Source organism: Protopterus annectens, chromosome 13.part0 (genome assembly GCF_019279795.1).
Source record: "Protopterus annectens isolate FY-2018-M chromosome 13.part0, PAN1.0, whole genome shotgun sequence".
NCBI classification, from domain to species: Eukaryota; Metazoa; Chordata; order Ceratodontiformes; family Protopteridae; genus Protopterus; species Protopterus annectens.
In genome coordinates, this window is record NC_056747.1 from 1,245,487,306 (window position 1) to 1,245,559,394 (window position 72,089).

Consider the following 72,089-nt stretch of genomic DNA (forward strand, 5'->3'; position numbering starts at 1 on the left):
TGCAGAACATGGTTTAATATATAGAATGTGCCAGGCACTGTCAGGCAGTGGTGGGCTGAGCACTGATATGTGGTATTAAAAGTGTGTATCTACTGACAGCCAATAGGTTGCTATATATGGCATTTCATTGATATCTGTACTTTAGAATGTTAAATGTGCCACATGACTTGCTCACAATTATTGTTTTATTGTCTTCCAGGGACATGTCTCACCATCGCAACCCTGCGTATTCCCCTGAAGAGGAGGAAATAATCATATCCACCCTACTACAACATCACACCCTGCTGTTCTCCAGAACCAGCCAGGACCAGCATGGGCGTACTGCACTGTGGCAAGATGTTGTCCATCGGGTGAATGACGTAGGCATGCATAACTGGACTTATGAGCAGGTACGCCATCACTGCAGTGATTTAATTAGACATGTCCAGCAGCATGCCTCCAATGTCCGCAGAAAACAGCTTGCCACAGGTGGTGGTGCAGCATTACATCCGCCCCTCACCAGAGTGGAAGAGCTGCTCCTCAGCATGGTGGCTCCTGGCCAATCACTACAACTGACATGTGTCATCATGGAGGCCGTAGTCACCCAGTAAGTTGACTCGGAGCGTGCAGGTAACATGGCCTATCTGTTAGCTCGATTTATAGAACATGCGTATGTCAGATGTTTACTGTGTATTTAGAAGATGTGGAGGCTGGCGTTGTGCAATACTGATAATTTGGAACATAACCTGTATGCCTGTGACTGTCACCCATTGTACTACTGTAAAATTGCAAACTCACAGCAGCAATGCCATAGTTGTTGACACTGACACACTGTCTCATATCCTTGTAGGTCCCTCTGGTGTGACAGCAAGACAGCAGACCCATGCTGGTGAGTGTTCTACAGTTAATATAGCAAATAACATGTGCATGTCATAGGTGAGTTGTAGGCCATATACACATGTAAAACACCTACACATAATGCATGCTCTGCATGTTTTCTGTGGGACTATGCACATTCCAGTAACATGAGTAGCTGACCAAAACACATGCAATACACAGAGCATCCCAAACAATTGTGGTACACTGTAGGGGACATTGTATAGGCAGAGTCAATACACATGCACACAACATACACCACTTTGTCATATGCAGTAAATGTTAATATGATACACATGGCATATTTAGACACCTGCTGTAAGGTCAGACTCCAGTATTCCAAATGTCATCCACATAGCACACATACTATACCTGAGGGGTAGATGCCTATCATGGGGCGGTGCGACACTCTTCAACACACAACACATTCATGTTAGGCAATGCTCCCTATTGAACACCTTACATACCCATGTAACAACTGCCTGTGAAATGGTTAATGTAGCCATAGTGCTGCATTTCAGGTACAGCAAGATAGTTGCCAGTGTGGCACACATTAGTGGCCTTGAGTGACCACATGATGCTGCCTGATAATGGCTCATGGTACTACAGTACATCCAGTTACAGTAACTATAGTACTACACATAGCATTCATTGCTATACACCTGACAGTTGTGTGCATCCAGCCATGGTATGTATACCTATGAGTGATGGTTCACAGGACATTGAAAAGCATTTAATACTTGCACAGCAATGTTGTGTCCATGTACACATTGTGTTCCAGGGTGAGGCCAATCATTGAACAACACACATGCATCAAAGACATGTATGCTGTTGTTAATAAGGACTCTCTATACTCGCACTGCATGCTGTTGAGCAACACACATCCTGCATGCTGACATGTGTGATAGGACTCTTTGGCTTGTAATACTGTACTCCACCATCAACCACTAATGAGTATGTTCTGGATTGCTGCTGGTGTGTGTGTGTGTGTGTGTGTGTGTGTGTGTGTGTGTGTGTGTGTGTGTGTGTGTGTGTGTGTCAACTTTAGTGAGTAGTGTATTTGTGTTCATATGTGCATGTGTGCATGTGCTCATGTGTGCATGTGTTCATGTGAGCATGTGTTCATGTGCACATGTGCGCATGTGTGCATGTGTGCATGTGTCCATGCCTGCATTTGTGCATGTGTGCATGTGTTCATGTGTGCATGTGTTCATGTGTACATGTGTTCGTGTTCATGTGTGCATGTGTGCATGTGTGCATGTGTTCATGTGTGCATGTGTGCATGTGGTCATGTGTGCATGTGTTCATATATGCATGTGTTCATGTGTGCATGTGTGCATGTGTGCATGTGTTCATGTGTTCATGTGTGCATGTGTGCATGTGTGCATGTGTTCATGTGTGCATGTGTTCATGTGTGCATGTGTGCATGTATTCATGTGTTCATGTGTGCATGTGTGCTATCATCATGTACAGATTATAAAGTGTGTTTTCTGTCTTCCTCTCACAGGTGCCGAGGTTGTGTTGGTTGAGTGCAGCAGGGAACCTGAAGTCACTGCCACACATAGTGGAAATGATGATACATGCGTTGTAGCACAGGCAGGTTTGACAGGGTCTGTCATTGGTCCGCCAATCGACAGTACACAGCTTTCCACACCATCTATGTGCACATTCATTCTGCCAATACATCCCTCATCACCAATGGCCTTAGCTGAGGGACAGCATACAGTAGGCATTGACCAGGATAGTGTGGTATCTATGGCACATGCATCCCCTCACAACAGCCATACTCAGATTCCTGGAATGGTACCACATAGGCAGATGTCCAGGGGTTCCCGTGGGAGCACTGCTGGTCGTAATGCCCCTGGCAGATGTGCCCCCACAGGTCTTATAACCTCAGGTATGTTCCGGGCTGTAATGCAGGCACAGGCACGTATGGAATGGTACACCAGCCAGGGACTAAGGGTGCAGAGGGCCCATAACACCGCTATCAATGACAGTATCCGTGACCTTGTCGGTGCCATCCATAATTACACCGAGGTCATTGATAGATGTTGGGGGGAGACATTAGATGTCCTCCGCAATGTCATGTCCATGTGCCAGGACAGTGCAGGACGGCAGAGACGTCGACGTGGATGTATGCCAGCAACATCATCAGCTGGCAGTCGTCGCGGATGACACAAGTCACAGTCACTCCCGTAGTGGCAGTACCAGCCCCAGCAATGTTGGGGCTGGGCTGTCACTAGACTGTCCTAAAAGACCATGTGCACGTGGCTCTGGCCAGATCCAGCAGGGACATAGGTCCAGTCAACATCCCTCTGTCTCTGATGATAGTACCCAGTCTGGCTTAGTACCCGATACTGTCCGTGGAACCCCTGCCAGGCACAGGTACTGTGTCCGTGGCAAGAGACGGTGATCTGTACAGCCTGGCAGGTACAGTCTGTGGCTGTCCCACAACCTCCCATATTTGGCAGCCACATGGAGGAACTGTGTGCATGCAGACACACGCACATAAACTAAACACCTAGGGCTAACACATACACACACACATTACATCATCATTAACCCATGCTGTACTGTTGTCCCTCACACACACACACACACACACACACACACACACACACACACACACACATACATGTCGATTGGATGGGTCAATGTCGGGCTCTGGCAAACCAACAACATACCCTGTGCATATGATGAAACTGTGCCACCTCCTGTCATCTGTAACATTGATGCAGGAACAGGCTAACATGGTGCTGATGCACAGGGTGACTTAATAGCAGTGTAGCAATGTTAGCATGTTGTCAACAGTGAAGTGTTATGATATTCTTGTAGGTATATCTGCGCAGGCATGATGCATTAAAGCTATGATTATCAATGTAGTATTGTTTACACCAGTGTTAATTCCAAAAATGTATTGTCCACCCATGTGCCACTTGGCTGATGTGTGTAGTTCTGGCAGCATGTGTTGGTGAGTGGACAGTACATGTGTGAAGTGTGCAGTACAGATTTGTGAACATGGTGGAGGTGCACTGTCTGCATGTACATGCATAGTGGACACATGGGAAGGGTGACATGCCCTGTATTACACAGTGTTAACACTTCATAGTTTCTATTGGTGGCCAGTATGCATTTTACTACACATATGTTTTAACTTGAGTACACATGTGTGTATGACATGGTTTGGCACTATGCTGTGGGTGATACTGTTACTATATGTCATTGGTTTGCATTCTGGTAGTATACACAACCTCAACAGCCTGAATATAACGAATCGTTAGATGATGTCTTGACAACTGACACACAGATGTAGGAAACACAGTAGCATTTGGATCCTTCTGGTACTATACTATACCAGTAACCAGTGGTATTGACCACCAACCATTCCTGGGACCACTCCTGTTTGGCATGTAGCCCTCTTGGGTACAAGCAAACACACTAGGGATATGTCTGTCCACATCTGGTAATGCATACCGTGGCCTACAATGCATTCTCCGGATGAGACACTTATCCTCCACAAGGGTATCATACAGACAGATACCTGTTGTCCAACCCATGCTATAAAGTTATAAGCCAACTATAGCATAGTCATCCACATTTACTAAACATAGTATCCCGACAGTACCACATAGGTAGTAGCCCGCAACATGTAGAAGGGGTACCGATGTGTACATGCAGCCATGTGTTATGTTATCTGTCCTTTGGTATTCACAGTTCCAAAGGTATTCTGAAATCCCTCGGTTTATCACATAAGCAATAAGGGGTCTGTATGCATATCCACAAAGTTGTACACCTGTAATGAATGTCCATTATTGACAGATTTTGTTGTGTTTAAACATGTCTGAAATATACCCCAGGCATGAACCCTCACTCACACTATTCAAAAGGAACTGTCATTGGGGTGTGTCACACAGATGACCTAGGTCACAGATCACTACAGTGGCTGGCCTTGTCACAAACATACATATGTGACCGGAGGTCTGAGAAGCAGCAGCACAATCTGTCAAAGGTAACAGATGTATTCATATAGAAAGCAGTCTTCACACCTATGAACTAATTGAGGTCACATGTACATATATGTATTTGCCACACAGATACCTGAAGTGTGCAATGCACATACTGTTGTTTTACTGTTATGTCATACAGTAGTAAAAGCAAAACCCACTACACATTGACCAACAGTGTCACACACACGCACTCAGCAATTGCAGGAATCAAACACCTACCTAACTATGTTATGATACTAGAGAAATACGCATTAACACAAAGCGCTATATGCTTTATTGGGAGTTTTCATTTCCACTGCTATATTTGTGGGATGCTGACATCATCAGACTTGCCAAAGAGGAATATACGTCTTTTAAGGTGTTTTCCTAGTCTCCAAAACAGGCACTCCTCTCAAAGGAAATCACACACAAACATACACCCCCCCACACATCAGCACTTGCAAGATTCAAACCCCTACTTAACCATGTTATGATACTAGAGAGATACACATTAACGCAACACGCTATATGCTTTTCTGGGTGTTTTCATTTCTCCTGCTATATTTGTAGGATGCTGACATCATCAGACTAGACATGGTAATGTGTGTGCACTTTGTTTTATTCAATCCCAGGACTGCACCATGGGGGACAGCAGGTGTTAACAGCTTGAACAGGACTCCACAATTCTTAGCTTGTGTGATCTATCTGTGGACCAGTTACCAATCCATCATATGACAATACATATTTATGCACAGGTTATTGATTTTGTGGATATGACATGTGCCTGGGATGTTGGAGAAGGGCTATTTAAAGTCTATGTGGGACGTGTGTAGCTCATTTCAGTGATGTATATCCTGGGTGGCTGCCTTGCAAACAGTCTAGCAGGTTTGGGAACCATGATCTGCCCATGACCAAACCAAAGTTGGTAGGGTTGTGTGTTTGTCGGCTTCCAATAGCTCTGTTTATGACTTCAATCATGATGGACTCCATGGCCTTGCAGATCAGACTTCATAGGCTTATAAGAATATAGCTCCCATGGTCTGTTTGTGCACCAACACTTGTGGAGTGTGCCATATGTTGCTGTAACCCATTCAACGGTTTCATATCCTGTAGAGAGGGTGAGGCTCAACAGACTGTTCAGGTGCAGGGTCTGTTTGTTCTGCAGTTCACTTATGACACATATAGGGAAACAATGTAATCCAATTGATGCCATGTTTTCAGCTTTGGAAGGAGCTGTTTACCCATTCTACATGTGATTTCTCCTGGTATGATGATAGGGCTTTTTGTCAGTGCGAGGTGGGTATGTATGTATGGGCCTGTATGACAGGATGTTGGCATTGTCAGTCATTTACAGTTTGCCCTGACTCAGGACATATATGAGTGTACATTGCTATTTATGACATAGCTGAAGGAAGTGTCATGGTTCTGTCTGGACTCCTTCACAGATAATCTTTCCAAAACACCAACAAACTTAAGCACTAAACTCCTGTTATACACTTTTACACACATAACACCCTACTGATCCTTTTTGATCAGTCAAAAGAGTATTTCATCATAATATCCTGACATGTCCAAAGGTCAGTTTCGTGTGTACACTCCAGTCCAGCTGGTGAATATGGGAATTTTGAGGTAATGTTACAACTGCGTTACGTACACAGACAACCCTCTCCTCCTCCCAACAAACTCAAATATATGTGAGAGATGCAACTATATAGCCAAACTGGAGGCTGAGCTCTCTCGACCCATGACTGGCACAGTCTATCAGGAGAAGAAGGTAACCACACACACCACAAATCCAGTCTCACATAGACCTATAGCAACAGCAAACCAAACACATAAACACACACAAACATACTTGGAGGCTCTAAATAAAAATCTGCCTAAGCAGCAGAGACCTCCAAAGCAGACACCCAAACGACTGCTACCCCACAACAATACCCACGTATCACATAGTTCACAAAGTCATTGTGCCACACAGTCACTGCCCTTAAGGCTAAACAACACACCTAATACACTTGCAATAGGTGACTCTATTGTCAGACACACTGACATCCCACTCACCAGGCTGAACAAGGAGAAAGTCACTGTAAGCTGTCTGTCAGGTGCCAGGATCCGCCACATAACACATGCACTCAGGTCACTCCAAAGCAAGTACAAATATGACTCAGTCATTGCCCATGCTGGTGTGAATGACCTGAGACGTACCTCCCTGGACTACATGAAAAGAGACATAGAGAAGCTCTCTGATCATGTAGCCCAGGCCGGTATGACCCTGAGCTTAAGTAGCATCTTACCCTCACCAAGAATGATGCCACAGTATAAAGACAAAATGATCAATTTTAACAATTGGCTAAAGTATTGGTGTCATTCAAAGGGGATCCAGTGTCTGTCAGCCTGGGATGACATGCTCGACAAGCCACATTGCTTCGCTAGGGACGGCTTGCACCTGTCACCCCTGGGCTTTCGAATACTGGCTAAAGCTCTTTCCACCCCCATAGTGCCTTTTTTAGGCAAGGCTCAAAAGAAAAACCCACCTCCATAGACAGTACAAGGAAAAAGAAACTAAGGGTAATGCTGCTCAACGCCAGAAGTCTAAACCTCAAAATGCATGCACTCGAGGCTCTCCTCAGTATGGAGAATATCGATATCTGTGCAGTAACAGAAACCTGGTTCAAGGTTCCCGAAAGCACCCCAGCACTACCAGGTTATACTTCATACCATGATTTTCGGTCACAAAACTCGGACCGAACCCCAAAAGGAAGGGAGTATCCATATACATCAAAGATACCCACACCTCCAGGTTAGTACCACTGCACAAAGCATCGGAGACCATCCATGTGCAACTAACAGTGGGCAAAACTGCCTTTCAGTTTGTAACCTGCTACAGACCACCCTCCCAAACTCAGGAACCCCACTCGACTTTCGTGAGAACACTGGAGAATATGAAGGTCTCTCCAAACACCATTATATTGGGTGACTTCAACTACCCAAACATTGACTGGGAATACTACTCAAGCCCCAACACCCTCACCCAATGGTTCCTAGAATTTGTAAACTCAAATGCTATGGAACAACTGGTCACCACCCCCACAAGAGGGGAAAACATATTGGACCTGGTCATCAACAACATGGGGACTCTATGTTCCACACCAGAATTATACCCCTCATTGGTAAGGTCAGACCATAAATTAATCTCACTGGACATCCATATCCCGTCCCCACCCCAAGCCAAGGTCACCTCGGTGAAGAACTTCTCAAAAGCAAACTTCACACTTCTCAAAACCGAGGTGGTATCCTTCAAAGCCCCCGGGCCAGTGGAAAATACAGCTCAAACCGCAGAATCCTTTACAAACGCATTCGATGGACACCTACAGGAATGCATGGATCGTGCTATCCCAAATAAAACCAAGGCTGACTCCTCCAAAGGCAGGAGACCTGTCTGGTGGACCCCGGCCATAAATAAGCTATACAACAAAAGGAGGAAGCTACTACATGATAGAGCAAAATCCCAAAAAGGGAAGGCATCTCTGATCAGTACTAGCAAGAAGCTACGATCCCTCATAAAATCATCTAAGGCCAGCTTTGAAAGAAAAATTGCACAAGACACTAAAGACAATCACAAGGCCTTTTTTATTTATGTCAGGAATCTGGGTGGCAACTCCCAGATATGCTCTGAGTTAGTGCAAAATGACAAAAAAATACACTGAACCCACAGACATTGCCAACATCCTGGCAGGCAGGTTCAGTGCAAATTTCTCCCCCCCCATCCCCCCCAAAAGAGCAAATGCCCATCACAACAGAGTTTAGCCTCCCTGACATCACAGATGAACAGGTGAGAGCTGCCCTCTCCAAAGCAAAAAACACAGCATCAATGGGACCGGACGGTGTCCCGGGCCGCATCTTACATGAGCTTCAAGAAAAACTTAACCCTCACATAAGGTCACTGTTCAATCTCAGCCTTACTACAGGATATGTACCCAAGGAATGGTGTACAGCAACAGTGGTCCTGATCCACAAAGGTGGTGCCACAACGGACCCCAGAAACTATCGCCCTATAAACCTGACTATCCTGGTCTGCAAAGCTATGGATCGTGTCATCATGAAACTCATAAACAAAGACATCGGGAACCTCCAGACACTGGATCCTACCCAATTCGGCTTTGTTAAGGGCAGATCTTGCCTCTTGAACCTGGTTGACTTCTTTGAAACAGTTAACAGGGCCATAGACGAAGGGAAGGTAGTCTACATAGCCTACCTGGACCTTGCAAAAGCCTTCGACACAATACCCCACTCAGGCATCATAAATAAGCTCACCAACTTAAATATCAACCCATATGTCACAAGATTGGTTGAAAACTGGCTCAGGGATAGCACCCACATGGTCAGAATTGCAGGTGCCATGCCAGACTCTGAACCAGTTACAAGTGGCATCCCACAAGGCTCAGTCCTGGGACCTCTCTTGTTCGTATATATTTCTCTGAGGTACAGGCTAACACGGGAGGACTATGGCTGACCAAGTTCACAGATGACTGAAAACTGTGTGCCATAATCGACTCTCTGGCTGACACAAGTGTCCACCAAAGGGGTCTCACAGAGACGGATAACTGGTGCCAGAGCCATGGCCTAAAGCTAAATGCCAAAAAATGCATAGTCATCCCCTTTGGGAAAAACAAAGTGCCCACAAATTACCACATAGGTGGTAATCCATTAAGTACGGAAGAAGTAATTAGGGATTTGGGGACCCAAGTAGATAGTAGTCTCTCCCTTGACAATCACGTTGCCAAAGTGGTTAGAAAGACCTTCTATATAGTCCACCTTATCACGAAAGGTTTCACATCTAGATTAAGAGAGGTCATTGTGCCTCTCTACTCATCACTCATCAGGCCCATAATTGAATACAATGCCCCATATGGGATGCACCTTATCCGACACCTGCAGCAACTGGAAAGACCCCAAAAGTACCTCACCAAGAGGATCAAGGGACTCAAACAGATGCCCTACGCAGTTTGGCTAAAGAAACTCCAGCTCTACTCAGTTACTTACCGCCTACTCAGAGGCAATCTGTGCCTGACGTATAAAGCCATGTCCAACCAAGAATTAATGGACATGCTCCACCTCAGGAAATCTGAATCCCTTAGAGCTACACACTCCAGGGACTTAAACCTCAGCACAGAAATGAATAGGACATGCTGGAGGGACAGATTCATATCCCAGAGGCTCCCCTCACTCTGGAACAAAATTCCAGTCCAAGTTAGGCAGAGCACCTCACTGACCATCTTCAAGAGAAATCTTGACGAGTGGATGGGAGATCATAAGTTTACCCCTAGGATCTCTTCTGGGTCCCTGCTAGACAGAGACACAATAAACTTACTGTAAAAGGGCTATCTTCTGTGACCTACTATTCAAAAGCACAGTCTACTAATCTAATAGGGTGGCGAACGCCAAACACACTCTGGCTAGGCTTATAAATGCCCTAGGGTAGATAGCCTAGTATCAGCCTATGAACCTATGAACCTATGATAATGTTTGGAGTGCACATTGTTTATTGATGATACTGATTGCAGGTTTTTTATCTTCTTTGCTTTCCCACTTTCTATGAACAACCTAAGTATCTGTAGTACATATTTGATTATGACAGGGTTCCAATATATTATATATGTGTCTGTTGTCATATAACTGTGTGCACAAGGCAGGAATGGTGAATAGTGAGAGGTTCCTGGGTTAACACATGCAACTGCCAGATATGTGTGGCCCACTGCTGTACTCAGACATGGCCTAATTGTGTGAGCATGCCCAGTATGGCCTTTCAGTATTTTGTTGCCTGACATTTGCCTCATTTATTCAAGTGTGTAAGTATGCCCAGTGTGACCTTTCAGTATGTTGCTGTCTGAAGTCCACTACATTTGTTGACGTGTGAACACGCCCAATATTAACATTTATACTATATATGTGTTGAAAATCAAGTTTTATTTTTACTGCAGGGCTCACCTTTGTGTCATAACTCGACAGGGATTATGCCTACAGGGTTTCCATGAGACACTTTGCATAGACGTATCAACATTTCTTCATACAGGCTGACCAGTGAAATACTGCCATGGTTTAGTGGTTCAGTACTGTGACTATAGTGCACAGTATCCTGGGTTCAAGAACTGTCACTGCTTTATATTTTCATACTGGGCAGACCAGACTGCTTGAGGAACAGTAAAGCAAATATGAGCATGTTTACCTGTTTTTGCTCAGCTATGCCCAACTTTGACTGGACTTGCCCAGCATTGCTCAACGTTAACCAATATTGCTGAACGTTGCCCAATATTGCTCAACATTGCCCAAAGTTGTGCTAGTTAGTGTGTGCAATTTTGTTTACATATACTAAATAGTGGTAAAAGCTGTTTAGCACTGCTTTATATTGCTTAAAACATGGCAATCATGCCTCAGGTGGTGCTGCAGGGCTGCCTATGTCGGATGCACATAGTATACTCCCTATACATGTTTGAAAACAGGTAGTGTCAAGTTAGGCATCCCTTTTACTATATGTGCGAGTCAGAGAGAGGTATTATTTCCAGGGTTCCTACTGAGCCAGTGTATGTGCTATGTGTTGCCTCTTTGCCAAGGCCAAAGCATACTGGGCACGCTTCCTTCTGCCTACTGGGGCAGGCTCAGGTTGTTCCTCCTCCGAGTCACGCTCTGCCTGTGATGGCCTTGGCAATAGTGGAGGGCTGTTTGGCCCGGCCCTATGCTGCTCCTGATGCAGCTGTTTTTGCAGGATCATATTATGTAGCATAGCACATACCATGACAATTTGGGCACATGTAGTTGGTGAGTATAGCAAGGCTCCACCAGATGTGTCCAGGCACTGGAACCATGACTTGAGCAGCCCAAACACATGCTCGATTAAATTTCGTGTTTGTGCGAGTGCCTCATTATGGCATTCCTGTTCAGGTGTGTGTGCATTTTTGATGGTTGTCATCAGCCATGGCTCCAGTGCATATCCAGCATCCCCTACTAGGTGACCATGAGGGATTGGCAAATGTCTGGTACAGCTGTGTCAGATACCAGATATGCGAATCATGGTAGCTTCCAGGGCAGCCAGCACACACAATCAGTATTATGCCCTGGGCATCACACACGACCTGTCAGTTGATGGAGGGGAAGCCCTTGCGGTTAAAGTCGGCCCTACCCTGCTCACCAGCTGGTGCTTTGATGCATATGTGCGTGCAGTCTGTTGCACCCACTACCTCAGGGTATTCCGCTATTTGCTGGAAAAGATGCATATTGCTGACCAATACCTCATGGGAATTGGGGAAATATACATGATCACCGACATGTGCTGACATGGCATTCAGGAACTGGTGCAGTACCCTGGATGCTGATGCCTGTGAAATCCCCATCATATCACCAGTTGGTCTCTGGAAGGTACCTGTTGCTAGTATTCTTAGGCCAACACATACCTTGGTTTCCACTGGGATGGGTTCCCCTTTGTTGGTTCTGTGTGTGAGGCGTGGCCTGCACAGCTCAACAATTTTCTGCATAAGGTCTCTGCCCACTCTATAGCACTCCACTATATCAAGCTCATGTAGCCCCTGGAAGGTTACCCTGGGCCTGTACACTCATCTCCATCTCCTCACTGTGGGTTGCTCAGCAGCATTCACATTGTCACCACCCTCAGCATGTTGCATATGTCGCCTTATAACAGCAATGGCAGTCCCTAACATTTCTTTGTCTCAGTAAAGCTCTTTAAGTTTTCACTTCTCTTAGTTTACTGCAGTGTTGCAGTGTCTCTGAGGAAAACATGGTGGAAAGTTGTTTGCAGAGTTTTAAGTGCTGGGCTTGGCTGGGCTAGTGTACTGCCTGTGTAATTGCCTGATTCTGATTGCTTTCACCTGCTAGCTCTGCTAGTTCACCTTGGTTAACTTCCTACTATTAGTTGTCCTTCCTTTTTCCTTTCTGTTTCCACAGGGGGCAGCACCATGCACACAAGTGCAAAAGCGCGCACACCAGCTCACACATGCGCACACATGCTTACACGGCCTAACACTTGCTGAATCCTGCTTAAACGCATGCACACAGGCGCAAACATGCTTACACACATTTCAACAACTTTACACATACTTACTCCGGCTTAAACGCATGCACACAGGTGCACACACGTGCACACAGTCTTACTCGGATATACAGGGGTGCACCCACGCGCAAACACATTGCAGGCACTTCAACAAGAAACTTTAGTGTTATCCATGGCATACACCTTCAATTTCTTGACTTTAGCTAGGATACCTGTTGACACACCTCTTCCAGTGATGAGTAACTGACAGCAAACACATGCCACTCTGCTCCAATGAGCTTACATTCTTTCATACATACCCCCCTCTTGATGTCACCTATCTTCTACTCTGATACTCCCCTTATCCTACTCCTACACTCCACAGATTTCGCTCATGTAAAATTGGGATTCACTATCCTTACCCTCATTTGCATAGGATTGCCTATTAATGCTTGGTTACATCTCTTAGACTGAGCTTCCCGCCTTAACAACTTCTACTCAGTAGCCATGTTGTCTTCAGCCTGCCATTCACTCGCATGGGAAATTAATATTTTCAATAAAATCCCTATTTGTGGCTTTTAATTTTTGGTTTTCTGGTTTTTAAAGTGCAGCACATTTGCGCGGCGCTGCGTTATGCTTAAACTTTGGAGATCAAGGTAAAAATATATATATATATATTTTTATTTTGTGATGGTGAACATTGCCAATGGCCATATATTTGGCCATTGGCATGCTTCCTCAACTGGATGCATCCTTTATTTGGAGCTGTCACGGCTCCGTTTTGCTATTTGCAGAACAGTACTCAGTTGTCAACGGAGTACATTTCTGCAAATAACACTACTCTTACTCGGACAGGTTAGGGTTTCCTGGATCGCAAATTTACCTCATTTGCATAGCTTTCGGCAGCAAATGAGGTAATTTGCATAACCTAGCCCTGTCCTTGTAAGAGTTGTTTTAGGAGCTCTCTTGCACACCCCTGCTGGCTGTTCCTGGATCGCTCGGCAGACATGTTGGCTGTATGGAGTCTTACTCTACTCTTAGACTCCATGCAAGCCTTTGTGAATCCGGCCCGAAGAAAGTTTGGACAAGTATGAGGTTTATGACTGTGTCATACCACCTCTGGGTATCAAGGCAAAAGTGGTAAGAGCATTAATTTTAATTAATAAAGAGACTTTTTATGACTTGATGTTTGAGACTGGGCAGGCCATGGAAATTTTTTGGGTGCATATGAACAAAAGAAAATATTTATCCATGTTCAGAATATACGGTGCAAGCTTTTTACAGACAAACAAAAAAATAATATTGATCCAGTTTAGAACTCAATTGAAGCAAAAGAAGTGAAAAAAACGTGTTAACTACATGTAAAGAAGTAATGGACACTACAAAAATATATGATGAAAGAGGACTATGGACTGGGGGATGGAAATCTGGAGGAATACTGAAAATGGAAAATGATAAGAGAATCCATGGCCTCCAACACTTGCCCTATGTGGACAGGCTCAAATCACTATCACTCTACTCTGTATCATACAGATTGCTCAGAGGTGATTTATGTCTCACCTAAAAGGCAATCTCAGATCCTGCCCTACTAGAGATGCTCCATATCCATAAGTCTAACTTCTCACGAAGTACCTCATCAAAAGGCTTAAATCTAATATGTGACATTAACAAAACTTGGTGGATAGACAGGTTTGTGTCCCAGAGGCTGCCCCATTTCTGGAATAGACTCCTCATGCATGTCAAAGAAAGTATGTCACTGACCCTCTTCAAGCACAACCTTGATGAGTGGATGGGCAACCACAATTTTTTCCCAGGTATTCCACCTGTGTCCCTCATTGACAGGGATGACAGGTGCTGATTGTAGTTTCTTTTTTGGGGATAAACTCTTAGCTAGGTTTGTAATGGCCTCTGAGTCATTAGCCTAGTAATCTTTTATGATCCTACGATAATGTTATGCATGTACATAGTATTATTAATTCATGGTAATGGTGGTTTTGTGTAATACAGCGTTCAACCAAAAACTTATTTCATTTTAATCAATGAATGTGATAAAAATATGTAATTTATGTGGCAAAACAGGACATAATGCAAAAATGTGATTTAAAGTGCAAAAAATGTGCCAATACTGGTCATTCACAGCTAGAATGTGAAATGAATGTGCAAGAAAATAACAATGAAGTTATACAGGATAAAGAGATAGTAGAATGTGTTATACAAGAAAATGTACAAAAAAAATGTGACTGATAAAGAAGTTATACATGAAGTTAAAGAAAGTAACAAGGAAAAAGAAGCAGAGGAGACAAGTGAGGAAGAAACTGATTGACACACAGTAAGAAATAAAAAGATTGATAGGGAAAAGAGTTAAAGGAAAAGAAAATTAAAAAACACAAGGCTTAGAGAAAATAAGAAAGGAAAGGAATAAACATTTTATTATACAAACTGTTCTTAAAAGCTGAAAATATTAGCTTTAAATGTGAACAGTATGAAAAATCTTAAAATGAAAATAGGTATATTACGATGGTGTGTTGCAGTAGATGCACATGGTCCCCAGGATTTACTAATCTTCCGTGTAAGACTAGATTAGTCTTACACGGAAGCGCCAGTCTAAGAGTATGATGGCAGCGTGCCATGCATATTAATGAGGGTGCGCTGCCTCAACTCTAAAGCTTACATGGAGCGTGGAGGAGTGTAGGGGGCATGTCGGACTGTCGAGCAGTCCAAAAATCCACGCCCCTGCAATGAAGAAATGCCGCAATTTCAAGTTACATGAGCGAGTCTACTCACATGTGCACAATGTAACACTACACTCCCCCATATGTTAAACAACTGGCAAAATTAAAAATAGAAAGATTTTTTTATTTTTTTTATTTCATCCGATATAGATGCCCGTATCTGTGTGGGTTTGCCCATTGCTTAGCTACAGTTAGCAGCTTAGACACCAGAAGAGGATAATAAGAGAAATATATGCAAATTAAGCAAAATAGCAATAGCATAGTGGTTAGAGCCTTCGCACAAAGAGGAGGCATTCCCAGTTTGAGTCCCACTACTGCACATTCCATTTTCTGTTGGAAATCTGTATACAAAAATATTTTCTGACATTTTTTATGTATACGTTTTGTAAAAAGCATTGAAAAGTTAAATGTGGTAGTGAACAAATTTTTTATATATGTATATATATATATATATATATATATATATATATATATATAAAGGTGAAATGGTTATGCATTCTAAGGCATGAGTACCCTATTTTAAGCAATATAAAGTACTGCTAAGCACATTTTACCAGTATTGAGCATATTTAAATCCAATTGCTCATAGCTGCGCACCACATTAACCAGCGCAATGTCTTTGCGCATAGCTGTGCACCACGCTAACCAGTGCAATCACAACGTATTTGCATGAAGCTGTGCATCGCGCTAACCAGCACAATGTCAGGCAACATTGAGCAACATTGAGCAAAGTTGAGCAACGTTGGGCATAGTTGGGCAAAGTTGAGCAAAGTCGGTTAAACACGGCCACACCTCCTTTACTGTACCTTAACCAGTCAGGTCTGCCCAGTAGGAAAATAAAAAGCAGTGATAGGGCTTGAACTCAGGATACTGTGCACTATTGTCACAGTACTTAATCACTAAGCCATGACAGCATTTCATAAACATGCACTTTCAACAGACACATATCTATCAAAGGAATTTTAAACATTGCCAACATCAGCTAAGCAGGTGTGCCTACAGCTGAGTTTTTCCAAAACTGGCCAATCACAAATAAGTGTGGAAAATGAGGCATATTTAAGCTCCACAAGTGGGAATACTTGCTATAACTGGTTGTAGCTTCCTTCTGCAGTCAGCATGGCCGGTGTTAGTGAAGACACTCGATTTAGAGTGCAACGCTGGGGCATTGAGGAGTCCAAAGTAATGGTTTGGCTCCTTGTTCACAATAATGAGGAAAGACTCCTGCAGGTCCAGTGCCAGGGTACCCAATATATAACGGAGGCCTGGAACAGTCTTGCCTGTGATCTCACCAGTGCCACTGGTGTTCCTCGGACTGGGGAGCAGGTCAGGCACCATTATTCTGACCTGAAGCAATGTAGGAAGGATCAACTGGACCAGTGGATCCAGGAATCCTGTGCGGTGCCTAATGCCCCAGTACTGAGTAAGTAGCCATTCTATTAAGCATTTAAGAATTGCTATGCTTGTCTATACTATGGACAGGTATGTCTCAATATCACTGCATTTACTTCACAGCTGCAGGTGTCTGGGCTATGAACCAGCAAGCCCATGAAGATAGGCTGCAAAGGCTGCGTCATCAGGCAGGTTAGTAATTATTCTGCATGTACTGTTATATAACATAAATGAGAGAGCCTTCAAAAAGTGTTTTAACCCAATAAATAAAGGTGTAATAATCCTTTAATAAATGTATAATTCCTGGAGTGCGTCTGTGTCATTTTCTTTGATATGTTGTTGTACTGTTACATTTTACAAATAGTAGTGTTGTATTAAGCAGTGTCAACCCACACTTGGGTAGGCCCATATAACGTAGATGAAGGGAGTGCCAGTAGCTTTTATGCATATTTACAGCCCTCAACTGCTGGTTCATGCCCAGCATGTACAGGTTAATCTGTATGAAAGTAGAGCTGTCAGTGTACCATCTTAGCAGTAGTGTGTGTGAGTAACTCTCAAAATATGTTGCAGTAACATCTGCATGCTGGGCAGTTTGTATGTAAGATACAGCTCATGTACATAATGAGCTAGCAAAATCCAATTGCACAATATAAGGACATTGGATAGTGTAATAATACATGTAAGGGACATATAACTGCAGTTAACAGGAATGTAATGAAAACTATAAGGATATATAAGTTGTTAACTGAGCTATCTTTTTCCACCCTACTGTATGTGCATAAAAAATGCAATTCCACACCTCAGTCAGTATGTCTAATCTCAAAACATTTGTTGGGGCATATGTCCTATTGGTTTATAAATATTTGCATTTATTTCTATGTATGTGCCCTGTTAAATACCACAATACTGGTGACCTGTTGCCATCAATTCAACTTGCATGCTGTTGTAATGTCCACTATTGTTCTATATATGCATGTGTTATGCTTGCTTTTCAACTGTTGAAAATCTGGTGTGTTGGGTTAATGGGAATACTTCTGCATGCTGTTATAACTAATTGGGAATGCTGTTGACTGTTACTAACCCATATCTTTATTAAACTCTCCAAAACATAGTTCGTATGGGAAAGCCGGTCCCAGAGGACCCACCTGTCCCACCTCAGCTGGCCATGGCACCTGGCACCAGCAGATCTGGTGCCCAGCCTGGGACCTCCTCCTGCTTTGGCCCTGTGCAACCTTCGGGTGCAAGCACTGCAGGGGATGGGGCTTGGCCCCCCATGCAAGTGTGGGTAGAGGAGGGCCACCTATCACCCTTTGAATGGTCCAGGCTGTGGTGTGTAGAGAGATTGAATGTTCTGTTGCAGAACCTCTACGCCAGCTTGAGGCCCGAGTGGCACAACTCCTGGGTCAGCCTGCCCCACCTACACAGCCCCCAGCAAAGCCACCCTCTGGACTGTGAAGGTGCAGTGGTGACTGCCCATGAGTGGGGACAAAAGTCCCACTGTTTCTATCTGGGGGCTCATGGGCTTGCGATTTCCAAACATCCCTCCCCGTCAAAGGTGTTCACCCACCACATGTGTCATATACCACCCCTGTATGCATCTTGTTTGTCTTGTCTGTTTATCTCCCCAACCTACCTGCCCAAATATACCTACTTCCCCTAGACCACATTCCACTCTCACCTGAAAAAAAGGGCAATCTGCTCGCAAAAAAAAAAAAAAAAATGACACCCCATACATAGCTTCCCATTTTGCACACATGTCCACTGGACACATGAAATGTTATTTAATTGGCATTACAACATACTTTGTTGCCCTCACCCCTCTCTCAGGGGTTGAAGGTGTTATATCTACCTCCAAATTTATTACATATGCACAGCTGTTGCTGTTGAAGAAATGGGCAGCTATGGACCTTCCCTATACCCGTCCTGCACATCCTGAGCTATTTTCCATACTGTCTTTCCCTCTTTGTGCCCCTTTTTCACCACTTTCCTATCTCCCCGTTTTTCTTTTCTTTCAAAGAAATGAGCGCGAGGGTTAGTGGGAGTAATCACTATTAAGCAGTAGTTAGCAGGTTTGCGCGAGTTTGCGCTTGTTTGTGTTTGGCTAAGCAATGCGCAGCAATGCGCAAACCCACGCAAACCTGCTTACAACTGCTTAAAAGTGCCTTAGTCACTCTGTGTGTGAGGGCCCTTGTTCTGCTCAGGAGCAAAATAAAACATCTCTGTAAGTCTTGAACCCTGCACACACTACACAACATGAAGTACCAATAAGCCACAGTAGATATACATCAAGTTGATGCTTAAATAATTATATAATGCATCAGAATGAGTGAATGTAAAGGAAAAATAGGAATACCATACCACACAACTTGTTCTGTGGATCTTGACCAACAGTTGTTGTGGGATTATGTTACATGACTGTGATAAGAGAAGCAGCCATTCTAGGAGGAAATAATGTTACACCATCACTTTACAACCCCACACAGTATCACAGCAGGACAAACACTGGCATATCTGTTTAGGGCAGATGCCATACCTCCCAACTGTCCCTAATTTTCAGGGATGTCCCTGATTTTGAAACAAATTTTAGCTCTATCCCTCTGAATCCCTCCAAAAACTAATGACTTTGGCCAGAAAGGTGGTGAATTACACTTAATGAATAATGGCAATAATTAAGCATTAGACACTTCTTTTACTTCAGAAATGCTCTGATTCTCTCAATGTCTCAACTTAATAGCACTAATATTTTAAAGGTGTCCCTGATTGTCCCTAACTTTTTCTTGACTTTTCCCTGAGTCTGTTCAAATGTACCTGAGTGGTTGAGAGGTCTGGCAGAGGTAGAAACACAGAGGCATATCAGTCTTTCTGCTGTTACACACTGCAAATACCTTTGGAAGGAGTTTCGGAAGCATACCCTTATGTAGGAATACAACACTGAAATACAAATGGATGTAGCCATGTACTGGTAGCAACCAACTGTAAGAATGCCATTGCTCTATTGCTGAAAAGACCTGTGTGGTGCACAAACAAAAAAATAACAGGCTATTCTCTGGCTATCATGTGGATAGGTCCACAGTTGGGAATTACACAGACAGACTACATTCCTTGATAAAGTAACATGCACACAGCAACCCTGTAAGTCCAGCAAGATAAAATGCACATGATACTACTTACACTCTCTGAACTTCTGCAACTCTACCCAAATATAGAATTTACCTGTGTGTGCAGGGTCTACCAAGGATGTAGGTCAGCATACTCAAAGTACTGAAATGTGTCCAGTTTTTCTGAGCAGCTATTGCTAATGTCAACACTAAAAAAGCACAAGCTGTTTAGAACTGAGTAAATGAATATTCACAGTATAGCAGTTCACAATCAATTCTTGTGACAAAGGAATACATCTCAATGACTAGCTTTGTATGGCAGTTAATTGTAACAGTTGAAAAGAAAGTACATCTTTCCATGTATCTTGGGGTAGCATTTTGAGGGGTGAGTACAATTCTACACTGACAAGTGGATACTGGAAGCAGCAACATTAGGTCTGAGTACAAAATGAAAATATCTGGCTACACCCCTGGCTTCTGATCCATCTGTCTTAAACAATGATGTCCACAGCAAGCAAGGATGATCTCCATCTTGGAAAGCTGAAAGTGCCACGCCTACATGAGTCAGCAATTTATAGTACTGGGGTTGTTATGACAGTGATTACTGCAATTAATACACAGCAGGCTGCATGCAATTAGCAAATGGTGGCCACTAATTGGTGCAGAGGTCATCACATGCTCATGTGCAAATTCCTACAAAAGCAGGCTGCAATCTCTGCCAACAAACTCAATCACTCTATTGCAGAGACTGACAGAGAGAGAGAGAGAGACAGTGAGAGAGAGATAGAGAGAGAAAAGGAAAAATAAATATTACCAAATCATACAAAGGAAAGGTATGTGACACATATGTATTTACCGGCATGTAGTAGATGTTATTGAAGAATAGTCTACATAATGTGAACCATTCATATGTGGCAGCAGTACTTCTTTATGCACAGATATTCTGCTTAACTACTGCTATGGACAATACTGTGTGTACCTGTGGACAGTGGGACATACCTGTGAAATGTGTAGCTCATCATTAAATGTCAAAGATCTGATCCATGTTATCTGTGTTCTGTACAGTAGTGTGGCCAATGGCTGTTGGGGGGACTAGCGCTGACATTATATAAACATGGGTGTGACAGAACAACACATGCATGATAGTCATTTTAAAGTGTAGCTTAGCATTGGTAACTGCTGTAGCAGTCTAGTATGCTTATCTAGCATCTGGTGCTATATATACCCCCCCTAATGTTAGTGTGTGTTCATATGTGACACCTTTTTGTGTTGCAGCAAGACCCAGCAGTTCAGCTGTGAGGTCCAGGGACTTACAGTGTGGACCTTGTGTGTGTATGCCACACACATACGGAGAAATATATATGTCATATATATTCACATCTGTATATGTGCATAGAGCAGGGGACATATTGCAACTGTTTGTGAAGGGGGGAGAGATATATATGTTGTTGAAGGTTAGTATGCACATATTTGTATGTAAGTTTTACTGTGTGACAAACAAGACAGCATACAGTGCTGGTATATGACATGTGGTGGTTAAACACTGGGGGTGGTTTGTTCAGTTTGCAATGGTGAAGCCAGTAAGGCCTGCTAAAGCTACCTGGGCTGTGAACACCTTCAATGCATTTATCCCAAGACTGTGCGATTTTATTACACTACTGTACACCTTACATCCTTTGTATAATTGATATTCTCACTATGAAAGGTGAAATGTATATGTGCCTACATATATATGTATATGTAGACCAATAGATGTGTATATGTATAGCTTACCCTGTGGCAATGAGAAATAAATGGAATGAAGATTATAATAGGAATCAGGCCCAAGTTAATACATATAGAAATGACCATGTACAACTTCCCACTGAACCATTGAGAAGGAGTGAAAGAATAGCTGAAAAGAGTAGAAAAAATACGCATCAGGATTTTCACTTTACCCAGGACAGATTTATGGGGAGGGGGTAGAATTACCAGCAACAGAAATGGAGAAAGACTTAGATTTAGGGATGAATAATAACAGTTTTTTGGATTATATGGGTCCTGATGGGATAAGCCCATATGAAAGTGAAGAAGGTAAAAAATACAAATTAGTTAAGGACAAGAATTTTACGATATACAATTTTACAGAAATAGAGATCAAAAAATAATTTTTTGATTTATTTACAAAAGGTCTCCACTTCATTCCAACGTATCCCACTGAATTATCAGAAGCTTTAATAGACTTGAAACTGTTTGTAAGGCAGATAAATTTGATTTTAAATTTTAATGGACAGCCTTACGCTAAAACTACATTAACTAGGTCTAGTAGCTTTAACCCTCCAACTAACCCAAGTTTAAAAGTGTTTGAAGAAATGGCCAGTAAGGAAATAAGAAAGATTACCTGTAAAAAATCGGACAGGGTTCCGGTCAATATGAAGCCAGAAGAGATGTTATTAATGCAGCTTCTAAGGAAAGAAAAATGCAGAACCATGAAGCCAGACAAAGGAAGGGGGGCTTGTCTTGATGCATACGCAGGATTATGAAATGTATTTGTTCAATTTATTACAAGATTCCGAACAATATGAGTTGGTATCCAGAAATGAAGTGAACTTGGCTTATTCCAAATTAAATACACCTTAATGGATAATCTACTACAATGTTTTATAAATGAAGAGGTCTACAATTATTTGAATGTTAACAAACCCAAAATTCCAATAATTTTTGGAATTCCAAAGACACATAAAGGTCTTGAACCATTAAAATTTAGGCCGATAGTGTCAGGTAGAGGAGGGATCTTAGAACCTATAGGTAAGTTTGTTGACTTTAGACTAAAAAGTTTTGCTACAACTTTGCAACATATATGTAAAGATTCTTGGGATTTTCTAAGAGGTATACAGAGAGAATTTTTTCAAACAGACTTATTATTAATAACCATTGATGTTGTGGACCTGTTCCCGAGCATTCCCCACGAGCAGGGTCTAGAATGGTTCAAGGAAACATTAGTTAAAGAATCAGCTTTGTCAACTAACACCATAAATTTATTAGTTGAATTCATGGAAATTATATTAAAAAATAATTTTATGTTTTTTAATGGAGAAACATATAGACAAAAGAAGGGGGTGGCAATGGGTGCCCCATGTGCCTCTAGGTATGCCAATATAATATTACATAGATGGGAACAGGATTTCATCTTTTCCACTCAATGGAAGGAATACATAAAGCATTATACTAGGTTTTTAGATGATATAAGCATATTGTGGACCGGTACCGAGGATCAACTTTTGGAATTTTTTGATTATATTAATTCCACGACCAATTTTTTTGTCCTTTACATATGCTATTAATGATGAAAAAATGAATTATTTGGATGTTACAATCTCTAAGGATTATGTTAACAACAGGTTCACATCTAAATTATATAGAAAATCTACTTTTTCTAATACATACTTGCACTACACAAGTGGTCACCCTTACTATCAAAAGAAAGGCATAATTAAAGGGCAAATGGTAAGGGCATCAAGAATGTCAAGCACCCTAGAATATTTCATGGAAGAGTTGTTGGCACTAAAAAATATGTTTTTAGAAAGGGGTTACCCTGAGGGTTTGATAGATGTGATGAGTAAAGAAGTTGTAGAACATAGAGAGAGCAAGTATCCCCCTTTATTAGGCTTGGGCCAGATTTTAGAAACAAAATCTAGTGAAACTAATAATGCTGCTTTTTCTAACAACTACATACATACTTATTCAAGTGATTCACAACAAATTGAAGATGTTATTAGTAAGTTTTGGCCGGTTTTAACAGAGCATGAAGAATTAAGTAAACATATTCCGAGGTATCCCAGATTTACTAGACGTAGGGACACTAACATAAAGGAACTATTTGAGAAATTTCAACCACAAGAAAGAATTAGTAACAATAAGAATTTGAAAAGAGGCACTTATAAATGTGGAAGTTGCAAGCAATGCACATACATTCTAAACAGAGATTCCTTATATATTCCCTCTAGGAATTTTTGTTTTAAAGCCAACATTTATGTGAATTGTGCAACGCAAGGAATAGTATATTTGGGACACTGTACTAAGTGTTTTAGTTTTTATGCTGGCAAAACAGAAAGGTCTTTGAGAAAGAGAATTTATTAGCATATGTATGAAGTTTCCAGAAAAAAAGAAACAAATGCCTTTTATAAACACTCAATTTCATGTCCTGAGATGTGTATAAAGTTTATTGTGTTGGAATAGGTGCAAATGGATGGTAGAGGGGGAGACTGGGAAACGCGTTTAGAATATAAGGAACTTTTGTGGCAGCTTAAACTAGACGCTGCCACAAGTCCCGGTTTAAATGATAATATAAATATAAAAAGTGTCCTTAAACTAAGAATGGCTAGATTGTGATTTATAAGTAAATTGATGTCATTGCACATAGAATTTGTTTAACTATTTGAATAAAGTATGTTTTTAATATAGTAGAATAAAACATCAATATATTTATAAATTTTATAATAGTATATTGATTTCCAATAAACTTTTGCAGGTATCAGTTTTGCAATGACAGTTTAGAAAATATTTATTAAGCATATTGAGAATACGTATTTACAATATTTTATAGTATTCATATAAGCATTTATTGATTAATGTATACTATATATATATAAAATGTATATTTATGTTTGTAATATGTCTATATATGTATTTATACAATTTATCACATTTTAAGATATGTAATGAATTAATTTGGTGGTAATATATAAATAATCAGACTCAATGAATTTTAGTATAAATTTTATATTTTATGTGTGTTAGTATTGTTGTATTACACAATAGTGGTACGTGGATGTAAATGAAAGACAGTTAGGTTAGAAACCAATTGTACAGCTTTAAAGCTTAATTAGTTTTGCTGTCACATGGTGGTCAATGAATTCTATATATAACAGCCTTATTTTTACTGACATTTTATCTTGATAAAGCTTGGCAATGGGACCAAGCAAAAGCGCTTGATTCAAACTGTTTTTGCTTCTTATTGATTGTCTGAAGTATTGTGCTGAATAGCGAACGTTTTTAAAAAGATTTTAAGACAAGAGCAATAAAGTTCTTTATACAACGCTCCTCCATCGACTGGTTCTTCGAGCAGTGGAAGGGTTGCTTTGGTGTTTTGCTGCTCGTTTTTCGTATCATATATACACACACACACACACACACACACACACACACACACACATATATATATATATATATATAGAGTTATATATACTCAAACACACCTACTTCTACTAGTTGCAATAGATTCTCTGTACTGTTGACTGACTGTGATGGTCAATATGTTTGTGAATACGTCAAAGATATGTATCTGTGGGATAGCTTAGTGGGAAACTGTTTATGTCATGGTATTATGGGACCTTGCTGTGATCCTAGCAAAAGCTGTGTATTCTGTTGCTAGGCAGAACAAGTGCAATTGCATACAGTGTGATTAAGTCCCTTGGTTTTAACTAGGGTGTGTCATTGGAGGCTAAAGCACTACATTTATGATTATTGATTGGTACCAATGTTTAATGCAAATTCTGTGTGTACTGTAGTACTACTTGAAGCTCTGGGCCTGTACAGCAAAATATGGTGTATGTCCACATTGCTTGCATCCACTGTTTTGTGTGGTCCCTGTATTCATCACAGATTACATTTCTCAAGATTAAAGTTGTGTAAATACTGGCACACAGTACTGTATAGTACACACTGAAAGCTTATCTGGGTTGCAATACCTATATGACCCTCTAATATACTTTGTAATTATGTCTGATGTGTGTGTGGGTATGTCTGTGACATGTCCTTTTACATATGTGTGGTAAAACATATAACTGCATATCTAGCAACATTCATAGTGTATTACAATGGTATGCGATCTATATTCCCAATTATGCACATATTTTGGCCACTGGTTTTCCATTAACAAGTTGTGTGGTATAATAGTAATACATTTACTGGACCTTACACTGATTGTGATGGATGATATATTTCTTTACACATCAGCTTGATGTATATCTGCTGTGGCTAGGTGGTGCATCATGTTGCTTACAGTGTGCCAGGTACTCTTGTATAGTTTTATATAGTGATTTTATTTTGTTGCTGTGCAGAACATGGTTCATTAGATAGAGAGTGAGCAAGGCACTTTCAAGCAGTTGTGGGGTGAGCAGTGATAAGTGGCAGTTACAGTGTTTCACTCTCGGTTAACTTATAGGTTGCTATATATGGCAGTTCAGTGATATCTGTACTGTATAATGTTAAATGTGCCATATGACTTTCTCAGACATATTTTTTGTATTTATGCCTTCCAGGGATCATGGCCCATCGCAGGAACCCCAGTTACAGTAGTGCTGAAGATGATATCATTACTAGCAATATGATTTAGCACTACCATCTCATGTTCTCACAAACCAGCCAGGACCAGCAGAAGCGTACTGCAATGTGGCAAGATGTTGTCCGCAGGGTCAATGAGGTAGGCCTGCATAACTGGACATATGAGCAGGTACGCCACCACTGCAGTGATCTTCTCAGACATGTCCGTCAGCGTGCTACTGATGTGCGTAGACAACAGCTTGCAACAGGAGGTGGTGATAATATCCATCCCCCCCACACCATAGTGGAGGAGCTGCTCCTGAGACTGGTGCACCTGCCCAACAGCAGCAGCAGACATGCACCATGATGGAGGTTGGAGCCACCCAGCAAGCACACATGGAGCATGCAGGTAACATGGCATATCTGTAGACTACATTTATCTGTATTGGTAGATCATGCATATGTGAGATGTGGAGTGTGTTGTTCAAAGATGTGGAGCCTGTTGTTGCGCAATACTGATAATTTTGAACATAATCTGTAGCCCTGAGAATGTAAACTGTTGTTATACTGTAAGATTGCAAACACACAGTAGCAATACCACAGTTGTGGCCATTGACAAACTGTCTCACCTCTATGTAGGTCTGTCTGGGGTGACATCAAGGCAGCGGACAGATGCTGGTGAGTGTGTTCTACATTTATTATTGTAAATAAAAAGTGCATGTCATAGTTAAGGTGTAGGCCATGTACTCATGTAACACACCTACCCAAAATGCATGCTGTGCATGTTTGGTGTAAGAGCACGCACATCTCCCTAATGTGATTAGCTGCCTCAAACACATGCAATACCCAGACCATCTCAAACAAATGTGGCTAGACTGTAGTGACCATTGGATAGGCACAGTTGATAATCAACATGCACATAACATACACATCTATGTCATACACAGAGCATTTTGCTACACATAAAGGATTCCCAAACCCTCTATAAAGACACACTCCTGTATCCAAAATCTCATCCACACATTACATATAATATACCTGAGGGGTAGAGGCCTATCATGGGGCATTTAAACACTCTGCAACACACTACACATTCATGTCAGGGAATGCTCCTTATTGGCCTCCTTACAAACTACTCATGTAACAACTGGTTGTGAAATGGTGAATTTAGCCAAGGTAGTACAGTTCCGGCACAGCATGATTAGTGCTGGTTTGGGAAACATTTGTAGCCTTGAGTGATCACCTGATGCTTCATGATGATGGCCTATGGTACTATACCCCATCCAGTTATTGTAACCACAGTACTACACATAGCTTTCATTGCTATACACCTTAATGTTGCGTGTGTGCACACATATGCACCTCTAAACAGAAAGTATAGCAATCACCATTTGCACAACTGACACACATATGTCTTGTGATGCTGTTGAGTGGCTAGATCATATGACACACATTGGGTATGTGTAGTGTTTAAATACATAGTTGTGTTTTAGCATGCCATGTCATGGATGAGACTGGCATGTCCACAATATGATCTACACTCACCATAAGTACCGTACATTGGGTATGTGGCCGAATGGTATTCCATCAATTATCCATGCACCACTGATGATGTTGTGTGAATACTCATCATGCATATGCTAAAAATGTGTCCACAATTAACACGTGTCCACAATTATTTGCTAAAGACACAGAGGCTGTAATCAGCATTGGATACCTATCTGACACACAGATACACATCCAGAAATGGTATGTACACCTGTGAGTTATGGTGCACAGTACATTACAGGGTTATGAATACCTGCACAGCAATGTTGTGTCCATGTATGCATTGTGTTCTAGGGGGAGGGCCATCACTTAATAACAAAACACATGCATCAAAGCTATGTATACTGTTAGTAACAAGAACTGACTACACTTGCACTGCATACTGTTGAGCAACACATGCCCTGCATGCTGACATGTGTGATATGACTGTTTTGCTTGTGATACTGTACCCCACCATCACCTGCTATTGTGTATGCTCTGTGATTGCTGATGTTGTGTGTATGTGTCTGCTTTAGGGAGGAGTGCATTTTTGTGTGTGTGCGTGTGTGCATGTGTGCATGTATGCATGTGTGCATGTGTGCATGTGCACATGTGCGCATGTGTGCATGTGTGCATGTGCGCATGTGTGCATGTGCGCATGAGTGTATGTGTGCATGTACACATGTGGTCTGAAGTCATATTCAGGTCTTAAAGTGTGTTTCCTGTTTTCCTCTCGGTTCAGTACAGCAGGGAACCTGATGTCACTGAGACAGACAGTGATGATGAGGATAGGTGTGTTGAGGCACAGGCAGGTTTGTCAGGGTCTGTTGTTAGGCCACCAGTTGACAGTACACAAGTCTCTACCCCATCCATGCACACAGTCATACTGCCTGTACATCCATCATCACCATTGCCCTAAGCTGAGGAACAGTGTACGGTTGGCACTGGCCAGGACAGTGTGGTATCTATGGCACATGTGTCAGGACACAGCAGCCATAGCCAGATGTCTGGAATGGTACCACATAGGCAGATGCCCAGGGGTTCTCATCAGAACACTGCTGGCCATCATGCCCCTGGCAGACGTGCCACACATCTTTCTACCACATGCATGTTCCAGGCTGTCATGGAGGCACAGACATGAATGGAGCGGTACACCAGACAGCGACTAAGGACACAGTGGGCTCATTACACCTCTGTAAATGACAGTATCCGTGACATAGCAGGTGCCATATGTAACTACACTTGAGGTCATTGATAGACATTGGGGTGAGACATTGGATGTCCTCCACAATGTTATGTCCATGTGTCAGGACAGTGCGGGACAGCTGAGACATCGACATTAACGTATGCCGGCAACATCAGCAGCTGGAGGTCGCCGTAGATGTCCGGCAAGTCACAGCTGCTCCCATAGTGCCAGTACCAGCCCCAGCAATGTTGGGGGGGGCTGTCCATAGACCGTCCTAGCAGACCATGTGCACATGGCTCTGGCCAGTCCCAGCAGGGACCTGGATCCAGTGGACATATGTCAACTTCTTTGGATAGTACCCAATCTGGATTAGTACCTGATACTGTCTGTAGCACCCCTTCCAGGCACAGGTTCCGTATCCGTGGCCAGAGATGGTGATCTGTAAAGCCTGCCAGGAACAGTCTGTAACTGTCTCACAAATCCCCGTATATGGCAGCCACATGGTGAAACTGTGTGCATGCAGACACACACACACACACACATAAACCAGAAACCTAGGGCAAACACATACCCACACACATTATATCAACATTGGCCCATAACAGTACTCACGGCCCTCACTCACACACTCACACACACATGTCAATTGTATGACTCAGTGTAGGCCTCTGGCAAACCAGCAACACACCCTGTGCATATGATGAAACCTGTGCCACCTCCTATCATCTGTAACATTGATGCAGGAACAGGCTAATATGGTGCTGATGCACAGGGTGACTTAAATAAAGTATAGCAATGGTTGGATGTGTAGCATGTTGTCAGCAGTAAAGTGTAATGATATCCTTGAAGGTGTAGCTGAGCAGGCATAATGCATTAAAGCTGTAATTATCAATATTGTATTGTTTTCACCAGTGTTTATTCCAATTGTGTTTTGTTTGCCCATGTGCCACTTGGCTGATGTGTGTAGTTGTGTCAGCATGTGTTATACATTGGACAGTAAGTGTGGGGTGTGTGCAACACAGGTTTGCAGGTGTCCATTTTTGAACATGGTGGAGGTGCACTGTCTGCATGTGCATGCATATTGGACACATGGGCAGGGTGACATGCCCTGCATTGGCCAGTGTTAACACCCCATAGTTTCTGTTGGTGGCCAGTATGCATTGTACTACACACATTTTGGAACTTGAGTACGCATGTGTGTGTATGACACGGGTTGACACTGTGCTGCGGGTGATGCTGTTGTTGCTATCTGTAACTGGTTTGCATTACTAAGGTTAACACTGTCCCAGCTGCATAATCCTTTAGTAATGCACATTGTTCACCTACAGGGTTGCATGGACCGTGCTATCACAAACACAAGAAATTCTCACTTAAACAGTAAAAGTGCATTAGTCTCATGGACCCCTGCAATAAACTAAATATACAATAGAAGGTGTGAAGTTGTACCAAAAAAGTTACATACCAAGAAGGGATAACCTCTCTGGTCAGTATCATTGGGAAAATACAATCCTTCAATAAACATACAAGGCAAGCTTCAAAATACAAAATGGCAAGGATTCCAAAGACAACACTAAAGCTTTCTTTAGTGTTGTGTACAATCTACAGGGGAAATCTCAGATCGGGTCACAGTTAATGTAAATGGTCACAAAGTACACTTATCTGACTGACATTACAAATTTCTTGTCAGACAGTTTGAATGCAGATTTCACCACCCTGTCATTACACAAGGGCCACATTTCCAGACCTGAAGAATGTAAAACCTGATGATTCACAGACACTCTAGTTAAAACATCTTTTTACCAAAGTCCAAACCACAGTGTCAATGGTACAGGACAGTGTCCCTGGCTGTGTCATACACAAGCTGACATATGAAGTCACCACTCACCTAAACACTCTGTCCAGATGCAGCCTCTATACAGGTTACATACTTGTGAAATGACGCACAGTAATGGTGTTCACAAGTCCACATGGGTTGAGCTACAACATCTTCTTCTCCTTTCAGATGCTCCCATTAGGGGTCACCACAGTAGATCATCTGTTTCCATTTCTTCCTGCCCTCTGCATCTTGTGCTGTCACACCATCCACCTGCATGTCCTCTCTCACCACAGCCATAAACCTCATTTTAGGCATTCCTCTTTTCCTGTTACCTGGTGGCTTCAACCTTAGCATCTATTCCACAATATATTCTGCATCCCTCCTCAGCACATGTACAAACCAACTTAATCCTGCCTATCTGGCTTGGTCTACTAACCTTCAAACCTGGGCTGACCCTCTAATATACTTATTCCTAAACCTGTCCACCCTTGTCACACCCAGTGCAAATATTAACATAAATTGATTAAGGGTAGAAATACAACAGATCCTGGAAAATCTCACCCTATAAGCCAGACAAATGTTATCGGGAAAGCTATGGAGCACAGCATTATGGAACTCATTAACAGAGACATTATGAACCTGCAAACTCTGCACCATACCCACTTAGGTTCTCTAAAGGCCAGATCATGGCTCCTACACCTAGTAGACTTCAAGCCCGTTAACAAGGCTATAGGTGAGGGAGGGGAGGTCCACACAGCCAAGCTATAGCTCACCAGCAATTCATACCCATCCCACATTCTGGTATTATACATATCCTCAACAGACTGACCATAAACAATTGTTAGATGATGGATTGACAACTGACACACAGATGTAGGACACACAGTAACATTTTCAGCCTCCATGTACAATTATATGCCAGTAACAAGTGGTATTCCCCTGCACTCAGTCCTGGGAATACTCCTGTTTGGCATATAGCTTTCTTAGGTACAAGCAAACAAAGTAGGGATATGTCTGCCCACGTTTGATGAAAATGCATACTGTGGGCTATACTTTATTCTCCAGATGACACACACATCCTGCAAAAGGGTATCATAGAGACAGATACCTGTTGTCAAACTCATGCTGTAAAGCTATAAGCCAAAGAAAGCATAGTTATCCACTTTTAGAAAACAAAGTATCCCCAGAGTACAACATAGGTAGTAGCCCCCAAAATGTGAAACAGATACTAATGTATACATAGAGCCATGTGTTTAGTCATCTCTCCTTTGTTAATCACATTACCAAAGAGTTTTGGAAATCCCTATGTGGAGCACATAAGCAATAATGGGTTTGCATGCAGATCCACAGAGGTTGTTGCACACCTATAATGATTAGTCATCTTTTCCAGACTTTGTTTGCTTTGGAACAGGATTCAAATATACCTCAAGCATAAACCCTCACTCACACTCTTCAATAGAAACCGTGATGAGTGGATGTGAAACAGAAGACATAGCCCAGGGATCACTGCAGTGGCTAAGCTTGTCACTAGCATACAGAAGTGACCTAAGGTCTGGAAAGTGCCAACATGTTCTGGCAAAGATAACAGATGCATTCATGGAGAAAACAGAGTACCCACCTATGAAATAATTGAGGTCCCATGTATGTATATGGCTTTGCCCCACAGCTACCTTACATGTGTAATGCACATACAGCTGTCATTGTGATATGTCATACACTAGAAAAATCAAAAGCCACTCCACATTGATCAACAGTGTCACACACAGTCAGCAAGTGCAAGATTCAAACTCCTTCCTAAGTACATTATGATACTACAGTAGTGCGCATTTACACAATGCACTATACACATTACTGGAACTTCTTTTTTCCACAGGTATATTTGTAGGATGGTGACATCATCAGACTTGATAAAGATGAGTATACCACTTTTAAGGGGTGTGAGTAGTCTCCAAAAAGGTTACTTTTCTCTAGGGGGAGACACACACAGTTGGCAAGTGCAGGATTCAAACCCTTACCTAACTACATAATTATACTACAGTAGTATGCATTTACATAACATGCTATACAATTTACTGGGATTTCTTCTTTTCACAGGTATATTTGTAGGATGGTGACATCATCAGACTTGACAAAGATGAGTATACCACTTTAAAGGGGATGTGAGTAGTCTCCAAAAAGTTTGCTTCTCCCCAGGGAGACACATACACAATTAGCAAGTGCAGGATTCGAACCCCTACCTAACTACATTATGATACTATAGCAGTATGCATACGGTACACATTACTGGGATTTCTCTTTTCCACAGGTATATTTGTAGGATGGTGACATCATCAGACTTGACAAAGTTGAGTATACCACTTTTAAGGGGTGTGAGTAGTCTCAAAAAGGTTGCGCCTCCCCTATGAGACACACACCCTCACACAGTGGGCAAGTGGAGGATTTGAATCCCTACCTAACAATACTACAGTAATACGTATTTACATGATTCACTATGCACATTACTGTTATTGCTTTTTTTCCACAGGTATATTTGTAGGATGGTGACATCATCAGATTTGACAAAGATGAGTATACCACTTTTAAGGGGTGTGAGTATTCTCCAAAAAGGTTGCTCCTCTCCAGGGAAACATACAGTTGGCAAGTACAGGATTCAACCCCCTACCTAACTATATTATGATACTACAATAATACACATTTACATGACATGCTACACACATTATTGGGATTTTTTCTTTCCATAGGTATATTTGTAGGATGGTGACATCATCAGACTTGACAAAGATGAGTATACCACTTTTAAGGGGTGTGAGAAGTCTCCAAAAAGGTTGCTCTCTCCCCAGGGAGAGACACACACACACATACACACACACACACACACACACACACACACACACACACACACACACACACACACACACACACGCATGCACGCATGCACACATGCACACACACACACACACACACACACACACACACACACACACACACACACACACAGAGTTGGCAAGTGCGGGGTTCTTAATCCAAACTAAGTACTTCTTTACACTCCAGCAAGCAATATGGAGTTACAGGGTGCAATACAGAAATTACTTGCTGACAGTTTGCCCAAAGTTTTTTTTCACATTTGCTAACCTTAGCAGGCTTATCATACTAGGTGTATTGTGAGTATATTGTATGCATAGGCCATGACTATATCATATATGGGTTGATGCACCACATCCTGGCACACACAGGGTCAAACCAGTGGCTAAGCTCTGGTCAACCCAATACTGGACAATACAGTCAGGAGGAGTAGGGTCGTACAACCACAACGCCAACTGTCTCACATAGACCTACAATATAAGCACCAGCAAAATACACAAATAAATACACATTACCATACTCGGAGAATACAAATATTAAGCTGAAAAAGAGAGAGTGTCCTCCTAAGCAGACAAGCAAGCAACATGCACCTCCAAGCACACGCCAGAAAACACATAATACACCAAAGCAGTGTGCCTCACAACAGGCCCTAAGGCAAAACAACATACCCAACAAACTAGTAATAGATGACTTCATAGTCAGGCACACAGATGTTCCACTCACTCAGCTGGACAAGGGGAAGGTCACTGTCAGTTGTCTGTCATCTGCTATCATCCGCCCCAAAACACAAGCACTTACATCACTTCAGAACAGGTACATATATGATGTGTTATTTGTACATGTCAGTGTGAATGATCTGAGACATACCTCCCAGGACAACATGACAAGAGATATATAGTAGTTCTATAATGATGTAGCCCAGGCTGGTATAATCCTGGCCTTGAGTAGCATCTTACCTTCACCTACATGATACTGCAGTATAACAGAAAGACGATAAACTTCAACAATTGGCTGAGCTTCTGGTGTCATTCAAAGGGGATCCAGTCTCTGTCTGCTTGTGATGACATGATAGACAAGCCTCATTGCTTTGCTACAGATGGTTTGCACCTGTTGCCCCTATTCTTCTGAATACTGGCTAAGGCTCTTGCTGTCCCTATATTACCTTTTTTAGACAAGGCTCAAAGGTTCATAGGTTCATAGGTAGATACTCAGCTATCGGCCCTGGGGCCTATACAAGCCCGGCCAAAAAGGTACCCTGGCTTTTGCCACCCAAGAAATTTATTTTCCTGTGCCACTGTCGATCAGAGACACAGAAGTGATCCCCGGGGTGAATTTCCTATTTCCCATCCAATCATCAAGATTTTTCTTGAAGAGTGCTAATGAGCTTTGTTTGATATAGATAGGTAGTTTAATTTGGAGTATGGGAAGTCTCTGGGACAGGAATCTATCCCTCTGGCATGTTCTGTTTATTGTGGTGACAAGGTTTAGGTCCCTAGAGCATGTAGGTTCATAGGTTCCTAGGTAGGTACTAGGCTATCTACCCAAGGGCATTTATAAGCCTAGCCAGAATGTGTTGGCTTTCGCCTCTCTTTTAAATTAGAAAAACTTGAATAAACAACCGCTGACTCGTAACCACACCAGCGATATCTGCTATATCCACAGACTCAGCTCTGCACCAACTTCATCAGAAATAACAAAATTCGCGCCATTGCACTTATCCATTAATATACCATGTCAGTCAGAATATATATATTTTGGTAGTTTAGGGAACAGTTGTAATGTTATTCCTATTATTGTTTGCATCGGTGCCTTTATTTTGAATGGAGGGGAGGGGGACCTGTTCTTTTAGGTCATGGTATATTAATGGATAAGTGCAATGGCGCGAATTTTGTTATTTCTGATGAAGTTGGTGCAGAGCGCTGATGAAAAGCTTTGTTTGTTCGGCTTAAATAAAACTTTCTTTTTGCTCATTTTGCTAATTAGCGTTCAGAGTTTTTTGCCTCTTTGGATTTGGATTACTGAGTCTGTGGATATAACGGATATCGCTGGTGTGGTTACAAGTCAGCAGTCATTTTTTCAAGTTTGTCTTTTTGTCCTTTTGGGTTGTTTATTAGTCCCTTTTAAATTAGTTTCCTGGGCCTCTGTCTAGCAGGGCCACTGAAGTGACCCCAGGGGTAAATTTACGATTTCCCATCCACTCGTCAAGATTTCTTTTGAAGAGAGTCAGTGAGGGGCTCTGCCTAACATAAACTGGGATTTTATTCCAGAGTGAGGGAAGTCTCTGGGACAGGAATCTATCCCTCCAACACATCCTGTTTATTGCTGTGCTGAGGTTTAATTCACTGGAGCGTGTGGGTCTAAGAGATTTGGTTTTCTTGAGGTGGAGTATGTCCATTAATTCCGGGTTGGACATGGCCTTATACATCAGGCATAGATCACCTCTGAGCAGGCAGTTAGCAACCGAGTAGAGCTGGAGTTTCATTAGTCGGGCTGCATAGGGCATCTCTTTGAGACCCATGATCCTCTTAGTGAGGTACTTCTGTGGTCTTTCCAGCTGTTGCATCTGCCGATTAAGGTACATACCAAATGGAGCATTTTACTCTATTATGGGCCTAATGAGTGATGAGCAGAGGGGCATAATGACCTCTCTTGATCTAGAGGTGAACCCTTTTGTGATTAGGTGGGCTACATAGAAGGAATTTCTAACCACTTTTGTAATGTGATTATCAAAGGAGAGGTTACTATCTACCTGGGTCCCCAGGTCCTTAATTACATTTTCCGTACCTAGTGGATTACCACCTATGTGGTAATTCGTGGGCACTTTGTTTTTTCCAAAGGGGATGATTATGCATTTTTTGGCATTCAGCTTGAGGCCATGGTTTTGATGCCAGGTATCTGTCTCTGTAAGACCCTTCTGGAGGATGTCTGTGTCAGCCAGAGAGTTGATTATGGCCCCCAGTTTGCAGTCTTGGTCAGCCATAGTCCTCCCATGCTTGTCTGTACCTCAGAGAAGTATATACCGAACAGGAGGGGTCCCAGGACCGGGCCCTGTGGGACGCCACTTGTGACTGGTTTAGAGTCGACATGGCACCTGCAACTCTGACAATGTGTGTTCTATCCATAAGCCAGTTGGCCACCCATCTTGTGACATAGGGGTTAATGTTCAAGCTGGTAAGTTTGTCTATGATGCCAGAGTGGGGAATGGTGTCAAAGGCCTTAGCGAGGTCTAGGTAGGCTGTGTGGACTACCTTCCCTTCATCTATGGCATTAGTAACTGTTTCAAAGAAGTCAACTAGGTTTAGGATGCAGGATCTGCCTTTAACAAAACCAAATTGGGTAGGGTCCAGTGTCTGGAGGTTCCCAATGTCTCTGTTTATGAGTTCCATGATAATTCGTTCCATAGCTTTGCAGACCAGACTGGTCAGGCTTATAGGGCGATAGTTCCCAGGTTCTGTTGTGGCACCACCTTTGTGGAGCGGGATGACTGTTGCTGTATGCCATTCTTTGGGTACATAGCCCATGGTAAGGCTGAGTCTGAACAGTGAATTTAGGTGAGGGTTTAGTTCCTTTTGGAGCTCGTGTAAGACACAGCCTGGGACACCATCCAGTCCCATTGATGCTACGTTTTTAGCTTTGGAGAAGGCTGTTTTTACCTGCATGTTCTTGATGTCTGGGGCTCTGCATTATTCTGGGATGGACACGGGCCCTTTTGGGAGTGAGGGGGGGGGTGAAGTTTACACTGAACTTGTCTGCCAGGATGTTGGCAATGTCAGTTGGTTCAGTGTATTTTTTGCCATTTTGCAGTAGCATATCTGAGAGTTGCCACCTAAATTTCTGATATAGCTAAAGAAGGCTTTGTGGTCATCTTTAGATTCCTTGGCAATTTTTCTTTAGAAACTGGCCTTGGATGATTTTATGAGCGATCGTAGTTTCTTGCTAATAATGATCAGTGATGCCTTTCCTTTTTGGAATTTTGCTCTATAGGTTCATAGGTTCATAGGTTCATACTAGGCTATCTGCCCGAGGGCATTTACAAGCCTAGCCCATCGTTTTGTGGCTTACGCCACCCCTTTAGTATGGGGAACTATACCCATTATTTTGCTGTGCCTCTGTCGAGCAGTGACACTGAGGTAATCCCTGGGGTATATCTGCGATCTCCCATCCATTGGTCAAGATTTCTCTTGAACAAGGCCAGCGAGGTGCTCTGCCTCACATATACCGGGATTTTGTTCCACAGCATAGGGAGTCTTTGGGTGATGAATCTATCCCTCCAGCATGTCCTATTAATAGCCGTGTCGAGGTTTAAGTCTCCCGCCCTTGTGGCTCTGATGGATCTAGATTTTTTGAGGTGAAGCATATTCATCAAATCTGGGTTTGACATGGCCTTGTATGTTAGGCAAAGGTCACCTCTGAGCAAGTGATAAGCGACTGAATAGAGCTGGAGTTCTTTCAGTCGGGCAGCATAGGACAGATTTTTGAGACCCTTTATCCTTTTGGTGAGGAACTTTTGTGGCCTCTCCAGCTGCTGCAAGTGTCGGGTCAGATACATTCCGAATGGGGCATTGTACTCAATCATTGGTCTGATGAGTGATGAGTAAAGGGAGACTATGACCTCCCTTGATCTAGATGAGAATCCCTTCATGATAAGGTGGGCAATGTAGAAGGTCTTCCTAACTACTTTAGCTACATGGGTGTCGAATGACATACTACTATCAACCTGGGTCCCCAGGTCCCTGATAACTTCTTCTGTGCTCAGTGGATTGCCACCTATTTGGTAGCTAGGGGTAACCTTGTTTTTCCCAAGGGTATGACTATGCATTTTTGGCATTCAACTTTAGGCCGTGGCTCTGGCACCAGTTATCCGCTTCTGTGAGACCCTTCTGAAGGATATCTGTGTCCGATGTATTTTCTACTATGGCCCCAGTTTGCAGTCATCTGCAAACTTTGTCAGCCATAACCCTCCTGTGTTTGCTTGTACTTCAGAAAAGTAGATGCCAAACAAGAGTGGGCCCAGGACTGAGCCCTGTGGGACACCACTTGTGACAGGCTTTGAGTCTGACATGGCGCCAGCAACTCTGACCCTGTGGGTTCTGTCACTCAGCCAGTTTGCAACCCATCTTGTAATGTATGGGTTAACATTTAAGCTGATGAGTTTTTCAATGATACCCGAGTGGGGTATTGTATCAAAGGCCTTAGCCAGATCGAGGTAGGCTGTATGGACTGCCTTTCCTCATCAATGGCTTTGGTGACTGTTTCAAAAGTCAACCAAGTTTAAAAGGCATGATCTGCCTTTGACAAAGCCAAACTGGGTTGGATCCAAAGTCTGCAAATTCCCTATGTCTTTATTTATGAGGTCCATTATGATCCTCTCCATGGCTTTGCAGATAAGGCTTGTCAAGCTAATGGGCCGGTAATTTCCAGGGTCGGTGGAGGCACCGCCTTTGTGAAGTGGGACCACAGTTGCAGTGCACCACTCCTGCACGTATCCAGAGGTAAGACTTTGATTAAACAGCTGTCCTAGCTGTGGGTTTAATTCCTCATTGAGTTCGTGGAGCACACAGCCGGGGACACCATCAGGTCCCATGGATGCCGTGTTTTTTGCTTTGGAGAGCAGTTCTCACTTGGGCATTGGAGATGTTTGGGGGCTGCAATCGTTTGGTATAGATATCTCTCCTTGTGGGGAGGTGAGAAGTTTGCACTGAACCTGTCAGCCAGTATGTTGGCAATGTCTGTAGGATCAGTAATCTTTACATCATTTTGAACTAGTTCTGAGCATATCTGGGAGTTTCCTCCCAGGTTTCTAACATAGCTAAAGAAGGCCTTATGATTGTCTTTTGAGTCTTTAGCTATTTTTCTCTCGAAATTTGCTTTGGATGATTTTATGAGAGATCTTAGTTTTTTACTTATAGTGATCAAGGGTGTCTTACCTTTTAAGGATTTTGCTCTATCTTGTAGTAGCTTCCTCCTTTTGTTGTAGAGTTTGTTTATGGCTGGGGTCCACCAGACTGGATGCTTACCTTTGGTACAGAGAGTCTTTGTTTTGCTTGGGATTGCCTTATCCATGCAGTCCTGCAGGTGCTGGTAGAAGGCATTTGTAAGTGATACAGCGGCTTGAGTACTGTTTTCCGGCTCGGGGCCTTAAAGGAGACCACACTAGTCTTTAGAAGTGTGAAGTCGGCTTTCGAGAAGTTCTTTACTGTGGTCTTTTTATTTCAGGTGGGGTGGAATGAGGACCTCCAGCGAGATTAGTTTGTGATCTGATCTCACCAGTGAGGGGTATACTTCCGGTGTTGAACATTGTGCTCCCATGTTCGTGATGATGAGATCAAGTATGTTATCTCCTCTTGTGGGGATGGTGACCAGTTGTTCCATGGCATTTGAGTTTATGAATTCCAGGAACTTTTGGGCTAGGGTGTTTGGGCTTGAGTAGTGTTCCCAGTCTATATTAGGGTAATTGAAATCACCTAGTATGATGGTGTTTGGTGATACATTTATCCCCTCTAGTGTTTTCAGGAAGGCCATGTGAGGTTCCTGAGTTTGTGAGGGTGGCCTGTAACATGCTACAATTTGCAGAGCAGTCTTGCCTATGGTTAATTGCACCTGGATGGTCTCCGATGCATCATGTAGTAGTTTCCTCCTTCTGTTGTATAGCTTATTTATGGCTGGGGACCACCAGACTCATTTCCTCTTTTTGGAGGAGTGAGTCTTTGTTTTACTTGGGATGGCTCAATCCATGCTTCCCTGTAGATGCTCATAGAATGCACTTGTAAAAGATTCTGCAGATTGGATAGCATTATCCTGTAGCAAGGGGGCTATGAAACTTTCCACTTCGGTCTTGAGAAGTGTGAAGTTTGCTTTTGAAAAGTTTTTCACAGTGGTTTCCTTGACTGGGGGAGGGGTCGGGATGTGGATGTCCAGTGTGATTACTTTATGATCTGATCTTACCAGTGAGGGGTTTACCTCTGGTGTGGAACACTGATCCCCCATGTTGGTGATGATCAGGTCCAGTATGTTGTCACCTCTAGTGGGCGTGGTGACCAGCTGTTCCAGGGCATTTGAGTTTATAAACTCTAGGAAGCATTGGGCAAAGGAGTTTGTACTTGAGTAATTCTCCCAGTCAATGTTTGGGTAGTTGAAATCTCCTAATATCGTGGTGTTTGGTAGGACCTTTATATTTTCCAGTGTTCTCAGGAATACTGAGTGAGGGTCCTGAGACAAGGTAGGTGATCTGTAGCAGGCTACGATCTGATAAGCAGCTTTGCCCACTGTTAATTGCACTTGGATGGTCTCCGAGGCCTTGTGCTGTGCCACTAACCTGGAGGTGTAGGTATCTATTTATGAAAATGGGTACACCCTCTCCTTTTGTATTTCAGTCTGGGTTTTGGGGCCGAAGCTCAGAGGGATTGGGATTTCTTTAAGTGGAGCATGTCCAACAGCTCTGTGTTTGACATAGCTTTGTATGTTAGGCAGAGATAACCTCTGAGTAGGCGATATGCGACAGAGTAAAGCTGGAGTGTTTTGAGACGGTCTGTGTATGGTATATATTTGAGGCTTGTAATCCTCTTTGTGAGGTATTTCTGCATGTTTTCCAGTTGTTGTAGATGTCTTGTGAGGTACATGCCAAAAGGGGAGTTGTACTCTATAATGGATCTAATGAGTGATGAGTAGAGGGGAACAGTGACCTCTTTTTTTCTGCATGAGAAACCTTTTGTGATGAGGTGTGCCATGTAGAAGGATTTCCTGACTATTGTGGCAATGTGATTATCAAAGGAGTGACTGCTGTCCACCTGTGTCCCAAGGTCTCTTATCACAGTTTTAGTGTTAAGTATACTACCGCTATGTTGTAGTTCATGGGTACAGAGTTTTTACCAAAGGGGATGACAATGCACTTTTTGGCATTGAGCTTGAGACCATGGCTTTGACACCAGGCATCTGTCTCAGTGAGGCTCTTTTGTAGGATGTCCACATCGTTAGTAGTTTCGATTATGGCTCCTAGTTTGCAGTCATCTGGGAACTTCATTAGCCAAAGACCTTCTGTGTTAGCCTGTACTTCAGGGAAGTAGATACCAAACAGGACAGGACACAGGACTGAACCCTGTGGTACTCCACTTTTCACTGTTCTGAAGTCGGATTTGGAGTCTGCTACTTTCACAGTGTGGGTTCTGTTAGTGAGCCAGTTGGCAACCCATCTTGTGACATAGGGATTTATACCTAGTTTAGTGAGTTTATCTATAATTCCAGAGTGGGGGATGGTGTTGAAAGCCTTGGCAAGATCTAGATAGGATATGTCACCAACTTACCCTTATCTATGGCTTTAGTGACTGCTTCAAAGAAGTCTATCAGGTTTAGGAGACCTGATCTGAATTTTACAAACCTGAACTGGTTGTGGTCCAGAGTTTGGAGATTATCAATGTCTTTGTTTATAAGTTCCATGATGATACATTCCATGGCCTTGCAGACCAGGCTCATCAGGCTAATGGGGCACTAGTTCCTGGGTCCATGGTGGTTACCCCCTTGTGTAGTGGGATAACCATCATTGTGTGCCATTCAGCAGGCACAAAGCCTGAGGTGAGGCTATGATTGAACATGGTACTTAGGTGTGGTGTCAGTTCATTCTGTAGTTCATGTAGAATTCAGCCTGGGATGTTGTCTGGTCCCATGGATGCTGTGTTCCTGACTTTGGAGAGTGTGGTTTTTATCTGTGCAGCCGTAATGACAGCAACTTTGCATTCTTCCGGTATAGAGATGGGATCTTTCATGGGTGGGTGGGGGGGGGGGTAAAATTAGCACTGATCCTATCTGCCAGGATGTTGGCAATATCTGTTGGGTCTGTATATTTAGTAACCAAAAGGAATAATCCACAAAAAAACAATTGCGTTCCGGCACTATTAAGGCTGTCCCTTCTATTCCACTTCCTTTTTACTGCACCTCCGTCATAAATGCCAGCATAAACCACGAACAAGCGGAGTGTATTAAAATACTAAATTCTTTAATATTAAACAACAAAATAGACTTAACAGAAACTTAGATTTAGCGCTTTCATCTCCTAAGCGGAGACTTCTTCAGAATCTACTCGTAGTAAGCACCAACAGTCTTTTATACATACTTAATTCCCAATAGTAGTTAGATTGATTGAATAATTGGTTAATACAATATTAAAGTTTAAAAGGGCAATTCATATTCATGTTCATATTGATCCACATCAAATGCAATGTAAAGCTGTTCTAGAACGTAATGTTTCAAAAATAATAAATAAATGAATATATTTGGGCAGATGAACACATACTTACATACAATAAATAAATAAGCTATAAATATATATTTGTTCGTGGTTTATGCTGGCATTTATGACGGAGGTGCAGTAAAAAGGAAGTGGAATAGAAGGGACAGCCTTAATAGTGCCGGAACGCAATTGTTTTTTTGTGGATTATTCCTTTTGGTTACAAGTTGGTTATTGTTGTTTTGTCTTTGGATCCAGACACGAGGAGTCCTTCAATACAAAATGGAGAGCAGCGGAATGCTGAATGAACTTTTGCGAGTGATTCAAGCGTACTCGCAAACTGAAAATTCACCTGCGGGAACCTCTACTGAGATTCCCTGTGCACAGAGCAGCCCAAAGGACCGGAGGGCAAATAGAGTGACGTCTGAAGCCAGCGACCAGCAGACACGAGGTGGTGGGACCAAGGAGGTGAACGCCAGTCGGAGAAATGCGAGCACAAGGGACAACAACCCGCATTTCCACAGGGACAATGATAGGGACGTTTATATTAACTTTGAGAATTATAGAGACTTGGATTTTAATTCATGGCTCAATAAATCCTTTACGCGGAGTGGAAAAGAAAAAGAAAAAACAGGTACCAAGGGACAAGCTAATACAGTAACTTACAAAGACAAATGTAAGGACTTTAAGAAAATGTTATTTAAATATAAGTCTTTGACTGTTGAGAATTGGTATCTTGAGAAATGTGTTAAAGAAAAGATAGTCCCTAAGGGGCTTAGAATCTATAAATTTCCCAATAGTAGTTTTAATGATGAAATATTTTTTAAAAAAGTGTGTGATATTTTAAATGACTGTGGATTGTTAATTTTAAGGGCAATGATACAACATAATACTGAAGCTATGGAGAGTTTGAAAAACGACATAGATAAGATTCATGTTGACATTAATAATGATTTATTACATTCTTTAGAAGAGTATAAGGTTGTTTATTACAGAACGCTACATGATGCTGATATGGCTGCAAATACCAATATCAACCGTAAACTAAAGAAGTTGGATAGGGATATTTTAGTGTATGAAAAGGGTAATGCATACAACTTGGGAAAACCCACCTTTAACCAGAAGTCTACTAATTATGTTAAACCTTCCTTTCAGTATGGGAATAATAAGTATTCCCAACAAAGAGGGGTCTTTAGAGAAAGACGCTGGGAACATGGTGGAACAGATAGGAATAACCAATCCTACTATGATGAATTTCCGAACCTTGAAGGGGCGGGTAGCATGGTTGATAATAATATACCTGTAGAAACAGAAGAGGTTAGGAGATCAGAAAGGTTGAGAAATAGGAACCAACAAGCCTCTTATGCACAAGCTACATCAGGGAATAACACAGGTTTGGGGAGGGGATATCGTGAGCAGAATTTTCACTGACCCCTGCCCCTGAATTACAACATAATACAGATATTGAATATATTATTGATACTGATGATAACACTAATACTTTTAATGGGATTTTAAATACTTACAATAATTTTAATATTTTTAATTATACTGATATTAATGTTGATAAAAGTTTTTTTGAATTGTTTATAAAGGGTTTTACATTTGTTCCAGTGGTTAAACCTAGTATTGATAATTTCATCTTGGACATTAAATTATTTACACGTAAATTAAATTTTAGACATATATTTAATGACAAAGTTGAACACAATAAGATGAATCCATTAGCTAGGCGCAGCACATACAACCCACCTTTACATTATGAAATTTTGAATTTTGAAAGATGTATAACCAATAAAATCCGGGACAAATATAAAATGAGGGATAGGGTGCAAAGTAATTTGGATAAAAAGGAAAAGAAATTATTACATGAATTAAGTAATAATAACAAAATACGCGTAATGAAGCCAGATAAGGGGGAGGTATAGTCCTTATGGACAAGTGGGACTATACTAAGAGAATGAAAGATATTTTAGATAAGGACCACCAATATTGTTTGGTTACCAAAAATGAGATCAACATTTTATATAGAAAGATAGATTTGATTTTAGATGATAATTTATTTTGTGGTATGATTGATCTTGAATTACACAAGTTTTTAACAGTATCTAAACCGGTTATACCTGCAATTTGTGGTATACCGAAAACGCACAAATCGGTGGTGGACCCCCCCCATGAGACCCATAGTTGCTTCTCAAGGGTCTAAAACTCAGACTATGGCAATTTACGTAGATACTATGATCAAGGAATTTTATGTAAAACACGATCATATAATCAAAGATTCATGGGATTTTTTGACTAAAATAAATGACAGTGCCTACAGTGATGAAATGTATTTTATAACAATTGACGTCAAAGATTTATTTTCAGTCATTCCACAAACCATTGGTATGGAATGGTTTGAGGAAGTTTTAACAGAAATGAAATTTCTTACACCTATTCAGTATAGAATTGTCCTAGAATGTATGGAATTGGTATTGAAATATAATTTTGTATATTTTGAAGGTGATTATTATCACCAAAAAGAAGGGGTTGCGATGGGCTCTGCATGTGCCCCAGTGTATGCCAATATAATTATGTTTCACTGGGAAAAACAATATGTCTTCAAATCTTTGTACAATCAATACATCGTCAAGTATTTTAGGTTCCTGGATGATATCTTTGTTCTATGGAATGGAAATAAGGAATATATTATGGAATTTTTAGAGTATATTAATCATACTACTTCCTTTTTGAGATTTGTACATCAGGTAGAAAAGGATGAAATACACTTCCTAGATATTAAGTTGAGTAAAGATAGAGAGAGAAAATGCTACAAATCTAATGTATTTAGGAAGGAACATTTTTAAAATGCTTATCTCCATTTTTGTAGTGACCATCCATATCAATTAAAGAAAAATGTTGTCAAGGGACAAATGATTAGGATGGCGAGAATGATATCAGAGGAAGATGATTTTTTGGAAGAAATGGAACATGTTGAGACAATGTTTATTGAAAGAGGGTACCCAAAGGAACTTATAATACCAATAAAAGAATATGTAATACAGGAGAGGCAAACAAGATACAAACCTCTGTTATACAAGATGGACAATACTATAGATGACAATGGGCCAAATAATAACAATACTAACATTGACAACAGTAATGTATGTAATGTTATTAGTAACAATTTTACACCATATCTCACTATTACCTATTATAAGGATATTGGATGGTTGAAGAAGAGTATTTATGAAGTATGGAACATGTTCAAAAACATGGCAGTTAAAACTGATGTATTTAAGAGTGAGCTTAAACTCAGTTTTAGAAGAAATAAAAACATTAAAAACACTTTGGAGAGAAAGAAAACAGAGAAGGAAGGGACTAGTAAAAAGCATGGGACTTTTAAGTGTGGCAGATGTGCCCAATGCCCATATATTGCAGAAACAAAGGAATTAACATTACCTAACTTATCCCTGACTTTAAGGGCAAAGAAATATAGTACTTGTTATTCTAAAGGTGTTATATATTTAGTCATGTGTAAAGCATGTCAAAGATATTATATTGGAAAAACTGAAAGACACCTTAGAAATAGAATACACGAGCACATAAGAGACATAAATAGGCACAATGAGAATAATGCCCTATATCGACATGCAATAGAATGTAAAAATGCTGACTATAAATTTTGGGAATTGGAAATGGTAGAACATATGGAACGAGGGGGTGATTGGGAAACCAAAGTCGAATATAGGGAGATGATATGGCAACTCAGGCTAGATGCCTGTGGTAATTGGGGTCTGAATGACCATATATCTATCACCCCTGCATTAAAAATTTTAGCCAATGACCCAAAAGTGAAAATGTTGTGAGGGATGTACTAAGAAATGTTGTAGGTGTTGTAGGGGATGTTGTAATATTGTTATAAAAATATAAAAATATAAAAGTATATAAATATAAAGATATTTTTTGCAATGTTCCTTACAATGTTTTTTGCAATGTGTTTTATAATGTTTTGTATAATGTTTTTCATAATGTTTTTTACAATGTTTCTTGGAAAGTTTTCTGAAATGTTTTTTGGAATGTCTTCTAAAATGTTTTTTGAAAAATGCTCCAAAGTAAAATAATGGTTACTCCATGTTTGGAACTTGTTCATAACATGGTCAGGATAATTATGTAGTGAGAAATATTTAATATTTAATATTGTGATATTTAAAATTATTAATTTACTTAATTTGACCTATAGCCGATTAACCTATATATGTACATACATATATATTTTTTATATTTTTCATTTAATATTTATTTATTCATATATACATTTTGTACATATAGTTTTTAAACAACCCAAAATATTTTACCAAATAGTCATCATTTGTATATAATTATTTAATTAATTAATTATTTATATATATTCTTATCGATTTATATATTTATAAATTATATATTTAAATATATATTTATATATATTTAAGGTGCGGAGGTGCAGTAAAAAGGAAGTGGAATAGAAGGGACAGCCTTAATAGTGCCGGAAAGCAATTGTTTTTTCTGTATATTTAGTGCCATTGTGCTGTAACTCAGAGCAGATCTGAGTGTTGCCATTGAGATTCTTGACATAGCTATAGAATGCTTTGTGGTTGTCTTTAGAATCAGTGGCGATTTTGTTTTCGTAACTAGCTTTGGAGGATTTTATCAGGGATTGCAGCTTCTTACTGAGGCTGACCAGGGAGCTCCTCCACTCATGGGATTTTACCCTCTTTTGCAACAGTTTCTTCCTTCTGTTGTACAGTTTGTTTATGGCAGGGGACCACCAGATTGGCTTCCTTTTCTTGGAGGATAGCATCTTGGTTCTGTTTGGGATAGCACGATCCATGCACTCATGTAAGTGCTTATAAAGTGCAATTGTGTAGGATTCAGTAGTCATAACTGTATTGTCCATCTGCATGGGTGTCCTGAAATTCACCACTTCTGTCTTAAGAAGCATGAAGTTGGCTTTGGAGAATTTTTTTAACAAGGTTTCCTTAATGGGGGTGGGGGTAGAATGTGGATATGTAGGGCAATTAGCTTATGATCAGATCAGACGAATGAGGCATTGATTTCAGGAATGGAAAACCAGTCACTCAGGACAAACCAAACCCCGTAACCAACACAAATAACCACAAAGTGAGCTAAATGCTACTCATTGCCAGAAGTCTCAGCCTCCAAATGCACACACTGGAGGCACTTCTCAATATGGAGAATATTGCTATCTGTGCAGTAACAGAAACCTAGTTCAAGGCTCCAGAGAGCACACCAGCACTACCAGGGTACTACTCATTCCATACCTTTCAGCATCAGAGCCTGGATCATAGCACATAGGGCGGGGATGTAGCCATATTCATCAAGGATACCTACACCTCTCTCTACATCCTCTCTACAGGATATGTACCCATAGAATGTTGCACAGCAATGTTCTTCCCACTCCACAGGAGTGGGGCCACAAAAGACCCTTTGCATTCATGCTCTATGAGCCTGATGAGTCTGATCTGCAAGGCAATGGAGCCAATCATAATGGAAGTCAACAATAAAGACATTGGGAACCTTCACACAGTTGAGCACACCCAGTTTGGCTTTTTCAAATGCAGATCACGCCTCCTGAACTGGGTGAATTTCTTTGAGACAGTTATCCAGGCTACAAATGATTGAAATGAGCTCCACACAGCCTACCTATACCTCGCTAAGGCCTCTGACACCATTCCCCAGTCAGGTATCATAGATGAACTCACCAACCTGGGCATGAATCCATACATCACAAGATGGATTGCAAACTAGCTCACAGATAGATCCCACAAATTAAGAGTTGCTGGCTACATGTCAGAATCTACACCAGTAACAACTGGTATCCCCTAGGGTTCAGTCCTGGGGTCCCTCATGTTTGGTATAGACTTCTAAAAAGTACATGCCAACACAGGAGGGTTGTGGTTGACTAAGTTTGCTGGGAACTGTAAAGTGTTTGCCATAATAGATTCCCCGGATGACACAAATAGTCTCCAGAAGGGACTCTATGAGACAGATATGTGGTGTCAGAATCATGGCCTCAAGCTCAATGTGGAGGAATGCATAGTAATCCCCTTTGGTGAAAACAAAGTACCCACAAACTACCACATAGGTGTTACCCCCTAAAAACACAAATCTAGGGACACAAGTAGATAGTCATCTTTCCTTTGACAACCATGTTGCCAAAGTGATTAGAAAATCCTATGTGGCCCATCTAATCAACAAAGGGTTTGCATCAGGATCAAAAGAGGTAGTGGTGGCCCTCTACTCTTAAGTCATCAGACCCATCATTGAGTACAATGCACATTTTGGATGCACTCGACTAAGCATATTCAGCAGCTGTAGAGACCACAGAGGTACCTCACCAAGAGGATTACTGGCCTCAAACAGTTGTGTTATGCAACACAACTGGTAAAACTAAATCTGTTCTCTGTTGAGTACCGCCTACTCAGAGGCACACTCTGCCTAACATATAGAGCCATGTCCAACACATAACTGTTGAACATGCTCCATCTACGGATAACAAAACTGAGTCACACTACACACTCCAGGGATATGAACCTCATCGCAACAATGAATACAACATGTTGGTGGGATAGATTACCATCCCAGACATTTGCCTTACTTTGGAAATGTACATCAGACAATGCCCCTCACTGACACTCTTCAATAGGAACCTTGATGGGTGGATGGGAAACACAATTCACGCCAGGCATCACATCAGCAGCCCCACTAGAAAGGGGCTTAGGGTACTAACTATTAGAACTAAGGCTTAGGAGACTACACAATGGGGTGGTGAAAGCTGCACAACTTGCCTAGGCTAATATATGCCTTTGTGAAGACATTCTACTACATACTTATGAACCTATGTGACAGGTACATGTCTACAGATAGTAGATGTGTACATCATTGTACAGTCATGTTGTACAGCAGGCACATGGACCACATAAACTGTAATGCTTACAGATACTGGTGGCTGTTATATACAGTGGATGAGATGTGCACCTCATGTATTTTCTGCCATTGGGATGTGTGCTGGGTGGGACAGTCCTGGATGGCTCCCTGTCATGGTCACCCTCTTACACACATCTCTGCCCATCCATCTTTGGCTTATTATACTGTGTTCCCCTTACATATATATAGGTACATAGGTAGGTAGGTAATAGGCTATCTGCCTGAAGGCATATCTTAGTATGGCCAGAGTGTGTAGCTATCACCACAAATGGGGTTAGTTCCCTAGGCTTCTGTGTAGTAGAGCTGATGAAGTGATCCATGGTGTGACAGTTCAGATTCACACACACTCATCAAGGCTCCTCTGGAAGAGTGTCAGTGAGGGACTCAGCTTAATGTAAGTAGGGAGCCTGTTCCAAAGCAAGGAAAGTCTGTGAGTTAGTAATGTATCTCTCCAACATGTTCTATGTATTGTTGTGATGATGATATCCCTAGAGCATGTGGCACAGTGAGCTTGGGTTTACTTCAGATAGCGCATGTACATCAGTTCTGCATTGGACATGGGCCTGTCTGTTGGGCAGAGATCGCCTGAGTAGACAGTATGCAACAGAGTACAGATTGAGTTAAATTCAGTCTTGTTGCATGGGGCAACTGTTTGAGGCCAGTTATCCTCTTGTTGAGGTACTTCAGTGGTCTTTCCAGCTGCTGAAGGTGCCTAGTCAGATTAATCGCAAGTGTGCCGTGATACTCTCTGATGGGTCTGATGACTGATGAGTAGAGAGAACCTCCTTTGACCTACATGCAAAGACCTTGGCAATTTGTGGGAACACATAGCATGATTCTCTAACCACTTTGTGAATGTGTTTCTGGAAGTAGAGATGACTATCCACATGTGTCCATAGATCCCTTATTATTACCTCCATATTTAGGGTGTTGGCACCTATGTGATATTTGTATGACTGTAGCTCGAGGCCATAATTTTGACACCACATCTGTCTGACTGAGTCCCTTTTTAAGGATGTCTCTGTTGTCCCAAACATTGATTATGACAACCTTTTTGCAGTCATCCACAAACTTTACTAACCATAGTCCTCGTGTGTTTGACTGTATTTCTGAAAAGTATACACCAGACAGGATGGGTCCCAAGACTGAGCCATGGGGTGCAGCAGTTGTTACCAGCTTACAGTCCAACAGGGAGACCACAATTCTTACCTTGTGGGATCTATCTGTGCCCTAATTGGCAATCCATCAGATGACATATGTGTTTATGCACATGTTGTTGATTGTGTGGATACGACATGTGTGTGGAATGTTGGAAAAGGGATTTTCAAGGTCTATGTAGACTGTGTATAGCTCATTTCATTGATATATGTCCTGAGTAACTGCCTTGAAAACTGTCTAGCAGGCTTAGGAGCCATGATCTGCCCCTGACCAAACCAAAATGGGTAGGGTTGGGTGTTTGTAGGCTCCCAATAGTTCTTTTTATGAGTTCCATAATGATGGACTCCATGGCCTTGCAGATTAGGCTTATTAGGCTTATAAGACAATAGTTCCCATACTCTGTTGTGCATCAATACTTGTGGAGTGTGCCAAATGTTGTTGTAACCCATTCAACAGTTTCATATCCAGTACAGAGGGTGAGTCTCAACAGACTGTTCAGGTGCAGGGTCTGTTTGTTTTGGAGTTCACATATGACACAGCTAGGGAAACCATACCATCCCATAGACACCATGTTTTTAGGTTTGGATAGAGCTGTTCAACCATTGTATATGTGATTTCTGGGTTTTCACAATCTCCAGGTATGGTAATGGGCCCTTTTGTCAGTAAGAGGGGGGTAAATATGTATGAACTTGTTTGACAAGATGTTGGCAATGTCAGTCATGTACATGTATTCATTTTACACTTTGCACTGACTCAGAACATATATGAGTTTACATTGATATTTATGACACAGCGAAAGCTTTATGGTTCTCTATGGACTCTTTGGCAATATTTTTGCCAGAACATAGCTTGGATAATGTTAGAAGTGCTCATTGTTTCTTGATGATACTGATCGGAGATTTATTGATCTTCTTTGGATTTTCACTTTCTTTGAAAAACTTAAGTACTTGTAGTACATAGTTTGATTATGGCAGGGGTCCAATATATTATCTGGGTCTGTTTTCATATCACTGTGTGTGCAAGGCAGGATTGGTGAATAGTGACAAGTGTCTGGAGTAAGAACTCTTAACTGCCAGATTTATGTGGCCCACTGCTGTACTCAGACATGGCCTAAGTGTGTGAGCATGCCCAGTATGACCTTTCAGTATGTTGCTGACTGAAATTTGCTAAATTTGTTTAAGTGTGTGAGTATGCCCACTATGGGCATATATACTATATGTGTGTGAAAAATCAAGTTGTTTTTTTACTTCAGGGCTCACCTTTGTGTTGTACATCGACAGGAAGCACGCTGTGCCTGCAGGGCTGTCATGAGTCAATTTGCATAGACTTATCAACATTTCTACATATGGTGGGGACAGCTACTATTTGTAGATTTCTACCCGGGGGACACACCTGATTGTTACTGTGGGTGTACATAGGATGAGGGATACACCTGACACTTAGACACATTTGCTAGGCCTGCACTGCTATGTCAGGTACTCCATTTCAGTCTATACTGATGCCTATCGTACTGGCTTGAGGCATACCACTGTACTACAGACCTTAGCTTCCAATTACATGCATATTAGTTTGTGACTTCATAGCCTACCCAACCCACATCACACTGCCTGGCCTGCTGTTATCTGTCTGCATAGGCCTGGGGGGAGGTTACTCATATGCCTCTTCAGAGGGCATGATACAGCATTTGTTTGTGTTTGCGTTTGTCTACAATTGTCCTGCTGGCTGTGACTGTTAGGTATGTGACCCCCCCAACTGGTATGTGTGAGTGACTTAAGTTGTGTTGGTGCCAGTGAAATGCTGTCATGGCTTAGTGGTTCAGTATTGGGGCTGTAGTGCACAGTATCCTGAGTTCAAGCCCTGTCACTGCTTTTTAATTTCCTGCTGGGCAGACCTGACTGGTTAAGGAAAAGTAAAGCAGGTGTGAGCATGTTTACCCGACTTTGCTTGACTTTGCCCGACTTCGCCCAACGTTGCTTAGGTTTGCTCAATGTTGCCCGATGTTGTGCTAGTTAGCATGGTGCGCTGCTTCACGCAATTGTATTTAAATATGCTCAATCCTGGTAAAATGTGCTTAGCAGTGCATTATATTGCTTAAAATAGGGCCCTCATGCCTCAGGTGGTGCTGCAGGGCTGCCTATGTCAGATGCACATAGTACACTCCCTATACATGTTTGAAAACAGGTAGTGTCAAGTTAGGCATCCCTTTTACTGTATGTGCAAGTCAGAGAGAGGTGTAATTTCCAGGGTTCCTACTGAGTCAGTGTATGTGCTATGCATTGCTTCTTTGCCAAGGCCAGGGTATACTGGGCACACCTCCTTCTGCCTATCGGGGCAGGCTCAGGTTGTTCCTCATCTGAGGCCCTCTGTGCCTGTGCAGGCCTTGGCAATGGTGGGGAGCTGTTTGGCCCTGCCCCATGCTGTTCCTGCTGCAGCTGTTTCCGCAAGATCATATTGTGTAGCATGGCACATACCATAACAATTTGGGTACATGTAATTGGTGAGTACTGCAAGGCACCACCAGATGTATCCAGGCACCGGAACCGTGACTTGAGCATCCCAAAAACATGCTCAATTATGTTTCTTGTTTGTGCATGTGCCTCATTATGGAGTTCTTGTTCAGGGGTGTGTGTGCATTTCTAATGGGTGTCATCAGCCATGGCTCCAGTGCATATCCAGCTTCCCCCACTAGGTGACCATCAGGGATGTCCCCATTGGCAAATCTCTGGTACAGCTACATCAGATGCCAGATGGGGAATCGTGATAGCTTCCAGGGCAGCAAGCACACACATTCATTATTATGCCCTGGGCATCACACACGACCTGGCAGTTGATGGAGGGGAAGCCCTTGCGGTTGATGTAGACCCTACCCTGCTCACCGGGTGGTGCTTTGATGCATATGAGTGTGCAGTCTATTGCACCCACTACCTCAGAGTATGCTGCTATTTGATGGAAAAGACGCATATTGCTGACCAATGCCTCACGGGAATTGGGGAAATATACGTGGTCACTGACATGTGCTGATATAGCATCCAGGAAATGGTGGAGTACTCTGGATGCTGATGCCTGTGAAATCCCCATCATATCACCAGTTGGTCTCTGGAAGGTACCTGTAGATAGTATTCTTATGCCAACATATACCTTGGTATCCACTGGGATGGGTTCCCCTCTGTTGGTTTTGTGTGTGAGGTGTGGCCGGCACAGCTCAACAATTTGCTGCAGGAGGTCTCTGTCCACCCTATAGCACTCCACTATCTCCAGCTCATGTAGCCCCTGGTAGGTTACTTTGGGTCTGTACAGTCTTCTCTGTCTCCTCACTCTGGGTTGCTCAGCAGCATTCACAACATTACCACCCTCAGCACCTTGCACATGTTGGTTTATGATAGCAAGAGCAGCCCCTAACATTTTGTTTGACTTAAGCTTTTTAAGCTTTCCCTCTTTGTATACTGCAGTGTTGCAGAGTTCTTGGGAAAAAATGGGGGGAATGCTGTTTGCAGAGTTTAAAGTGCTGGGCTGGGCTGGGATAGTCTGCTGCCTGTGTAATTGGCTGATTCTGATATATTTCACCTGGCAGCTCTGCTAGTTCTCCTTGGTTAACTTCCTACTACTTCTTTTCCTTCCTTTTACCTTTCTGTTTCTGCCCGGGGCAGCACCGCGCAAACAAGCGCAAACACGCGCACATGCACGCACACAAGAACACACAAGGGCACACACAGTGTGCATGTTTGCAAGAAATTTCCGATCTTTTAACACTGTGGGAACGCCTCTTGCAATCCTGAGCAACTCGGGGCAAACACAAGCCACTGTGCTCCAATTAGTTTACAGCCTTTCTGACACACCCCCTCATGATGCCACCTATATTCTATTCTACTACTCACCTACTCCTATTCTTACATTCTTGGGACATGGCTCACATGCTGGGGAAAATTGGGATTCACTATCCGTATTCTCATTTGCATAGGATTGCCTACTAATGCATGGTTACATCTCTCACACTGAGCTTCCCCCCCTTAACAACCACTACTCAGTGGCCATGTTGTCTTCAGTCTGCCATTCACCTGCATGGCAGGATAAGCTTTTTAGTGAAAATGCCTATTTTTGGCTATTTTTAAATTATTTTCTTGTTTTTTAAAGCACCGCACATTTGCGCGGAGCTGCGCTATGCTTAAACATTGGAGATCGGGGAAAAAAAGTTAGATTTTTATATTTTAAAACCTTTATAAATGCCAATGGCCTTACATTTGGCCATTGGCATGCTTCCTCAACTGTATGCATCCTTTATTTGGAGCTGTCATAGCCCCGTTTTAGCTATTTGCAGAATGGTACTCCTTTACCCACGGAGTACATTTCTTCAGACAACACTAATCTTACATGGACAGGTTAGTGTTTCCTGGATTGCAAATTTACCTCATTTGCATAGCTTTCAGCAGCAAATGAGGTAAATTGCATACCATGACACTGTCCGTGCAAGAGTAGCTTTAGCAGCTCTTGTGTACGCCCCTGCTGGCTGTTCCTGGATCGCACAGCAGACATATTGCCTGTTTGACATCTTACACTACTCTACAACTCTGTGCAAGCTTTTGTAAATCCAGCCCATTATTATTTTAGAAGATTTTAGATTATTAACAGAGGAAGAAATAAAAACTGAAAAACTTTGGAATGGTGCAGTAGTTTGGAACATGGTCAAGAAAGCATTAAAATATTAGATGTCACCATAGTGGAACTATGACGAATTATGGTAATAGAAGTGAGATGGAAAAATATGTGTTTAGAATTATTGCTTTATTTGCATATGTAACAAAAAAGAGAAAGACATTATGTTTAAAATATTCTTGAATATGTTTGTGGGTGATTTTAATTGTAAGTTAAGGAAAAACAGGAGCAATTGTGATGTTAAAATGGGTAAAGAAATTATGAGAAGTGGAAAGTTAAATGTACGGGAAAATAACTACTGGCCTTATAAAAGGAATGAAATTTGGACAGAAATTGATTATTTTTTAATATCTGATAGTTTAAAAGTTATAAAGAAAGGAATTAAGTATGTTGGATTTTCAGATCATGTGGCTATATGGGCTAGTGTCAGCTGCCTGTCGGGTGCCAGGATCCGCAACATAATGCACGCACTCAGGTCACTCCACAACAAGTACAAATATGACTCTGTCATTGTCCATGTTGGTGTGAATGACCTGAGACGTACCTCCATGGACTACATAAAAAGAGACATGGAGGAGCTCTGTGATCTTGTAGCCCAGGCAGGTATGGCCATAGCCCTGAGTAGCATCCTTCCATCACTCAGAATTATACCACAACACAAAGACAAAATGATTGACTTCAACAATTGGCTAAGCTTCTGGTGTCATTCTAAGGGGATCCAGTATCTGTCTGCCTGGGATGACATGATCGACAGACCATGATGCTTTGCCAGAGATGGCCTGCACCTGTCACCCTTGGGATTCTGGATACTAGCTAAGGGTCTTGCCACCCCTATAGTGCCTTTTTTAGGCACAGTTCAAATGACAAATTCAACACTGTAACAGGTACAAGTAAGCAAAATCTGAGGGTAATGCTACTCAGTGCTAGAAGTCTAAACCTCAAAATGCATTCACTCGGGGCACTCCTTAAAATGGAGAACATCGACATCTGTGCAGTGACAGGGACCTGATTCAAGGATCCAGAGAGCACCCCTGCATTACCAGTCTATAATTAATACCACACCTTTCGGCCACCTAACCTGGACCGAAACACTAAAGGCTAAGGCGTGTCCATATTCATTAAGGATATCCACACCTCCAGGCTAGTTGCTCAGTATGATGCATCCGAGATTATCCAAGTGCAACTAACTCTGGGCAAGACCGCAATCCAAATTGTAACTTGCTACAGATCCTTCACCATGTCCCAGGATTACCACTCCTTATTTCTTGATACACCCAACACCCTAATAATGGGCAATTTCAACTACCCCACCACTAACTGGGAAAACTACTCATGTAACAACTCTTTTGCTCAAAGTTTTCTGGAATTCATAAATTCCAACACCTTGGATCAACTTATCCACACCCCCACCAGGGGCAGCAATGTCCTACACCTGGTCATTACCAAAATGGGCGACCGGTGTTCCACACCAGAGGTCAATTCCTCATTGGTCAGATCTGACACAAGCTAATCACCCTAGACATCCACATCCTGCCCCACCCCCATTAGGGAAACCACCATAAAAAAATTCTCCAAAGCCAGCTTCATGCTTCTTAAGACAGAAGTGGTGAACTTCATGACACCCATGCAGATAGACAATAGAGGTACGAATTCTGAATCCTACACAAAAGCACTTTATAAGCACTTACACTAGGGCATGGATTGTGCTATCCCTAACAGAACCAAGATGCTATCCTCCAAAAAAAGGAAGCCAATATGGTGGTCCCCTGCCATAAACAAACTCTACAACAGAAGAAAGAAACTGTTGCTAAAAAGAGTAAACTCCCATGATTGGAGGAACTCCCTGGTCAGCCTCAGTAAGAAGCTGAGATCCCTCATAAAATCTTCCAAAGCTAGTTAAGAAAATAAATCACCACTGATTCTAAAGACAACCACAAAGCATTCTATATCTATGTCAAGAATCTCAATGGCAGCACTCAGATCTGCTCTGAATTACAGCACAATGGCACTAAATATACAGAACCAACTGATATTGCCAAAATCCTGGCATATAGGTTCAGTGCTAACTTTACCCCCCTCTCTCCCCCTAAAGGGCTCATCTCTATACTGGAAGAATGCAAAGTTCCTGTAATCACAGATGCACAGGTAAAAAACACACTCTCCAAAGCCAAAAACACAGCATCCATGGGACCTGACAACATTCCAGGCTGGGTTCTACATGAACTACAGAATTAACTGGCACTCCACCCAAGCACCATGTTCAATCATAGCCTCACCTCAGACTTTGTGCTCACTGAATGGCGCACAGTGATGGCTATCCCACTCCACAAAGGGGGAGCCACCACGGACCCCGGGAACTACCACCCTATTAGCCTAACAAGCCTGGTCTGCAAGGCCATGGAATGTGTCATCATGGAACTTATAAACAAAGACATTTGTAATCTCCAAACTCTGGACCCCACCCAGTTCGGGTTTGTAAAAGGCAGGTCATGTCTCCTAAACCTGATAGGCTTCTTTGAAGCCATAGACAAGGGTAAGGTGGTTCACACAGCCTATCTAGATCTCGTCAAGGCTTTTGACACCATCCCCCTTACTACAATTATAGATAAACTCACTAAACTAGGTATAACTCCATATGCCAGAAGATGGGTTGCCAACTGGCTCACTGACAGAACCCACACTGTGAAAGTAGCAGACTCCAAATCCAACTTCAGACTAATGACAAGTGGAGTACCACAGGGTTCAGTCCTGGGTCCTCTCCTGTTTAGTATCTACTTTTCTGAAGTACAGGCTAACATAAAAGGTCTTTGGCTAATGAAGTTTGCAGATGACTGCAAACTAGGAGCCATAATCAAAACTCCTAACGATGTGGACATCCTACAAAAAGGCCTCACTGAGACAGATGCCTGGTGTCAAAGCCATGGCCTCAAGCTCAATGCCAAAAAGTGTATTGTCATCCCCTTTGGTAAAAACTCTGTACCCATGAGCTAGCACATAGGTGGTAGTCTACTTAACACCGAAAGTGTGATAAGAGACCTTGGGACACAGGTGGACAGTAGTCTCTCCTTTGATAATCACATTGCCACAGTAGTCAGGAAATCCTTCTATGTGGCACACCTCATCACAAAAGGTTTCTCATCCAGGAAAAAGAGGTCATTGTTCCCCTCTACTCATCACTCATTAGACCCATTATAGAGTACAACACCTCTTTTGGTATGTACCTCACAAGGCATCTACAACAACTAGAAAGGCTGCAGAAAAGCCTCACAAAGAGGATTACCAGCGTCAAACAGATGCCCTATGCAGACTGTCTCAAAAAACTCCAGCTTTACTCCATCACATATCGCCTACTCAGAGGTGATCTCTGCCTAACATACAAAGCTATGTCAAATCCAGAGCTTCGGACATGCTCCACTTAAAGAAATCCCAATTCCTCTGAGCTACATGCTCTAGAGACCTAAATCTTGTCACCACAATAAAGAGAACATGCTGGAGGGATAGAGTCCTGTCCCTGTGACTTCCCATACTCTGGAACAAACTACCTATCTATATCAACCAAAGCTCCTCATTAACACTCTTCAAGAAAAATCTTGATGATTGGATGGAAAATAGGAAATTCACCCCGGGGATCAACTCTGTGGCTCTGCTAGACATGATCACAGGAAAATAATTTTAATGGGTGGCGAAAGCCAGGGTACCTTTTTGGCTAGGCTTATATAGGCCCTAGGGCCAATAGCCTAGTACCTACCTATGAACCTATTAACCTATAAAGTACAGGAAAATGAAGAATATATAAGGATAGAAAAGGAATAAAGAGAATTAATGAAAATGAATTAGATTTAGAAGAGAAAAAAGAACTTGTGGAATTATGGAAAAATCATATGAATATGAGAGACTTTTATGAGAACTGGACTGTTTGGTGGCTTAATTTTAACCAGAAATATAAAAATGTTTTTAGAATGTATAAGAAAGAAAAGAAGAAAAGAAAAAGAGAGTGATATAAGACATTAAGTCAAGAAACGTTTAGAGACTTACTAGACAAGAAGATTTCTTTTATGAAAAAGAAAGAGAAAGATATAAAATTAATCAAATTAAAAGTAAAAACTTGTTATATAAGCAAACATACTGTTTACAAGGAAAGAAAGAAGAGGTAGCACCATATTTGAGTAAAATAACAAAAGAAGAAAAAATAATAAGAGAATTAATAAATAAGGAAGTATGCAAATATGACAGCAAGAAGGAATATATCAAATAATGAAACAATATGTATTGGAATTATTTGTTAAAAGGCAAGAAAACTCAGAACAAATTTATAAAGGTGAAAAATTAAATAAGGAAGATAATGAGTATTTAGAACAAAAAACTATGAAAGAATTGAAAGAAATTCTAAAAGATATTAACATGAATTCTGCAACAGGACTGGATGGAATTGTACATGGTATGTATAAAGAAATGAAAGTGTGGCAAAACAATTTAGAAGTTATGAATGAATGGTTAAAAACTTGAATTAAAGAGAAAGTGATATGTACAGGAGTTATAAAATTTATTTTTAAAAAAGGAAATAAAGAGGAGATAAAAATTGGAGACCTATAACAGTGAATAATATGGATTATAAACATTGTATGAGAATAATAACAAAAAGGTTACAAAAAATGGATAGAATATATAACCAAAATGTATTTAGAAGAAAAGGATAAGGAAGTCAAGAGTTATTATGGATAATAAGAGAAATACTTGATGATATCATAAATAAACATGTAGAAGTGAAGGTTATGCTAGGGGATATACGTAAAACCTATGGTAATATGCAATATAAATCATTATGGGTTATATTGCAGGCATATGATGTAAGCAAATATTACAAGTAATAAAAATCTGTTTATGAAAGGAACTATGTGAAACTACATATAAATGGCTGGATTGTGGAAGAAATAAAAATAGAATGTGGAATAAAGCAGGGCTGCCCAGCTAGTAGTGTAATATTCTCATTAGTTATGAATGTAATAGTGAAGAAAATTAATAAAATGTCAGGTAGTGGTGGATACAAAATGATGAAGGAAGTACAGTTGACAGTAATGTATAATTATGAGGATGGTATTGTATTATTGTTAAAAATAAAATATGGATGAAAAAAATAAATGAAAACTTAAGTATCAGTTTAAAAAAATTGGTTTAAGTATAAATAAGGAGAAAAGTAAAGTTTTTGGTTTTGAAGTATGATAAGAGGTGTTGAGTTCAATGAAAAATATATAGATATATTAGGAATAACATTTGGAAGGAATGAATACAGACAACAACAACGGGATAATATATTCAAAGAAGTAAATGATATTTCTAATTTTTGGAAATCATATAGATTTTCATATAGAAAAAAGCACACTTGTTGAATACCATGGTAATAGGAAAAATTGCTTATGTTGCTAACAACTGTATGATTCCTATTAAGTATGAAAAGGAACCAATGATGACTATGTTTTCTTTTATATGAGGCTCTAGACTGAATCCAGTCAAGAGAGGGATTCTGTATATGAAAGAGGTTTGGGTTCAATAAACCCAATAGTACATGCAGCATATTTAATTTTATATAAGGTATTAAAAGGAATTAATGAAGGAAAATAAGAACTTGATAGAAATAATGCTATATTATAAATACAAAGAATTATGGCAAGGAATGGAAGTTAAAAAACAAAGTAAGAACATTATGAATGAAGAAATGAAAGAGAACCAAAACAAAATTGCATTATGGAAAATAAAAAAAAAGAATATATGTGAGAAAAATAGAAAGGAATGGTACTTAAGTATTATTAAAGCATTTTATTATATTGATCCATTGAAAGATTTAGAAATAGATAAGAAAAAAACATAATGATGAGATATAATAACTATAAAAAATTAAAGAATATAATGATTTTTTTATGGAGATTGTCTATTAGAAAATTGTCAGTTAAGGCAAATATAACATACAAAAAAGCAAGATAGAATATGCAATAAATGTGGAAAGTTTGAGACTACTGAGCATGTGTTTTTGAAATGTGAAAGAGTTAATAATTTGTGGAAAGAAATATGTAAAGATAATAGGGTGAAAAGTGTGTTAAAAATTGAACAAATAAATATGGAAATAATAGAATTTGGTTATTATGGTGCATGAAAACAGAAGTGAAGAAAATGGACACAGTAATATTTTATGCTTTATATGCATTGACTATATGGAACGAGAGACTAAATGAAATTAAATACAATGGAAATGGACTTTTACAAAGATTTTGGAAAAAAAATAATGTTTGGTTGTGGATAAAAGAGTGGGGGAATGCTTAAATTGAAGTTTATGATGAATGGAGATTTGTAAATAGATGTAAATATGTAAATAATATGTAATGTATATAATAATAAAAAACCCTACTCATCATTGTTGTGAGTGGGACCCATTTTGGAAGAGCACTTCCTGTTTCTGTTCTAGGCAAAGAGGTGGCCCAGAAAAACAGGGTGGCAGATGAAGAGTTAAGGAGATGATGGGGTGATGAATAAAATGGAAGAGAAAGAAAATATTGAGAATATGTGCAGGATTCTAAGGATTGTTTCAAATAAATCTGTTTGATAGAGATGAGTCAGCAAGTGGTGGATGTATAATTACAACCCTCAAGTTGGGAAGGCTGTAGGATGATTTACCAAAATAAATGGTGGTACAGAGTAAGACAGAAAATGAAGGAGATGTTTTCTGGGGGGAGACTATGGACAAAATACAAAAGGAGGATACAGAAGTAATCTTGAAGAGTAGTGGTGAAATGGAAAGGAAAACATATGCAGAGAAAGTAAAAGAAAGAAAAAGTGGAGTAACAGAAAAGAAGGCAGAAGAAAATGAAAATGGAAGCACATGGTAAGGATTCAAAGTAAAAAGACAAATAACTGAACATGTATGAAATGTGTGACAATTTAATAGCTCATTTGGGTGTAAAAGCACATTCGGTAAGAGCATTTATTCTTATTAACAAGAGACATTTTATTATATTATATTTGAGACTGATTTATTTCCGATGGAAAATTTTCTTGGAGAATATGAAATAAGAAAGACTGTAATCCATGGAATCTTTATGTGATAAAAGCATTTAACAGGGAAACAAAAAAGAAAATTCATCTGCAAATTCAAACATAGGTAGAAAGAGAGACTCTGAAAGGACATTTGAAAGATTTATGTAAAGAAATACTGGACAATGGAACATTTTATGAGAAAAGGGGTTGATGGAATGTTGTCTGGGATTGTAATATTGTGTTAAAAATACAAAGAGAAAAAGTTATACATATAACACGTTTGATAAATGTGGAGAGGGCAACAACCCAACACATGTTTTTTCTGGAAAAAAAGACATTTCATAAGTGACTGTGACAAAAGAAAATGTTATTATTTTTGGGGAAATGGGAATGATGCAAATGTGTGAATTAAAATGTTATAAATATAAAAAAATTGGGCATTTATGGGTGGATTGTTAAAATGAAAATAAGAGTAAGGAAAAAGAAAGAGAAGAAAATGAAAAAGAGAATACATTTTAGAAGTAGACGAAATAGAAAAAATAGATGAGAAAAAATAATGAAGTGGGCATATAAGAAGGCTCTCTAAATGATGAAGAAGTCATAAATTGGGAGGTGGTAAAAGAAAAAAGAATTCTATTGGTAAAAGGGTAAAGAAGGAAAAAGGAAATTTAAAGGGATAAATACAAAAGAGAAAAAGAAAGGAAATGGATGAAAAAAATATCTATAGCTAATGGTTGGGATTTAGAATAATGTTTTAGGTGTTTAACTCAAAGACACAAGGTACAGTGTTTGATTCTCACCTTTGGGAGGAAATTGGTTTGGCTTAAAATGGCCTATTACGAAAGCTTGACTAGTAATTAGCTATGAGATAATTAAATCATGAAACTAAGGAAAAATGAAAATTTTAGAGTAACTCACAAAACAAACTGCTACAACCAAATTTTAGAGTGCTTTCTGTAAGTGTGAATAGTATTAAGAATACAGCAAGAAAAGTAGGGATTTTGGAGTGGTGTAATACATGTGATGCAGATGTAATTATATTAGAAGACACAAGTGAAAAAATATTGCAGAGAAACTATGAAGGGAAAGATAACATGGAATTTGAGAAATCAGAGATGTTCTGGAACATCCATATTCTGTAGAAATACAGTAAGGGTGTTAGATGAAACTTTACAAAAATGGAAAGCTTAACAATTGTAGATTTTAATTGGAAAAGAACAAGTATATAGAATTATAACATTATATACTTGTACTAATTGCTAAGAAAGGGAAAACTTATTTCATCAGATTTTAAACTATGTGGTGATAAATATGAATATTATAATAGCAGGAGACTTTAATTGTGATTTAAGAGGCAAGTGTAAAAAGAAAAGACATTAGATAAGAAAATATTAGAAGTAATAAGATGTGGTAAGTTAAAGTTTTGCAACAAAAATTCATGGACTTACAAAAGAGGAATTTATAGAACTGCAATAGATTATGTTACAGTATCAGAAGTTTAGTTATAGGAAGAGGGGAGATAGTTGAATCAGGATTTTCTCATCATCTTGAAATATGGCTAAATATAAAGGAAAACGAGGAGTATATAAAAATAGGCAAAAGAATAAAAAGGATAGATGCAAACACATGGAATGAAGAAGGAAAGAAATTAGTTATACAATTACGGAAAGTTCATCCCCGGGATTCATGAAGCTCGGTGCAAGGATGGCGTTAGGCTTGCGCCAACCGTAAGGCTTAGAGATGGCACAGTAATGCCATATGCATATTAATGAAGGTGCACTGCCACCAGATCCACGTCCATAGGAAACATGCGCGAGTGCATGGGGCGTGTCAAAGCACCGCGCGGAGGCGTGGACATGTCGGCTGTTTATGTGCAACCTAAAATGCTGAATATTACAGCCTGCCTCCAGAAGTAATCACACCTGTCAGTGTCTGTGGATACTGAAACGTATGCAAAGCATGCAAAACAGTTTTGTGAACACAAAAGTAAGAAGCAAACACAAATGCACGTAGCTGAATATTGAGTCCCCATCCCTCGAAAAAATGACATTTAAAACCCATGCCCTTATTCTATTGTAGTGTCGATAGTTATACCAAGTGGAAGTGAAACGCATTGTGTTAGTGCCGCCAATAGCTAAGTCTAGCCCAATGGTCAGGGTTACCACCTGTCCCACATTGTGAGGGACAGTCCCCCTCTGGGCAGTTGTGTCCATACCAGAGCCATTATAAATGTAAAATATCCTGTGACCGTAGGACATAATTATGTCCCACATCTTATGTAATAGTCACATGCAATAGTTATTTCCGAATGTAACATACCTACATGTTACAAGAAATAGAATAAGCAAGTAAATGAAACAGAAGAAACAGCTAAACTGCTACAACAATAAGCTTGCATTTAGGCATAAAACAAAAGTACTATCCATTGTACTGACTGTGGGTATGTGTTGGCCTCTAAAATCTGATGTGTGCTGAATTTCCTGTTTGCACTTAATTTTAAATCGTTTTTTTTCTTAAAACTTGCATATTTTCTGTCCTTGACTTAGCACTCTTGTGTGGGGTCATTTACTGCACTGTTATAACTTGATATTACTTGTGAACCTCTGCTATCTCTGTAAAAAACAAAAACAAAAAAAAAATCTTGCTTTTTCCCACTTTTCTGAGAGTTAAAAAAGTTCAGTTACAGGCTTGCTGTTCCTGAACTGTTTGAAAGTTTCTGTGAGGCCATTTTTGCTTGGGCTGAAGGAGGGTCTCTGTGTTCATCAGTGGCAGTGACTAACATTGAGAAGCTTCCCTGCCCCCGTAGAGGTGGTTACTGACTTGAAACTGTAGTTTTATTGGCCACTAGGGGTCATTTCCATAACTCCTTCATCTTCCTCTCTTAAAACCTAGTTGCCTCGTGGTTTGAGCGTCTTTTCAGGCTTGTTGGCTGTTGGTGAAGCACCCTCCAAGAGGAAAAAACGCTGAGAGAAGAAGGGAGCCACTTTTGAGATTTTAAGTATTTTTTTTCTCTGTTTATTTGCTAAGTTTTTCTGCATAGCTGCCTAGCTTGAGCATTTTCTGGCTTGTTAAACTTGATTTCTGTATTAGTAGCTGTATTTAGAGCACAACCAAAAGCTGTTTGCTGAATTTCCTGTTTGCACTTAATTTTAAATCGTTTTTTCTTAAAACTTGCATATTTTCTGTCCTTGACCTAGCACTCTTGTGTGGGGTCATTTACTGCACTGTTATAACTTGATATTACTTGTGAACCTCTGCTATCTCTGTAAAAAACAAAAAAAATCTTGCTTTTTCCCACTTTTCTGAGAGTTAAAAGTTCAGTTACAGGCTTGCTGTTCCTGAACTGTTTGAAAGTTTCTGTGAGGCCATTTTTGCTTGGGCTGAAGGAGGGTCTCTGTGTTCATCAGTGGCAGTGACTAACATTGAGCAGCTTCCCTGCCCCGAGAGGTGGTTACTGACTTGAAACTGTAGTTTTATTGGCCACTAGGGGTCATTTCCATAACTCCTTCATCTTCCACTCTAAAACCTAGTTGCCTCGTGGTTTGAGCGTCTTTTCAGGCTTGTTGGCTGTTGGTGAAGCACCCCCCAAGAGGAAAAACGCTGAGAGAAGAAGGAGCCACTTTTGAGATTTTAAGTATTTTTCTCTGTTTATTTGCTAAGTTTTTCTGCATAGCTGCCTAGCTTGAGCATTTTCTGGCTTGTTAAACTTGATTTCTGTATTAGTAGCTGTATTTAGAGCACAACCAAAAGCTGTTTGCTGAATTTCCTGTTTGCACTTAATTTTAAATCGTTTTTTTTCTTAAAACTTGCATATTTTCTGTCCTTGACCTAGCACTTGTGGGGTCATTTACTGCACTGTTATAACTTGATATTACTTGTGAACCTCTGCTATCTCTGTAAAAACAAAACAAAACAAAAAATCTTGCTTTTTCCCACTTTTCTGAGAGTTAAAAAAGTTCAGTTACAGGCTTGCTGTTCCTGAACTGTTTGAAAGTTTCTGTGAGGCCATTTTTGCTTGGGCTGAAGGAGGGTCTCTGTGTTCATCAGTGGCAGTGACTAACATTGAGCAGCTTCCCTGCCCCCGTAGAGGTGGTTACTGACTTGAAACTGTAGTTTTATTGGCCACTAGGGGTCATTTCCATAACTCCTTCATCTTCCTCTCTTAAAACCTAGTTGCCTCGTGGTTTGAGCGTCTTTTCAGGCTTGTTGGCTGTTGGTGAAGCACCTCCAAGAGGAAAAACGCTGAGAGAAGAAGGAGCCACTTTTGAGATTTTAAGTATTTTTCTCTGTTTATTTGCTAAGTTTTTCTGCATAGCTGCCTAGCTTGAGCATTTTCTGGCTTGTTAAACTTGATTTCTGTATTAGTAGCTGTATTTAGAGCACAACCAAAAGCTGTTTGCTGAATTTCCTGTTTGCACTTAATTTTAAATCGTTTTTTCTTAAAACTTGCATATTTTCTGTCCTTGACCTAGCACTCTTGTGTGGGGTCATTTACTGCACTGTTATAACTTGATATTACTTGTGAACCTCTGCTATCTCTGTAAAAACAAAAAAAATCTTGCTTTTTCCCACTTTTCTGAGAGTTAAAAAGTTCAGTTACAGGCTTGCTGTTCCTGAACTGTTTGAAAGTTTCTGTGAGGCCATTTTTGCTTGGGCTGAAGGAGGGTCTCTGTGTTCATCAGTGGCAGTGACTAACATTGAGCAGCTTTCCTGCCCCGTAGAGGTGGTTACTGACTTGAAACTGTAGTTTTATTGGCCACTAGGGTCATTTCCATAACTCCTTCATCTTCCTCTCTTAAAACCTAGTTGCCTCGTGGTTTGAGCGTCTTTTCAGGCTTGTTGGCTGTTGGTGAAGCACCCTCCAAGAGGAAAAACGCTGAGAGAAGAAGGGAGCCACTTTTGAGATTTTAAGTATTTTTCTCTGTTTATTTGCTAAGTTTTTCTGCATAGCTGCCTAGCTTGAGCATTTTCTGGCTTGTTAAACTTGATTTCTGTATTAGTAGCTGTATTTAGAGCACAACCAAAAGCTGTTTGCTGAATTTCCTGTTTGCACTTAATTTTAAATCGTTTTTTTTCTTAAAACTTGCATATTTTCTGTCCTTGACCTAGCACTCTTGTGTGGGGTCATTTACTGCACTGTTATAACTTGATATTACTTGTGAACCTCTGCTATCTCTGTAAAAACAAAACAAAAAAAAATCTTGCTTTTTTCCCACTTTTCTGAGAGTTAAAAAAGTTCAGTTACAGGCTTGCTGTTCCTGAACTGTTTGAAAGTTTCTGTGAGGCCATTTTTGCTTGGGCTGAAGGAGGGTCTCTGTGTTCATCAGTGGCAGTGACTAACATTGAGCAGCTTCCCTGCCCCCGTAGAGGTGGTTACTGACTTGAAACTGTAGTTTTATTGGCCACTAGGGGTCATTTCCATAACTCCTTCATCTTCCTCTCTTAAAACCTGGTTGCCTCGTGGTTTGAGCGTCTTTTCAGGCTTGTTGGCTGTTGTGAAGCACCCTCCAAGAGGAAAAAACGTTGAGAGAAGAAGGGAGCCACTTTTGAGATTTTAAGTATTTTTTCTCTGTTTATTTGCTAAGTTTTTCTGCATAGCTGCCTAGCTTGAGCATTTTCTGGCTTGTTAAACTTGATTTCTGTATTAGTAGCTGTATTTAGAGCACAACCAAAAGCTGTTTGCTGAACTTCCTGTTTGCACTTAATTTTAAATCGTTTTTTTTTCTTAAAACTTGCATATTTTCTGTCCTTGACCTAGCACTCTTGTGTGGGGTCATTTACTGCACTGTTATAACTTGATATTACTTGTGAACCTCTGCTATCTCCGTAAAAACAAAAACAAAAAAAAATCTTGCTTTTTTCCCACTTTTCTGAGAGTTAAAAAAGTTCAGTTACAGGCTTGCTGTTCCTGAACTGTTTGAAAGTTTCTGTGAGGCCATTTTTGCTTGGGCTGAAGGAGGGTCTCTGTGTTCATCAGTGGCAGTGACTAACATTGAGCAGCTTCCCTGCCCCCCGTAGAGGTGGTTACTGACTTGAAACTGTAGCTTTATTGGCCACTAGGGGTCATTTCCATAACTCCTTCATTTGTCCTCAGAGGAGTGGTTTAAGGCAGTAACTTGTAGTTTATTGGCCATTTTGGGTCATTTCATGTCTTTTCCAGCCCCCTGCTATAAAGCACGCTTTAGCGCGGAGTTGCCACTGTTGCACACTAGGGCAGCACCGGTTAAGCAGGTTTAAACTATTCGGGCTACCTAAAGTCCACTCTTCAAATTTTCCCTTAAAACTACCTTCCTCGAACTATGCTACTGATCTAATCAGCGTATCCTATAATTAAAAAGATCATCTCTACTTGACTCCAAGTAGACTATTCTCTATCTGTTAAACATAGCACTTGCTCCTACAGTACTTATTACCTTGATACGGCACTCTTGTCATAGATAGTACCCCAAAAAGGCAACCCCCATTTCTCGGTCACCCACGTCCTCCGGAATCTTTTTTAAAGTTTTTTGTCTATTCCTTCTAGCATGTCGAGGGATCAGTTGCTAGTGTCCTCTCCTGCTCAGCTGGTGAACCTGGGAATATTGAGGCAATGTTACAATTGCCTCATGTACACAGAGAACCCTCTCCTCCTCCCACAAAACACAAATACATGCGAGAGATGCAACTATACGGCCAAACTGGAGGCTGAGCTCTCTCAACATAGGACTGGCAAGACCAGTCAGGAGGAGAAGGTTACCACACACACTATAGACCCAGTCTCACATAGTACCATTACAACCTCAAATCATACACATAAACACACAAAGACATACTGAGGCTCTGATCAAAAATCTACCAAAACAGCAGAGGCCACCAAAGCAGACACCCAAACAACCACCACCTCAGAACACAACACCTGCAACACATAGACCTCACAGTCAGAGTGTCAGTCACAGCCCTTAAGGCCAAACACAATGCCAGACACACTAGTCATTGGTGACTCCATAGTCAGACACACTGACGCCCGCTCACCAGACTGAGTAAGGAGAAGGTCACAGTAAGCTGCCTGTCGGGCTAGAATCCGCCACATAACGCAAGCACTCAGGTCTCTCAACAGCAGGTACAAATATGACTCAGTCATTGTCCACGCTGGTGTAAACGACCTGAGACGTACCTCCTTGGACTACATGAAAAGAGACATTGAGGAGCTCTCTGATTATGTAGCCCAGGCAGGTATGACCCTGACCTTGAGCAGTATCCTACCTTCACCAAGAATGATGCCACAATACAGAGATAAGATGATCAGCTTTAACAATTGGCTTAAACACTGGTGTCATTCAAAGGGGATCCAGTGTCTGTCTGCCTGGGATGAGATGCTGGACAAGCCACGCTGCTTCGCAAGGGACGGCTTGCACCTGTCACCCCTGGGATTCCGGATATTGGCAAAGGCTCTTGCCACCCCATAGTGCCTTTTTAGGCAAGGCTCAAATTCTAAACCTACCACCCTAGAACACAAAAAGGAAAAAACTAAGGGTAATGCTGCTCAATGCCAGAAGTCTAAATCTCAAAATGCACGCACTGGAGGCCCTTCTCAGTATGGAGAACATCGATGTCTGTGCTGTGACAGAAACCTGGTTCAAGGCTCCTGAGAGCACCCCAGCGCTATCAGGTTTTACCTCATATCATGCTCCGCCCCAAAATCCGGACAATACCAAGAAAGGAGGGGGGGTATCCATATTCATCAAGGACACCCACACCTCAAGACTGGTGGCAACGCACGATGCATCGGAGACCATCCAGGTGCAATTAACCATAGGCAAGACTGCTCTGCAAATTGTAGCATGTTACAGGCCACCCTCACAAACTCAGGAACCTCACATGGCCTTCCTGAAAACACTAGAGGGGATAAATGTATCACCAAACACCATCATACTAGGTGACTTCAATTACCCTAATATAGACTGGGAACACTACTCAAGCCCAAACACCCTAGCCCAAAAGTTCCTGGAATTCATAAACTCAAATGCCATGGAACAGCTAGTCACCATCCCCACAAGAGGAGATAACATACTTGATCTCATCATCACGAACATGGGAGCACAATGTTCAACACCGGAGGTGTACCCCTCACTGGTGAGATCAGACCACAAACTAATCTCGCTGGAGGTCCTCATCCCAGCCCCACCTGAAATAAAAAAGACCACAGTAAAGAACTTCTCAAAAGCCGACTTCACACTTCTAAAGACTAGTGTGGTCTCCTTTAAGGCCCCGAGCCGGAAAACAGTACTCAAGCCGCTGAATCACTTACAAATGCCTTCTACCAGCACCTGCAGGACTGCATGGATAAGGCAATCCCAAGCAAAACAAAGACTCTTTGTACCAAAGGCAAGCGTCCAGTCTGGTGGACCCCAGCCATAAACAAACTCTACAACAAAAGGAGGAAGCTACTACAAGATAGAGCAAAATCCTTAAAAGGTAAGACACCCTTGATCACTATAAGTAAAAACTAAGAGCTCTCATAAAATCATCCAAAGCAAATTTCGAGAGAAAAATAGCTAAAGACTCAAAAGACAATCATAAGGCCTTCTTTAGCTATGTTAGAAACCTGGGAGGAAACTCCCAGATATGCTCAGAGCTAGTTCAAAATGATGTGAAGATTACTGATCCTACAGACATTGCCAACATACTGGCTGACAGGTTCAGTGCAAGCTTCTCCTCCCCAAAAGGAGAGATATCTATACCAAACGATTGCAGCCCCCCAAACATCTCCAGAGCCCAAGTGAGAACTGCTCTCTCCAAAGCAAAAAACACAGCATCCATGGGACCTGATGGTGTCCCCGGCTGTGTGCTCCATGAACTCAATGAGGAATTAAACCCACAGCTAGGACAGCTGTTTAATCAAAGTCTTACCTCTGGATACGCACTCCAGGAGTGGCGCACTGCAACTGTGGTACCACTTCACAAAGGCGGTGCCTCCACTGACCCTGGAAATTACCGGCCCATTAGCTTGACAAGCCTTATCTGCAAAGCCATGGAGAGGATCATAATGGACCTCATAAATAAAGATATTGGGAATTTGCAGACTTTGGATCCAACCCAGTTTGGCTTTGTCAAAGGCAGATCATGCCTTTTAAACTTGGTTGACTTTTTCGAAACAGTCACCAAAGCCATTGATGAGGGAAAGGCAGCCCATACAGCCTACCTCGATCTGGCTAAGGCCTTCGATACAATACCCCACTCGGGTATCATTGAAAAACTCATCAGCTTAAATGTCAACCCATACATCACAAGA